General features: G+C 49.8%; 2 protein-coding genes across 9 annotated transcripts; both read right to left on the bottom strand.

Moving 5' to 3' along the window:
- Window positions 1-287: 287 nt before the first annotated feature.
- On the bottom strand, window positions 288-13,173 carry LOC111752838 (uncharacterized). The gene is made up of 8 exons (XM_023558182.2): window positions 11,243-13,173; window positions 8,238-8,447; window positions 7,712-7,902; window positions 2,851-2,889; window positions 2,586-2,660; window positions 775-811; window positions 621-650; window positions 288-494 (listed from the first exon to the last, which is right to left on the bottom strand). The coding sequence occupies exons 1-7, from the start codon at window positions 11,521-11,523 to the stop codon at window positions 626-628; spliced, it is 858 nt and encodes a 285-aa protein (XP_023413950.2). The 5' UTR covers window positions 11,524-13,173; the 3' UTR covers window positions 288-494; window positions 621-625.
- Window positions 13,174-19,519: 6,346 nt separating this feature from the next.
- On the bottom strand, window positions 19,520-55,938 carry LOC100666393 (FXYD domain-containing ion transport regulator 6). 8 transcript variants are annotated; one of them, XR_010318023.1, is made up of 9 exons: window positions 54,952-55,041; window positions 39,072-39,187; window positions 36,990-37,115; window positions 25,244-25,306; window positions 24,701-24,739; window positions 24,485-24,559; window positions 23,873-23,909; window positions 23,274-23,462; window positions 23,141-23,190 (listed from the first exon to the last, which is right to left on the bottom strand). XR_010318023.1 is itself a non-coding variant. In XM_023558179.2 (7 exons), the coding sequence occupies exons 1-6, from the start codon at window positions 25,299-25,301 to the stop codon at window positions 22,515-22,517; spliced, it is 288 nt and encodes a 95-aa protein (XP_023413947.1). In that variant the 5' UTR covers window positions 25,302-25,306; the 3' UTR covers window positions 19,520-19,636; window positions 22,493-22,514. The 8 variants fall into 8 exon arrangements, 1 of the variants encoding a protein (XP_023413947.1); XR_010318022.1 differs by lacking the exon at window positions 36,990-37,115 and having other exon boundaries at window positions 54,952-55,035; XR_010318019.1 differs by lacking the exons at window positions 36,990-37,115; window positions 39,072-39,187 and adding an exon at window positions 53,144-53,280 and having other exon boundaries at window positions 54,952-55,022.
- Window positions 55,939-60,948: the final 5,010 nt, after the last annotated feature.

The raw sequence follows: 60,948 nt of genomic DNA, 5'->3' as shown, positions 1-60,948 counted from the left end.
GGCCACAGCAGCACCAACAGCTTGGAACCTGTGGACCCTTCAGACTCTCCAGCTTTCTCTCTGCCTGTCATTTGGAAGCCAGACCAAGTCCTCTGTCCCCAGGGCTCTTGTCAATTCGGGGGGGTGAGGAGAGGCCCACAGGTGTCAATACTGGACTTCTTGCTTTAACAGGAAAATGGGTGCCCGAGCAATTCATTGAAAAACAAGAGTGACAGGCTGTATTTGTACACCAACATGGAGAAGTGGGCCGTGGCAATTCTAGAAGGAAGAGAGGGAGGAGGCAGGCAGCAAGAGAAGGTGCCCTCTCTGAGGCCGCTTTATTATTAGCATGAGGGTGGCTGGGCAGGAGGAGGCGGTGCCCACCCAGAGGTCACATGGAGCATGGTACCTCCGTCAGTCCCAGGGCCTGGCTCTGGCGGGGTCAAGAGGGACTTCCTCCAGACCAGGAATGTCCTTGGCTTCCCGGCCTGCCGTCGTGCCAGGGGTGGGCACAGCTGAAACACATAATGGCAACAGATGGCCTCGCTGGTGGATGGGTGACCCTGAAATCCTTCAAGGGCCCGTCCCAACCAAGCCCCTTCGTTCCTCCACAGCCCCCTTCTCCACACTCCCAGATTTACCTGGGTTACAGCTCGTCTTCATTGACTTGCCTGGGGGCGGGGGAAGGAAAAAGACAGGTTAGAGGTTAGCGGGGGAGACGGTAAGTCTAGGGGTCCCTGATGAAACTCCTGGCCCTGCCCCCGCCCACCTCAGGCTCTCTAGGCAGGCACTCACCGATGCTTCTTTTGGCCCCCACAGCGGAGCCTTTTGCCTTGAGGAGAAAAAAGGGGGTTGGTGAGTTTTCATCCAGCCTTGCTTCCTAGGAGGCCCTCTCTGCCCGGGAGGACTCAGGTCGTCTCATCCTGCCTCCCTCCCTCCCTTCTGACAGCACTGCCACAGTGTCTGGCTTGGAGGCCAAGTTTAACTGTGTCTCTCTTCACATAAGCATTTAAGAGCCTAAGTCAGTTAGCTGGTCAACAAACATTTCCTGAGTTCCTCTTTCTCGTGGGTGTTGAGCACGCTGAGAGCAGCGGCCGAGCCTGGGCCACCGTGAGGCCCCAGCACAGTGCCTGGAGCGTAGCAGTTGCTCGGTGAGCACTTGGAGAGGATCTTGGGAAGGGTGGCAGTAGGTACAGAGCTGCGATCTCTGCTCAGCCCATCTACTCCCACACTGATGTGCTCAGCCACAACACAGCACTGCCTGCAAGGAGCTTGTGGCCCAACCAGGGAGACCAGCCGGATACACAGACCGAAGCATTTAGATAACAACGTTGATGTGTTAGAATTTCAGGACAAAGCAGTGGGTCGTAGTCAAGTTGATTCCGACTCATGGCGACCCCACGTGTGTCCGAATGGAAATGTGCCCCACAGGGCTTTCAGTGGCTGATTTTTCAGAAGTAGATCACCAGGCCTTTCTTCTGAGGGGCCTCTGGGTGGACTCGAACCTCCAACCTGTCAGTTAGCAGCCAAGAACATAAACCATTTGCACCAGCCAGGGGCTCCATGTTTGCTACATAACGTGTTTTCTTTTCACTGGCTTGTGTTGCTGTGTATTTTTTTTCTGGATGTACCCAAAACACGTCAACACGCAATATTAAGCACCTGTTGTGTGTCTGCTGGGGTTGGGGGATATATATAAGGACACTTCTCTCCTCCAGAACACTCCATGTCTACACCAATCCTTCTAAAAATACATCCTTGGCTACCACAACTTTAGATGCTAGTCCTAATCCTATTCAACAGATGTGTAAGTTGAGGCCCAGGGAGTCCAGGATCCACAGTAAATTAGCAGCAGGGCCCAAGGCCTCTGACTCGCAGCCGCACTTGCTTTCCATCAGTCAGGGTTCAGACAGACCTGGGTTCGGGTGAAGCCAGCTCCACTTCTTATTGGCTATAGAGCAATTACTGGCAAGTCGCTGCACCTCTCGTCCCTGGGAGGTGGAAGCAGTTAATGCACTCGGCTGCTAATCAAAAGATTGAAGGTTCAAATCCATCCAGAGGCACCTCAGAAGAAAGGCCTGGCAATCTACTTCTAAAAATCAGCCATTGAAAACCCTGTGAAGTGCAGTTCTACTCTGACACACTTTGGGTCATTATGAGTCAGAGCTGGCTTGAGGGCAACCAGTTTGGTTTTTCTTTTGGCTGCAGTCTCAGGGTGGGCCTCAGTTTTTCCATCTGTAAAATGGTCAAAATAGTAGCCATCTCTCACTGAAGCTGAGAGGATCAAATGGGCGAAGATGTAGCTAAAGTCTAAGACAACCCCTGGATCGGATGGCCCTCCCCCTTGCCTGCTCTCTGTTTACACTGGAGCTTCCCATCTCGGCAGCTCCTCTCTGGTCCCCTAGGGCAAGAGGGACCCTCACTCTGTGTGGCCCAAGAACTCAGTGGGGGTGTCCCAAGAAGCCTCTCTCCTTTCCCACATTCTGGAGGGAGGTCTGGGGGGACACTCCTCTCCCGGGGTCTGGAAAGCCAGTGTGTTCAGTGGCTTTGAGAAGATATGTGTCCCTTGTCCAGCACCCCCCTCGCCATCGGGGCTGCCCACTTACTGAGGAGGATGATGAGCCCCACGATGAAGGCTAGGGCAGCGAAGATCAGGCCACCGTTGCGGACAGACTCATAGTCTCGGGAAGGACAGGGCAAGAGAGGTGGATGGGTCATCTCCCTGGACCCTCCTGCAGCCCCCTCCCTCAGCCCACCCGGTAACTGAGAGATACATATGGGAGATGTAATAGGGACCCAGAACTGGGCAAGGCTGGGAGTGGGGCGTGCAGGGCTCAGGAACGGTGGGGAGCAGGGGGTCCCCAGGCTTACCGTAATAGAATGGGTCCGCATCCCCCTTGGAGCCGCCACCTGAGGAGGGAGCCAGAGAGGGGTGAGGGGGAAGCAAACGGCCAGAATTCCCGTACTTCCCTTCCCAGCGGACCCTGAAGCTCCAAGTGGGCGAGGGGAGGCTTGGGGTCTGCTAACACCACGGCTGTTGTGGCGTCTGCCCAGGCTGCTTCAGACACAGCCAACTTTTCCAAGAGGAGATCTATGCTGTCTGCGGGGGCCTGGAGCAACTCTGAAAGAGGACTGCTTCTTTCGAGCTCCTTGCTTCATGCAAAAGTAAGACAGGACCACGAAAGGCGCCTCCCATTAGACTTACTAGCAGCCTCTCCGCATAACTAATCAACTGGAAGGTGCTTAGCAAATATTTGTGAAATGAATGAATGAATAAAATAGAATCTTAAAGTCAGATTGAACAGAAGGAGGAAACTGAGGGCCAGTTTGGAGACTTGTCCAAAGTGCCAGAGGAAATTGGAAGCAGAACTTGAACCCACATCTCTAGGTACTTTCCATGTTCCTTTGTTGCCATCCTCAAAAAAAAAAAAAAAAAAAAAACCTACTGCTGTTGAGTTGATTCTGACTCATAACAACCCTGTAGGAAACCCATAGGGTTTCCAAGGAGCGGCTGATGGATTCGAACTGCTGACCTTTTGGTTAACAGCTGAACGCTTAACCACTGTGCCACCAGAGCTCCATTACCATCCTCAGGAGGAAGCAAATTTATTTAACAAGCGTTAATATAATGTTGACTATGTGCCACGTTAAGGGTTTTACAAAATAGTAGCTCATCAAAACAACCCTGTGAGGCATTATTATTATTCGAATATAACCCATGAGAAAACAAGGGCACAGAGAGGTTAAGTAACGCACCCACAGTTACACAGCTAGTAAGGGGTAGAGCTGGGATTTGAACTCAGGCAATGGGTGGCTAAGAACCTAAGTGCTTACCCCCTTTGATATGCTGCCTCTCAGATGACAGGAAGGAAGGAAGGGGACCTTTCAAGGCAAAGTCATCTGGCCCTGCCCGCTGCCTCCTGTGGTTTTTCCCATCCTGCCCAGGAGCCGCTCAGCAGCCAGCAAATGTCACAGTTCTGCCCTCCAGCCCTGTCAGCTGAGTACCCTTGTCCTTCGGCAGCTGGAGGGCAGCCTGGCCAGAGCTTTTCTCCCATGGCAGAGGGTTGTCCCTCTTTCCCGCCCTATTCAAGCCCCTTCTCCACACCAGGGCAGGAGTCCCTGAGGCCCAAGTAATGTGCAAGCTGGCACCTCCCAGGCTGTGCTGAACTATGCCCCCTGCCTCCACCCCTGCCCTACAGTGGGAGGTCTTGGGGCCTGGTGAACCCGGCTGTCCCCTGCTGCCGGATCCCTAGGCCAGGAAAGGACAGATGAGGAGGGGTCAGTGCTGGTCTTGGGGGCCTGAGGCAGTGGTTACTCAGAAAGGCCAGGGGCCAAGGGGTGGCCGGGGGGGCTCAGGGCCCTCCTTCCATGCAAAGCACTTCAGGGCTGCCTCCCTGGATTTGGTTCGGATCTTGTCCAAGGTCACAGAGGAAGTTATAACAGAGTCGTGGCTAGGCCCAAGCTAGGGGTCCCCTGACCATACCAGGAAACTGCCCCCTCCCTGACTTCCTCATTTTGAATCATTTGATGAGCCTCCCCTCCCCCTAAGACCCTCAGCTTTTCTAGATCTGACTCAAAACTCAGTCAACAGATGCCTTTGTTGGCCTCCAGGCCTCAGTCACACCCTTCATGGGGTGCCTTCTGGAAGTGTGTCCTGAACTGGGGGGATCTTTCCCCAAAGCCAGTCAGGAAGGCTGCCCAGAGGGGCCAGCTCTTCCCCTGCCTAGCCCCCATCCACTTCCTACTCTGAGCTCAGACTTAGACTCAGCAGAGTCACCGTCCATGGAGCCAGAGCTGGAACCTGCCACGAAGTCAAGGATGGACGTTGACCCCCCACCCCCCTCCAGCTTCTGCCTAGTGACTAAAGCTCTACCATTCAAGCAACATTTCTTTGGGTTTAAGGCAAAGTCCTCTTTAAAACGCACATTTTCTAGAGAGGAGGCTGGCACCGGGGAGCTGGGTTGTCTAGAAGGCAGGATGCCATGAGAGGGAAGAGAACCTGGGAACAGTAGGGTCCAGCAGAAGTAACCCGTTGCTTCACACACACGTGCACACACACATGCACTCAAGCACACATGCACACGCGCATGTAGACTCGCGCTCACCATTGTCCGTTGACAACCCTGCCATCTCCCCAGCTGCCTCGTCTCTCCTAAACCTCCTCCTGCTGCCTCTGCTTCGGGGACAGTGTCTGGCAGGGGGGTGGCTGGGTACAAGGTGGGGGCATTAAACATTAACAGTGCCAGGTAATATTTACCCTGGTCACAAAAAAAAGCCCTGATGTGGACAGAGGGCTCCTGCTGTGGCGTGAGGAGGGTCAGGAAGGCGCTGGCTGAGTTTCCAAACCCTCCCAAAGGAAATTTCCAAAGAGAATGGCAAGGGACAGTCCAGCAGTAGGATTCTCCCATCAGCCGGAGGAGCCATGTTGTGGCGGTGGGAATAGGAAAGTGGAAGTTTCAAAAATATTTTCAAAACATATACTCCATCTGGGAGCTTTTAGGGACAATGTCTGGCACCCCCAGTCCCAACAGCTGCCCACCACACCATCCACTGTGGATGCTGCTTTGCAACTGATGTTCCTTGGCTGAAGATGACTCAAGGCTTCCTTGATGTAGCCCCAAGTCGCCTTGCCCCCTACCCCCAAGACATCGCTCATGGGCTACCCTGGCATACCACACACGTTCACACCTCCGTCCTTTGCTCACTGTGGAACACCCTTTTTTATCTTATCTTATTTACCCATCAAGGCTGGGTCTTGAAGCTCATACCTCAGTCAGAAAGGCTTCAATCACCCCTAATGAATCACTCCTTCCCTGCCGCCCCCAGCACTTTACTTCTACAGCCATTAAGCACTTGCTCCATCCATGCCAGGTTCCCAGTGGGCATTGTAAGCTCCTGAAGGAAGGGACCAATATCATTGGAAGAATACCTTGCTGTTATGGTTTACAAAGCACTTTCATAACTGTTTCCTAAACATTGAGCTTTGTGTGATTCCCCCATTTTACAGATGAGGTGTCTGAGGCACAGAGAGGTTGAGGGCTTTGCCCAAGGTCACACAGTGAAGGGTGAGTCAGGTGCTCTCCCATGTCTCCTTAGCAGCTTCCCCACTCCACTGTGGCCTCCTTCACCCAGGGACTCTGGTATCTGACACTCTGTGGGTGCTGCATAGCTGTCAATAAGCCCTAATCAATTGAATTGGCTCTCAGAAAAGGCTAATGCCCAACATTAGCCAAAAAGGCCAAGGTCAGTGATCAGTGTCCACCAAGGGCAGTTTGGTCCTTCCAAAGAGAAGTCCTCCTCCAGCAGTGACAGGGGATTGGCTCTCGAATTCACATCCTGGCTCTTCCACTTGCTAATCATATGGCCTCAGTCAAGTTACTTAAGCTCTCTGTGCCTCAGTTTCCTCTTCTGTAAAATGGGAATCAAACCTATTTTGATTGTTATGAAGAGTAAATAGGATAACGCATGTTGTTATGAGGAGTAAATAGGATAACACATGTAAAGAGCATGACACAGACCTGGTTCATAGAAAGCACTTGAGAAATACTAAAGTCATTATGGTTATTGTTACGTGTGTGTCGACTGGAGAAAAAACAGGCATTAGCCTTTTGTTGAGCATAGCTGTTGGGGCCAAGAAAGCCAACGGCATGGGAGTGAGATGAAAGAGAAAATGTCATGGCCCTACAGACCAGGAGCCGTGACACCCGTTCAGCTTTCTTCTGTTTTCAGAGCCAAGCGATATAGACTCAGAAAGGTATTACAGGCGCTAAGCGTAGGAAGGGCTCATCACGTGCCAGCCTCTTTGCTGAGTCTTTGCGTGCACCGTTTCACTCAATCCCTTTTAGCTTCATTTTATAGGCAAATAAAGAAACAGCTGATCATTTGCTTCTTGCAACAACTCCTGGAGGTAAGCAGGACATTGTTGTGGTCCTTGCTGGGAAGACCAGAAAAATTTAGGTCAGGGGGGGAAGGGCACTTGCCTGAAACACACAGTTAGAGGCAAAGCCAGGACTAGAAAGCCCAGGTTCTCAAGACTCTTCTAAAGCTCCTGTCATTCTCCTCACAAGACAGAACTCCTCCCCACCCCACCTCCGCTTGTGTTTTACACCATCGTGTTATCTTAGTGTGTATTGGCTATCTTTGTAAGCCACTGTGGATCCCTTCTGGAATAATGATGGGTACAACAATAGGTGGAAAGCTGGAAGATAGCTAGCTAGCTCAATAGATGAGAAAAAAAGAACTAGGAAAAGCACATTGACAGTTAATTTTTGAACTCTTTGTGCAAGGCACTACTTTAAGCACTTTATAAAAATGAATTCGTTTAACCCCACAATAACTCTATGAGGTAAAGAGCTATTATCATCCCCATTTTATAGATAAAGAAACTGAGGCACAGGGAACTTAAGTAGCTTGTCTGAGGTCAGGCAAATAGGAAGTGGGGGAGCCAAGATTTGAATCCAGCAGTCTGCCTTCAGAGTTCATGCAGACGGATAGAGGGACAGACACACAGATAGAAGAGGAGGCTGTGGGCTAGTTGTATTTCCAGCTCTTCAGGCTCAGAGACACCAAGCGCCCGCATCACAGCCTGCCCAGGACTCCTCTGCGATGTCCTTGTTTGGAAACCCTGCCTCTCCCCATTCCTGGGGGCCTGGTGGGTGCATTGGAAACTGATGGAATGGAGACCATCTCAGAGCCTGAGAAGGTTAGGAGGGGCAGGGTCCAGGGGGCTCACCTGAGTACCACCTGTCCATGGTAGAGCTGCTGGCTGTGTCCACGGGTGGAAGAGAGTCGTGAAGTGCTTGGTGCCGGGGCCTGGATGGTATGAGTAGCACCCCTTCCCTCGACACCTCAGTGAGCGCGCAGACAGGAAGACACAAAGGCAGGGAGGAGGGGCTGGCAAGGGCACCCTCACCTCCTGCCCACCTGCAGGGCAAGTTGGGGCAAGGGATCCACGTGAGAGTGAGAACCAGGGGGAGATTCTCTGACCTCCACCTGGCTCCTGAGGAAGAAGGAAGCGGTAAGCCACAGAAAAGCAAACCTTGCCCCCCACCCCCCAGCCCAGCGGCTGTATGCCACAGCCAAAACCCTCCAGGCAGCCTAGGGTGCCTGCAAAGCTTGCCAGGAGCCAGGAGGGCACTGGATAGGGCCAGAGCCAGCAGGATCAGGGCACTCACTGTCCACCCAGCCCCCGGGGTGGCAGTGGCTGAGGGAGACGCTCAGGGCATTGGTGGGTCACCTGAGCCTTTACTCAGCTGTACCTTCGTCCTCCAGCCCCTGATGAGCAGGATGGTTTTTGGTGGATCCCAGTCGGGCCTCTGTCCTGAGATATCCTGCCCCAAGGCTCCAGTTCTGTAGTTAGATGCCTCTGAGACCGGACAGAAGAGCAGCAGGTCCTCGGAAGTTGCCCCCAGTGGGGTGTGATGCTTTCAATGGCACCCTCCTGGGCCTGAGGGGCCAGCTGCAGCCTCCTGGGTCATTCAGGTAACCGGGCAGAGAACGGGGGCAGGCGGGGAGCAAGAAAGGGAGCTAGTGTGGGGGCCACTCCAGTGATAGCCTGTCTTTCCTCTTGGCCCCTCGATCAGCCCCCAGGGACTTATCACAGACTATGATGTCAGATCCGCCCCCCTGGCACACCTCAGCAGCCCAGCTGGAGACACCAGAAGCCTAATGAGGCCTCAGTGGGCTGCTCTCTGGTGCCAGAGGGGAATAGCTGGAAGGTAGCACTTCTCTGGGCCCAGGGCAGGGGTGGAAAGGCTGTCCCCAGCAGGAGCCAGGAGCCCACCACACTGGCCCTGCCCTCCCTGGCTCAGTAGGGTCTCTGCCCCTAAGGCCTCTGACATGGCCAGGAGCAAGCCCTGGCTATTGAGCGTCTCTGGGGCTTACTGTGACACAGGGTTTCCCTCGGGTTCGTTGTGTGTTGTCCAGCATGGCCACCCCGAACACAGACACTGACAATGAGGGGCCAGTTCTGGCCCAGCCTCTGACCCTTGCTCGGGGCCACCCTGACAACTTACCTCTCTGTCCCTCCTCAGCGACACCTCCTGCCCAGAAGGAAGGACTAATGACGCCATGGGGAGGTTCCTGGGAGCAGGAAAATGTTCTGAAAATAGGCAGAAAGCCTACAGGGACATTGCCTGTGATGTGGGAGGTCAGCGGTGGTGGAGGACTGGGCAGGCAGCTCTGACCCCAGGCTTCTTGCTCCTGCCCGGGGTCAGGCCTGTCACAGTGTTTCCAGGTGGAGACCTGCACATGTGGCTGGCCCAGTGCTGCTGAGTGGAAAATTCCCCCAGAGGCATGTAAGTCTCAGGGCTGGACGGGACTTTAAAGGTTACCTGGTCCAAATATGTCATCAGTGGTCCAGAAAAGTGGAAATCTCAGCCGGAATAGACATACATATACACAAACTCTGCTCCCCACATTGGGGCCTAACTCTGGGAAAGAAGGCAGCTCCATCCCAAACAGAGACACTGAGTCCCAGACTGACTAACCAGAAAGGGCCTCCAAGGTCATCCCTCCCAACCCCTTCACCTTACAAACAATTCCCCCCTCCCCCCGTAAAAACCCTTCAAGGGCTCAGAACATAAACCAAGATTCTTTCTATATTCTCTAAGGACCTTCTTAATCTGGCTCCCGTGACCTCTCTGACCACATCTCCTGCTTCCCTGTCCCTTCTCCAGCCGCACTAGTCTCCTTGCTGGTTCTCTAACCTTCTAGGTTTGCTCCTGCCTCAGGACCTTTGCATTGGCTGCTCCCTCTTCCTGGACACACTTTCCCCAGACAGCTTCCCGGCTAAATTCACACTGCCCTCAAGTATTTCCTCATGTACCTACTCAGAAGACCCCATCTTGACCTCCTTGTCTAAAATTTTCATACCACCCCCTGCAACATTTCAAACCTTCAGCTTTATTTTTTCTCCTTAGCACTTGCTATTATCTAATAAGTTGTGTTTTACTTATCTTGTTTCTTGTCTCTCTCCCAACTAGAATTTAAGCTCCAGGAGGGCAAGGATTTTTGTCCGCTTTGTTCACTCCTAGATCCCAAAGCCTAGAACCAGGGTTGGCATGTAGTGGACCCTCAGTTTTGTTAAGTGAGTGAATGAGTTCCCGAGAGGTAGGATAATTTCATCAATGACCGAGGCAGACCCAGATGTGCCTAACTTAGTCCTCTTTCCATGATATCACCCGCCCTACAATAGGGTAACAAGACTGAGTTTGCCCCCAACAGAGAGACAGTGGGTGATCAGCACCCTCCCCCCTACCCAACACACACAAACACATATACATCCTGCCAACAGCTTGCCCAGAGTCCTTCTTGGGCATTTTCCTGTTGCCCCTCATTCCAGTTCCTCTCCTCCCCGAGCCCTGGGGCAATTTCCAGAGAAACTTTCCTTTACCTCTTTCAGAAGAGGCCCAGGAGCTGATGGTAGAGGTCCCAACCCTCTCACCTCACTCACACCCAAGTCCTTCCTCAGACTTCTTCCTCGACCTCCCCAGGCTGACTAAAAGTAATAGGTCCTGGCCAACACTGGGAAAGGGGGCCCTTCTCTCAGAGACGCCTGTCTCTCCTCCAGAAGGGCCCTGGCCCCTACGACACTCCAGTCCAGCTTCCCAGGAAGTAGCCAGGCGAGCCTCTCCGCCCACATGCCTTTGCAGGCAAGACACAGCAGGGCAAAGTCCCTTTGGGTTCTGACTCTGTACAAATGGACTGTGTGGCCCTTGGGAAGATAACCCTCTGGGCCTCCTCCCATCTATAAAATGAGATGCTAGCATCTACCTTACAGAGCTGTTGCAGAAATAGAGATTCTGTAGGTAAAGCACTTGGCAAAAGAACTAGTTGCTGTTGAGTAGATTCCAACTCATGGCAACCCCATGTGTGTCAGAGTAGAACTGTGCTCCCTAGAGTTTTCAACGACTGATTTTTTGGAAGTAGATCGCCAGGCCTTTCTTCCAAGGCACCTCTGGGTGGACTTGAACCTCCAGCCTTTTGGTTAGCAGTGAGCGCTTTAGCCATTTGCACCACCCAGGGACTCCCTTGGCAAATGAGGTCCTAATAAATGCCAGTGGCTTCAGGGTCACTCACTCTGAGCTGGCCTCACGGGATCAAGGACACTCAGTGAAACCCTTTCTGCTTGGCTCAGTCCCCAACCAAGGTGATCTCTAAAGCAGGCTCCCCTGAGAGCACCCCCCCTCCCTGGTCCCCAGGTGATCTCTCTGGCCTGCCACCCACCTGCATCCCCAACCTTCCTTTCCTTCCCAGTACAAACCCAAGCTGAACGGCTTTTCCCTGATGGCATCTTGTCCCAATTCTTGTTCTTCTGGTCTTTCCGGGGATTGTGGTGTCCACAGTGAGGTACCAGGAAAGGCGACAGGGCAGGTGAAGATCCCAGCCCGTAGCCCTTTGCCTGAATGTTCCAGATTTGAGGGCAGAGACAGACACCCAGCCATGGTCTTCATTCCCCCAAGATCCAGAGATGAAGGAAGTCTTTGGGAGGTGTGAAGAGGTAACCCAAGCAGGGCCAGCAACTGCTGGTCCCTCGGTCACCATGCCTCAGTCTCCCCCTCTCCCAAGCATGCCTCCACTTGTCCCCTGACTCTTAAGTCTCAGGGCAGCAGTCTAGGGTGGTCATTGTTGGTTGGCAGGGTTGGGGGGCAGAGGGTGAGGAATCCAGCTGAGATTTGCCTCCCTGGTGCTCCAAGGCAGACCTTCACCACCAGGCTCCCCAACACCGGACTCTCCGGCTCCACCAGCTGGTGCTTTGAGAGGGCCGCCTGTCAGAGCCCACGGCCTTTAACTCCAGGCCTCCAAATCAGTTCTTCCCGGTGTTGAATCGCAGTTGGAAATGGGCTGCTATGAGCAAAGGCCAGAAGCCCCTAGAAGGCCCTGATTCTCTGCTGAAGTTGGTCCTCAGCTGCGTGGTGCGTAGGGCCGCTTGGCAGGAAAAGCACTGGCTTATAGGCCTAATCTGTGCTGCCCGGAGGACCTGAACCCCTAGGAGCGCTATGGTTGCAGATGCCAGGGTCACTGGGGTCTTATAAAGCAGGGTTGGGAGGAGGTGGCCCTGGAGAGTCCATTCCTTAAGTGTTAGTTTCAAGATGGCCTGAGCAGTGGGGCACGCAGGTCCTGGGAGCTGCCAAAGGGCAATGTACTCCAAGCTGCAAGGTCACCGGCTCCTTTCTGTTCCCTGAGCAGGCAGGGGATGGGGACGTCCTGTCCTCTTTCTATGGTTGGTGAAGAGGGCAAACCCATTTGACCCTCACCCCCCTAAGCGAATTCCCCAGAGAGGAATGCATTCTTGACTTCTCTCAGAACTTACGTCTGTGCTTGAGCTAGAACAGAGGTGGTTTCTCTCCAGCTGCAACCCTTTCCTTCTGGTAACCACATTCCTCCTTATGTGAAAAGTAACTTGAAGCTCACCACCTCCAGGAAGACCTCCCAGGGCAAGCCCACCCCACACTGCTTGTTCCTTTCCTCCACAGCCTTCTGGATTCCACTGCCATGACTTATAGCTCAGGTGTGGCTTTGAAATCATTCTGTTTATTTATTTCACAGATTGTCAGATCTACCCCGGTCTCCACGAGGATTCCGATCATGACTTGGTTTCTGTCTTCACTGAGTCTGGTGAACAGCTGTCTCACTCGCTAACAATTCCGTCCATTTCATGGCCCCCAAGAGTTTCAAAAAGCCCTTGCCTCCTTGACCAGCCTCGCTCCTCCCAAAAACGCAGTGAGGCAGGTTCTGTGATATCCATTTTACAGAGGAGGAACATGCAGGTGGCTGGCTCCACCAAGGTCGCACAGGTGGTATGTGGACAAGTCAGGAATTGAACCCAGATCTAACAGACAAAAGGGGAACCCTGCAGTCAAAGAAAGAGGAGATGGGGAAATGGATGATAATAAAAATAATAGATAATAATTACATAATGCATTTGTGAGGAATTTTCAAAGTGTTTTTATATCCGTTGTACCTGTCCGTCTTCACTTTCACCCTATGAAGTAACAGTATAGATAGTGATGAACCCATTTGACAATTGAGGGAGCTGAGGCATAAGTAGCTTTCCCAGGGCTACACAGCTAGCAAGAGACCCAGCTTACCATAGGACTCAGAACATCACAGCCGTGGTTCTTTCTGCGTAAGAGCTCGTAAGCTAGAAATCAACAGCTAGGAAGGACTTTGTTTTACTGAGAAGAGAGCTGATGAGGATGGCGTGTCTGCCTCAGTTCACACAGCTAAATAGAAGAGAATGTCCTGGACCCCCTTCTGCTCCACCAGACTGCCTCCGTGCCTGACTCTGAGGCAGGAACCCACTCTCTGGACAGTGCAGGGGTGCACCCCGCCAGTCCCTAGCACCCAAGCCCTTCAGGACACCTGTTGTCAGTGTCACCTGCTCAGCCATCACAGCCTTGGCAGGTGCCCCGCTGTCATGCAACCAGGTACGGGACTGGGCTGGCTCCACAAAATCAACAGCCGGCTGGATCTGGCTGACTCTGCCCCCTGGAGCTCTCCTGGGACAGCAATGAATCACACTGATGGTCACTCCTCCTCTTATGGCCTGGAGACAGGTATTTCCATAGCCTCTCCCCGGCTCAGGCAAGCACCTGATCTCTCTCTCCCTCACTGGGCCCAGGGGGAGGCAGAGTGGCCTGGGACATCGTGGCGTGAACCAGATGGAGCTGGAGTGCTCTCCCACCCGGCTCTATCCAGCTGCCCCTCCAGCCCGGGAAGGGGGGAGGCGCCTGGTGACCTTGGTTTGTGCTTCAGCCTGATGTCCCCTCACTGCCAGCCCTCCCTCCCCGCTGCTTGCGCTCTGCCTCTAACTCTCTTCCAACAACCATCTGGCAAGTTCCAATCCACAGCCTGCAAAAAAAACCGGAGACATAGGGAGGGCCCCCACTCAGGGGCCCAGAGGCCAGCTTGGCCTATTTTACAGTGGTGTTAAGTAACGCAAACACCTCCATGCAAACAGACTTGAAAACCTTTGGAGTGGAACTCATGGGGGAGGGAGGGAGTTGGGAGGTGAAATGTGCAGGGCACTTGAGGGTCACTGTCGGCGACCTGGGGACTTAGCATCAGCTTCAGGGAAATGGCCCTGCAGCTTCCCTCTTCAGTCAGGCTTCATTTGCTATGTTAAACCTAACAACAAATAGCAAATGGAAATGGGTGTCACACGGCTGGAGGCTGAGTGACCAGACATACATGGTCCTGCCATCATGGTGTGTTGGTCCAGAAGGAAGACACAGTAAGCAGCAATCCATGCCTGGATGCTGGATTCTTCTTCCTTGGCCCAGCAGGGCTAAGCCAGAGAGGGAGGTCTCTCCTAGCAAGCAGGAGGGTTTTTGCAACTGGAGCCTAAACGATCCTGGTTCTCAGAGTCCATCTTGCCTAGAGGATCCCATCAGGTGATGCTTTTCCCTCAGCTCGACCACTTGCCATGATGGGGAGCTCACTGGATTCTTACATCATCATGGCTGTGGAAACTAAGGACTCCTTTGCATGGAGCCAAGCTCTGCCTTCCTCTTATGTCCACTTGATGGGCCTAGCCCTTTCCTCTGGACTCACAGAGTGAAACTGGCCTGGAGCTGGGCAGGCCTGGACTGGACCCTGGCTTTGCCACCAGCAGGGCAAACTCAGGCAAGTCCCATCCAGCCCCAATTTCCTCGTCTATAATACAGGGATGCATCACGTAGGGCTGTTGTGAGTTCTAAAGGAGTTGTCCAGTGTCTGGCACACAGTAAGTGTTGAATAAATGTGGGCTGCTTTGATTATTTATTATTATTATTACTGTTTTCATGGTCAGTGTCCTTGACTGTTCTGTGTCCTGTTTCCAGACCATTCCCCAGAGCACATGCTGGGGAGTGTAAGCGTGGCAGGGACAGCCATGCCCCAGATGTGGCCTCACCAGCCCAGATCATACCCCACCCTTCATACAAACATCAGCCTTCTCCTGAAGAAAGAAACGAGGCTGTGTGGTATGCTATAAAGAGCTCTGGACAGACACCACAACCAGCTGCTATCGAGTTGACTTCAACTCGTGGAGACCCCATATGTATCACAGTAGAACTGTACTCCATATGGTTTTCAGTGGCTGATTTTTCAGAGGCAGATCACCAGGGCTTTCTTCCAAGGTAGCTCTGGGTGGACTCGAACCTTCAGCTTTTTGTTTAGCAGCCGAGTGCGTTAACCATGTGCCCCACCCAGGGATAGGCAGCCTGGGTTAAATTCTTGGTGCCTCCACCTCCTGCCTGTGTGGTCTTAGACCAGTTACAAATTTATCAGAGAGAATCTGTGAAATGTGAATATCCTACCTATCTCAGACATAACTCGGGGCTATTAGGAGGAAAACTGAGGGAGAGCTTAGAGTCTAGCAAATTAGGGGCAATTCTTTTATATATATGTTGGACCTGATGACTAATATTCTCTATTATTAACATAATTATTGAGAAAACCCAGACCCTCCTCCATTGGACTTTCTTACACTTACTTTTATAGTTTAATGTTTTGTTTTTAATAACATATGGAGGAGGTATCCGCAATCATTTGTGTGTGTAGGACCTCTAAGGGTCTAATCTGAGTGTCTGTCACAAGGGCTATGAATTACCTGATGCATAATAAACATTCCATGAATGGTAGCCATTAGTTTATTTACTAAGTGTGACCAGCCCTGACGGTACAATGGCTAATGTACTCGGCTGCTCACCAAAAGACTGGAGGTTTGAGTCCACCCAGAGGTGCCTCGAAAGAAAAGCCTGGCAATCTACTTCCAAAAAATCAGCCACTGAAAATCCTACGGAGCACACCTCTACTCTGACACACACGGGGTCGCCATGAATTGGAATCAACTTGATGGCAACTGTTAAGTGTGACCAGAGATTTTGTTTTTAACCATTGTGTTCACTGGGTTAATAGTGTTGAGCTTGATCTCAACTAAAAAGCTGAGTCTTTTCAAAGTCCTGCATATGTGGACTGGGTGTAGAAGCAAGAGCAGAAGCAGGAGAGACACCAAGCATCCCAGGGTGGCCAGGGAGTGGCTGGACTAGCCCGGGCCTCCAGGACCCGTGCCTTGCTATGTAAGGATTCATCGAGACCCTAATATGTTCCAGGTGTTCTTACGCTAGACAGAACAAAACATAGTCCTTGCCCTTTAAGAGTCCAGCCTCATGATAAAGACACACAGAGCATACAGCGGGCAGGGGCCGCATGCTGGTGCCAACAAGCCCAGTCTGCCCATAGCTGTGTTTGTTTGGCCAACAGCATTTAAAAAAAAAAAAAAAAGCATTTTATTGTAGTTTAGGTGAAAGTTTACAGAGCAAATTAGTCTCCCATTCAACAATTTGTACACAGATTTCTTCTGTAACATTGGTCGCAATTCCCCCAATGTGTCAGTGCTCTCCCCACTTCCACCCTGGGTTCCCCTTTTCCATTTGCCTAGTTTTTCTGCCCCTTCCTGCCCTCTGAACTTTGTTTCTGAGAAAATGCTACCCTTTTAGTCTCATGTATTTGAATGTTGTGAGGAGCTCACTCCTCACAGGTGCTATCGTTTGCTCTACAGGCCTGCCCACTGTTCAGCTGAAAGGTGTTCCCCTGGAGTGGGCTCAGTTCCAAGTTCACAGGGTGTCTAAGGGCCATAGTTTCAGGGGGTTCTACCAGTCTCTATCAGACTAGTAAGTCTGGTCTTTTTTTTTAATCAATTTGAATTTTGTTCTACACTTTTCTCCCACTTTGTCTGTCCAGGACCCTCTATTGTGATCCCAGTCAAAGCGGTCGGTAGTGGTAGCTGGGCACCATCTAGTTCTTCTAGTCTCAGGCTGGAGAAAGCTGTGGTTCGTGTGGTCCATTAGGCCTTTGGACTAATTGTTTCCTTGAGTCTTTGGTTTCCCTCACTTCTTATTGCCCCAGAAGGGGAGAGACTAATAGTTGTATCTCAGATGGCCGCTCGCAAGCTTTTAAGACCCCAGTCACTACTCACCAAAGTAGGATGTACCAAGAGTACCTTTTAAAAAATGGAACTGGAATGTCTTTGGGAGGACATTCTAGGTGATCCCAGAACCCTCTGCCCTATTTATTCACGAATTAGCTCACCTGCCTGGCTGCTACGGTTTGGATTCCAGGTACAGGTTATTACGTGTGACAGTACAGGCAAGAACAAGGGTGCCAGGAGCAAGCACACAAAAAGGACTCATTTGCCTAAAGTTCAGGAAGGCTTCGCAGAGGGGGGAGTATTTGAGTTGGGAGAAAGATAAGTGGGTAAGGGCTTTGGTCATAACCTGAGACCCACCCATGCCCCTCTTTTTCAAGTGTTTGGTTGGTGGAGAATTGACCAAAGAGAAACATTAGACTCTTTTATTCCAGTCCAGCGTGCGGTTTTCACAAGATCAAGCCATTGTGACCCCCTTTCCCTCTCTAAAACCAAAAAACCTATCCCCAAGTCAATTCTGACTCGTAGCAACCCTATAGAACAGAATAGAACTGCCCCATAGGGTTTCCAAGGAGCGCCTCATAGATTTGAACTGCTGACCTTTTGGTTAGCAGCCGTAGCTCTTGACCACATCACCAGGGTTTCCTTCCCTCTCCAAGATGATGCAAAATGTATAGTTTCTGGTATAGGATGAAGCCTGGGCCCAGAGAACAGGGGAGGAGAAGGAGATGAGGGAAGCAGGTAAACAGGGAGAGAAAGGGAGGGGGAGGAGGAGGAAGGGAAAAGGGTGGGAGCAAGTGGAGGGAGAAGTGAAGAAAAGGGAGGGGGAGGGGGAGGGGGCGTGGGGATAAGGGGGAAGGGAAGAGGGCACAGGGTAGAGGAGGTGAGAGAAGAAGCGGGAGGGCGGGGAGTGAACTGCAAAACTGTGGAAATATACACTCAAACCTACCAACCTACCCAGCACAGCTGGCTCTGCAGTCTTCACATGGCCCCTCCGACTAAGGACGGAGTTGCTTGGGGCCTTTAAGGGCCATAAATCCTGTTGCCATAGAGCTGATATCAGCTTATAGCCACCCTATGGGATGGAGTAGAGTTGCCCCATAGGGCTTCCCAAGGAGTGGCTGGTGGATGAGAACTGCCGACCTTTCGATTAGCAGCCTGAGCTCTTAACCACTGCGCCACCAGGGCTCCTTAAGTGCCATAAGCCCAACAAATACCCAAGTCCTTTTACAGCGCAGAGAACACCTCAGAGCCAGTAGGAAACAAGTGACGCTTTATTCCTTTTTTGAGAGGATAGATCACAATACAGAGGACAGCAGTCCTGGTCACAGCGGCACAGTTTGGTTAGTTTCCACGAGAATATGATGGACACTAGGGGTGGGAATTGATTCAACTTTTCACTCCCTTCACTTCATAACCTTCAGCCTCTTGTTGTTCCCTCTGCAGCGGGGCTGTGCGGAGCCCTGCACAGCCTCTGACCACTGTCGGCCCCACACTGTGCTGCCCACTGATGGACCAGGCAGTGGACGCAGGAGCTGTGGCAGCTGCTGGACCCATGGGGCATGGACGGAGAACAAAGGACCCCATTGCTCTTGCTGCTGCCCATCCCGATTGCTGACCACATAGAGAATGGGGCCCCTTCACCATCACCTGCCAAATGACTCAGCTTCAGGGACTGGAGTCTGAGTCTAGAGGGGCTGGGCTATAGACCGGGGTCTCGGAAGCAGGGAAGGTTGGAGAGTGGGGCCGAGTTCCAGGGCCCATGAGGTTATTGCTGAGAAGACAAGCCAGGGGCACATTCCCCAGGGCAGAGTGGAGGCTCTGGGCCTGGAATCCCTGGCCACTCTACAATGGGGCCTGGGAGGTGGAGACTCCTCGATGGAAGATGAGCACAGAAGGGGCAGTCTGCCGGAGGGCAAAGCCGGGGATCACAGCTCCTTGCTTTGAACCTCCAATTGCTTCAAGGCCCTCAGAACAGACTTGGTCAGGTGTGGAATATGGAAGTAGGTTCTTGTAAGAGGAGTGAAGAGAGGCCACGAAGAGCGATGACAAAAGGGATGTAATGTAAACCTTCCCAAGTTCCAAGACATGAGAGACTCCCTGCCCCATGCTCCTACCCCTACCCAAATGCCCCAAACCCATCGCTGTCATGTTGGTTCCGATGCATAGCGACCCTACAGGACAGGGTAGGACTGCCCCGTAGGGTTTCCAAGGCTGTAATCTTTCCAGAAGCAGACAGGCACATCTTTCTCCCACAGAGCACCTGGTGGGTTCAAACTGCCAACCTTTTAGTTAGCAGTCGAGTGCTTTAACCACTGAGCCACCAGAGCTCCTTCCTATCCCTACGCCCACCCCTAAATCAAGAGAAGGGACTGGTGTCTCAGGGAAAAAGCAGGCTTCTTGGAGCGGGAGGTGATGGCGGGCCACAGGGGAACAGCGGGGAGCTGATGGTGGCTCAGCGTCTGCCCAGGAATGTGAGTCCAGGGTTCACTAATATGACATCACCCACGAACAAGTAGCCACGAAGACCACAGTCATCAAACACACACACACAGAGACACATCACAGGAGTGGACGAGACCGCAGGCTGGGGACAGGGAGGCAAGTGGTGGGTGCATCGTTACATTGAGGACTGGTGTTAGAAAGGATTGGGGGCACAGGGGACACACGAGTTCTTGGCTTCTCCTGGGGAAAGATCTGTTGCTGAAGTGGCTGGTTCTCTGAAGCATCAACAGGTACTGGAGGCTGAGGAGGAAGTTGATTTAAATTAAAAAATAAAACTTTGGCTCATCTCAGGAATCCTCACTTACTTCCCTCCCTACCTTTAGCACAGCCCCTTTTCCCACTGAAACTCTGTTCTAAGCCCCCTGCGCCTAGTGAAGCCAAGGAACAGGGATGGCCCACAAGTCTGCGGGGAGAGGAGATGAAGGCGTAGGAGCATGGTGGGCCTCAGGGGAGGGGCTCTTCCAGGGCTGGAACCTGGTAGACATTAAACTTGGGCTTTCTATTTGAGGTCATCTCAGTATTTGCTCACAGTCCTGAGACCTAGGAAAAAGGGGTTTCTGAAGAAGCCCTGTTGTTCACACACCCACACATTAAGTGCTATGGCTGCTAACCAAATGGTCAGCAGTTCAAGTCCGCCAGGCGCTCCTCGGAAACCCTGTGGAAGCCCTGTTGTTAGCTGCTGTTAAGTCAGCTGTTAACTCATGGAGGCCCCATGCACAATGGGATTGGATCATTGTGACCCAGAGGGTTTCCACTGGCTGATTTTTGGAAGTATATTGCCAGGCCTTTCTTCCTAGTCTGTCTTGGTCTGGAAGCTTTGCTGAAACCTGTTCAGCATCATGGCAGCACGCAGCCTTCACGGGCAGACAAGTGGCGGCTGTGTATGGGGCGCATTGGCCAAGAATATAAGCCAGCTTTCCTGCGTGAAAGGCAAGAATTCTACCACTGAACAACCACTGTCCCCCAGGAAGCCCTAGTTTAAAAAAAAAAATGAAAAAGCAATGCCTAGCTCAAGGCTACCTTCCTTGAGAAAACTTCCCACTCCAGTTCCACAGGGTCTCAGTCTAATCTGCCAGCTTTGATGAGTAGACATGAAGCTATCAGATGTAGGTACCTGCATCCTAGGCTGGGTTCTACTATCATCACAACTTAGGCAAGGCACTCACCTTCCTGAGCTCCATCCCAGAAGAGGGATATAATGAGCCCTGCTCTGCCCACCCCCAGCTGTTACGAGGATATAAGAGCCCTTGGAAAACAATGAATGTGCTACGAAAGCACATGAGATTATTACAATCACAGTAAAAGCTGGTCAAACAAAGATCAGATATTTTATCATCCAGGAATCTCTTAATTCACAATTTAGAATAAAGTTTTATATCTGTATAACCCAAAACCCACTGCCATCGAGTTGATGGCGACTCATAGTGATCCCACAGGGTTTCCAAGGCTGTCAATCTCTACAGAAGCAGACTGCCACGTCTTTCTCCTGTAGAGAAGCTGGCGATTTCGAACCAACAACACTTCAGTTAGCAGTTGATTGCTTTAACCACTGTGCCACCAGAGCTCCTTATATACTTGTATATTACACCTTATTTTATGCAAAAAAGAAAAAAAAAAGGCAGAAATAAGTTGATAGAAGACTGATCCCCTGCCCCTGCATATTCCAGGGTGGTACAAACAGCTAAGGTGCTTGGCTGTTAACCAAAAGGTTGAGGGTTCAGCTTCACCCAGAGGCACCGGGAAAAAGGCCTGGGGATCTACTCTTGAAAAATCAGCCACTGAAGTCCCTGTGGAGCACAGTTCTGCTCTGACACACGTGGGGTCACCAGGAGTCAGAATCAACGTGACAGCAACCAGCGGTCATATTCCAGAACATGTCAGAAAGTCAGACAAGAGAAGGGAGATGAATTGAAAAGGGCACTAAAGCGTGGCCAGAATGCCTGAGCTCAAGTTCCAGTCTGTCTATGTGGCTAAACATCATCTGAACTCCGTTTCTTCATCTATAAAATGGGGGATAAACCCCACCTGTCCTACTTCTTTAAGTTCCTGCCAGGCTTAAATGTACATCACAAAGATTAAGTGGCTCTGGGAGAAAACACCTGGCGAACTGCTTCCGTAAAGATTACAGCCTAGGAAACCCGATGGGGCAGTTCTATTCTATCACAATGAATCACTCTGAGTCAAAAATCGACTGGACAGCACCTCACAACAAGGCATTCAACCGTTATTACACTCCCGTGCCCATGGCAATGAACAATGGAAACAGACGCTAAATCAGGGAACCTAAATGCTGATAACTAATAACACTGGTATGGGGCGGGGGGGGCGGGGGGTGAGTCATTATATCATTCTCCCAGCTTTTGTTTAGGTTTAAAGTTTCATAATAAAACGTTCAAAAAAAAAAAAGTGGTCCTAAAGTACTTCCTGAATCATGACTGAAAGCCATCACCTGAAGGGTAGTTCACTAATTCTAATGCTCTCCCAAGTCAGGCCCCTGTGGCACCTAGGATGACACCCTACCACCGTGTCCACTGCTTTGTGTGGAGGACCAACTCCTCGGCTGTTTGCTGGGCGCATATACAGGACGCCTGGGGCTTGTCTGGTCCTGAGCTGTATCATTGCCCCTTTCAGACATGAAAACAAAAAAAAAAAAACTAAACCCATTGCTGTTGAGTCGATTCTGACTCATAGCGACCCTACAGGACAAAGCAGAACTGCCCCACAGGGTTTCCAAGGAGTGCCTGGTGGATTCGAACCGCTGACCTTTTGGTTAGCAGCCACTATACCACCAGGGTTTCCTTTCAGACATATCAAACCAAAAAAACCAAACCCACTGCCGTCGAGTCGATTCCAACTTATAGCTCATTTCTGCTTTCTTTTTTCCCATAAAATAAAGTATAATATACAGATATATACCTTTATCTGAAATTGTAAATTAAGAGATTCCTGGATGAATCCCAGTAAGAGCTGTGCTTGCTGCAAAAGCCAGCCCAAAACTTCCCACACCTGGCTGATAGGGCCTCCTCTAGCAATGGCCCAGACCTTGTCGAGGATAGTGATGGTGACAGGGAAAGATCCAGGAAGAAAGCATCTCACCTCCCCATCCGAGGGCCACACTTCAGTTCTCCGCTTTCTGGGGCTCTGTTGCTAGAAAGAAAATCAGGACAGATTGTAGAAAACAGATCCCTTACTGCAGAGGGCCACCCCATGGCAGCTGTGCCAACGCCAGACTCTGGGGGAGCTTAACCACAGTGGGCCGCCCCACGGCAGCTGTGCCAGTGCCTGACTCCGGGGGAGCTTGACCACGGTGGGCCACCCCCACAGCAGCCATGCCAATACCTGACCCTGGGGGAGCCAAGGGATTCAGAGTCAGACAGGCCTGGGGGCTGGACCTTACCCTACTGCTCGTGGGTGACAGGAACTGAGCTCCTCAGCTGTAAACTGTGGAGAGTGATGGCTACCTTATGAGGCCATGCGCAGGTTAAACATGATGTGGCCTGTCACACACTGCACGGTGCCTGACTCAAAGCAGGTGCGCAATCAACAGTGGCTGTCACTGGGAGTTTGGGGGTGTGAGGATGGTAATGCACTGAGGTCCTGGGGACCTCTCTCCTGGCACTGTGGGAACATGTCTGGCTGGCTCTAGGAAGGGTAAGGTACCTTGGTGACAGTCCCGTCCCCAGCCATACAAGTACCCTCTCCTACTCCCTCAGTCCCTCTGGGCAGGTGGCCATGGGGAGTTACCATTTGCAGTGATGAGGTTCTCCACCTGGGCCTCCTCATCCCCTGGAGCCCTGTGAGAAGAGACACAGCCTCGTCAGAGATGCCCAGGGAAGACCATGGCTGGGACAGGGCCACGTGATCAGTCTCAAGTCACCTGAGGGGCTGGAGCACGCTCTACCATGGGCACAGGAGCAGAGGGAGGAGCGGGGCTGAAGGGGCCCGTCAGCAGGAACTCACAGCATCCTTCAATGTCAGCCCCCGAGAGAACCGAGTACTGGGAAGGGGTGGCCTACGGCCACACGGGGGCTCAGGTCGTGTGGGTGTGACCTTTATGGGGTGTGACCTTTATGCAAGGGAGAGGGAGAAATGAAAGGGGGTCCAAGTTTCTACTCAGCCCCAAAAGCAAAATGAACAAGTGACGAGCAGGGACCGTGCCCCAGTCCTACAGAGAGGGGATGAACATCAAGGGAGGCCACACAGCCCTCTGCTGCTCTGCAGACAAGGTTCCAGGACCTTCTTACCCACCCGTTTCCATCAGGAGAGTCAGAGATGGGCTAACTCTCCATGTTTTGACCTTTCCTTTGCCCCAAAGTCTGCCTGACAGTCCTCAAACTTCTACCCCTACCATCTACAACACACACCCTCTTTCTGAGACAAAAATCCAAGAGGACGCCCACTGGGAGCCACACAACACGGGCCCGTCCATGTCCCCTCCTAGTGTCACCCCAGATGTCCACAGCCACGGCGCCTTACCGGGGCTTCTGACTGAAACTGCACTTGCACCTCCGACCTGAAAGGCAAAGAAACCACGCAAGGTCAGGCTGCTGGTTGCCCCGCGTCTGTGTAGTCCTGTGACTGTGGAAACGGCACCCCTGGAGCTGCACAGGTTTATGCGGCAACCCTGTGTGGAAGTAGAGGCCTCGGGAGGACAAGGTGGTACACTGGACAGCTCTGGGGGTTACACCGCCACAGGCTGCGTGATTGTGAAGGTGCCGAGGGCTCTGTGCAGACCAGGGTCACGTGGAGAAACCAACTCAAGACTTATCCTGCAGGGCACCCCAAGGACAGTACCTCCCACCCATCTCCTGTGGCTCCCCACTCATGCCCTGCTGGATACGGCACCCAGAGGGCTCACCCTGCCCATCTTATCTGGGCTTCCCTTCACCCAGCATGTGTTCTGTTCCTGTTCCACTGTTTTACTGAGCACTCAGTATGTGCCCAGCACTGTGTCAGGACCTAGAGATACCACGGAGGACAGATAGGCTCATTCCCTCTCCAGAAGAGATTATAGCCAAGCTCTTACACTGTTCACCCACTTAGCAGCCTCAGTCATTACAGAGCGAGCAAAAGAACAATCACACTTACTCAGGATAAGGAGGACCCCCACCGAGAAGAGGACCACGGCGAACACCAGGCCCCCGATCCTCAGGGTCTGATAGTCTGCCAAAGGAACCAAGGATGAGAGATGGAAGAAGGGCGGAGCCAGAGAGAGCCTGTCTGTCCCTCCCTTGGACAAATGTACCTCCCTGCATGCACCCTCACCCTCACGTCTCTCCACCCAGGGGTGCCTCCACCACTCACCATAATGAAAAGGGTCCGTTTCTTTCTCCTGCTCAGTTGCTGCAAACAATAAACAGACACGGTCAGGAGGAAGACAGCCACTTCTACGCCTACATCCTGGTTCCCAACTCCCTTCCCTTGCCTCACAGATCCACCCCCCATAAAGGGATTCCTGGGAAGTGGGCCCAATAAGCACAGTCACCTAGAAAAGCACCGGAGGGTGGGCCTGCTGTCAGGCCCCACCTGCGAGCCGAGGACAGGCACGGCTCAGAGCCCCAGCAGAGACCCTGCTTGCACAGCACATCAGAGCACATGTCGTCCCCAAAGGCAGGGGTGGTTATCCTCTTGTTACAGACAAGGAAACACGAGCTAAGGAAAGACAAGCAGCTTGCATCGGGCGAAAGTTGCTTTATTACGATTCTGAGCCTGATGTGCAGGTCTGACGCCCAAGGGTCAGGTCAAAAGTAGGACCCCCAACCCTAAATGTCTCAAAGGGCCAGCAGCTTCGACCAGAAAGGGCTGTGACCAGATCTTGCCCTAGCCAGCTCGTAGAGGGGCACTTACCACTGGCCAGGACCGCAGAGGCCAGAAGGCTGCATAGAAAGACCAGCACCACCTCCATGGCGTCTGGGGACAGAGGGAGGAAAAAGAGTCTCTGGATAGGAGACCCCCCACCCAACCACCAGCCTAACCAGGGTGGAGTGGGATTCCCCAGCTCTGCTGTCTATGTGAGAGTTCGAACCACCACCAAAGCAGAGGCAGCTGACATGTATCAAACTTTCACAATGTTTTGCATGCATTAATTCAATTCATACACTTGAGTTAATACTACGAGCAGGCACTGTTACTAACTTCACTTTGCAGGTAGAGAACTTAAAGCTTAGAGGTTAAATAACACCCAGGATAGTGAGTGGCAGAGCTTAGATCCCAAGCCAGCTCTGTAACCCCTCCGCCACACTGCCTGTCTGGTGCCAAAGCCGTAAGGACCTTGGGGATGATCTCATCTGGGCCCTTCTCTCCAGGCCACCCTCTGTGGCCAACCCTTATTCATTAAGATGTCTAGGACTTTCTGGCCTGGCTCCCCACAGCCAGCATGTACCGTCAGAAACTCTTGTTCATGTCCAGATTAAATGGGGGGCCGGTAAACCCACAACCTGCTAATCTAGTCAGCCAGATGGAGGGAAGCTTACTGTTTACTGTACTCTGTGTGGTAAGCCCTGTTCTCCCTGAAGGTCCCCTCACACCCTCATGGCTACGGCACCCAAGTCAACTCTTCCACAATCCTCCAAGAGCCTCCAGCAGAAGAGGCGGTTAAACAAAGGGAGCTCAGAGATAGGGTTCTCTGAGCTTCAACACCTGGCCGCACCTTCCCCAGAAGATACCCAAGCTCTGTTCATGAGTTCAAGTCCCTGGTCTCGGGTGGGGGCCCCAGGTGGGCCATCTGGGTGGAGGCAGAGGTAGGACCAGTTGGTCCCTCTGAGAGACAAATTTTGGGGGAGTTACACACACCTCATGGCTGGAATTAGATATGTAAAGAGCCAGAGAGGAAAAGGCGGAAGGAACCCAAACCAGGAAAGCCCCAAACCCTTTGTTCTTTTCCAAGTGGGGTGGGTCTGGCAGTGGCCTGAACCCCTGAATACAGGTCTAGTGGTCAGGACCACGCAGGGCTTGCTCTGAGGGGTCACCCACATTGTTTTCACCAGGGCTTCAAACAGGGCTATTCCAGTTTGTACCCTTGCTGAGAATTTGCATGTGTAATAAGTTCCCAGGAAGTTATGCCTAAGAATCACCCAGGGATCTTGTTAAAATGTAGATTCTGATTCAGTATATCTGGGGTGGAAATAAAAATTCTCAGCAGGGAACTTGTTAGGGATGCAAACTCTCAGCAGGGGTTCGAAGTGGGTTTTCCCAGGCCCCAGAGGTGTCTGGATTAAGTAGCAACTGTTGCTCTTCACCCTTCAGCCACCAGAGGTCAGAACAACCACGTCCAGAGCCAGGCCCAAGGCACAAACCTTGGGCTCAGAGGAGCAATGCAAAACGCGTTTTTCGAAAAGCCTAAAAAGTAAGTTGCTTTTAAGGCTATTCAATATTTTTATTTCTTTTAATTTTTGCATTACATTTTATACGTATACAAATATGTAATACACACGTATCTTTCATTATATGTTACGTATATTTGTATATGTATAAAATATAACGCAAAACACACACACAATGAAAGACATGCTACATATCTGTATCCATGCAGAATATAATGCCAATGAGATAAACACCCATAAGCATCTACTTTAAGAACTAAAACTTCACAAGTAATGCTGTACTTGCCGATATTTTCCTCCAGTCCCTCCCCCTCCTTCCCTCCTAGAGGTAGCCAGTATTATAAAAATATATATTTTTAAGTATTCCCTCATATTTATTTTAAAGAAATTTTTTTACTAAGACATATTTCACATGCCACGAAATTCACCATTTTAAGTGGATTTTAGTATATTCACAAAGTTTTGCTCTCATCCAAAACCAAAAACCAAACCTGTTGCTGTAAAGTTGGTTCTCATGACAAAGTAGAACTGCTCCATAAGGTTTTCTTGGCTGTAATTTGTACAGGAGATTGCCAGGCCTTTCTTCTGTGGCACCCCTGGGTGGGTCCAAACCACCAACCTCTAGGCTAGTGGTCAAGCGCAAACCATCTGCACCATCCAGGGACCTGAGCTTCCCATCAGCAGTTTACAGGACACTTTCATCACCTCAGAAAGAAGCCCCATACTCATTAGCAGACACTGCCCATCTCCCCCTCCCTCCAGCCCCTGGCACCCAGTAGTCTACTTTCTGTCTCTGTGGATTCGCCTCGTCTGGACTTTTCATATAAATGGGATCACAAAATATACAGCCTTTTGCATCTGGCTTTCACTTAGCATTCTTTTCAAACTTCATCCACTTTGTAGTCTGTATCAAAACTTCATTCCTTTTTTATAGCAGAGCAATATTCTCTTTTCAAAAACACATTTACCACATGGATATGAAAATATAAATAATATATTATTCAGTGTAGCTGTTTTGATTTGTACATGGGGTTGCCATGAGTCAGGGCTGACTTGATGGTAACAACAACAAATAGTAATCTTGCCATGTGGCAGCAGAAGCGTCTCCCTTCTTTTTCTGTTCTTCCTCCTCCTCCTTCAGGAATGTCTTCATATATAACACACACGCATATATAGGATTTTCATGGGCATTGCAAAGGATCTAGTTATAGAAAAATAACTTCGGGAGAACTGACATTTTCTGATTTTGAGTCTCTTGTGTACAAATAAAGCCAAATCCTAACCCTAATACAATCACACACATCTTCTGTTAGATTTATTCCTGTTGTTGTTGTTGGGTGCTGTCAAGTCAGTCCTGACTCACAGCGACCCTCTGTACAACAGAACGAAACACTGCCCAGTCCTGTGCCATCCCCACAATTGCCGCTACGCTTGAGCTCACTGTTGCAGCCACCTTGTCAATCCATTTCGTTGAGGGTCATTCTCTTTCTCACTGACCCTCTATACCAAGCAAGATGTCCTTCTCCAGGGACTGATCCCACCTGATAACATGCCCAAAGTATGAGAGACGCAGTCTCGCCACCCTTGCTTCGAAGGAGCATTCTTGCTGTGCTTCCAAGGCAGATCTGTTCGTTCTTCTCATAGTCCATGGTACATTCAGCACTCCTCTCCAATACCTGAGTCGGAATCGACTCGACAGCAACGGGTTTGGTTTGGTTTTTCGTTCTTCAACACCACAATTCAAAGGCATCAATCCTTCTTCAGTCTTCTTTATTCATCGTCCAGCTTTCGCATGCCTATGAGGCAACTGAAAATACCATGGCTTGCGTCAGGCGCACCTTGGTCTTCAAGGTGACATCTTTGCTTTTCAACACTTTAAAGAGGTTTTTTTTTTTGTAGCAGATTTGCCCAATGCAAGGCATCTTTTGTTTTGACTGTGGATGCAAGTAAAATGAAATCCTTGACAACTTCAATCTTTTCTCCATTTATCATGATGCTTTTATGGTCCAGTTGTGAGGATTTCTGTTTTATGTTGAGGTGTAGTCCATACTGAAGGCTGTGGTCTTTGATCTTCATTAGTAAGTGCTTCAAGTCTTCTTCACTTTCACCAAGCAAGGTTGTGTCATCTGCATAATGCAGGTTGTTAATGAGTCCTCCTCCAATCCTGATGCCCCGTTCTTCTTCGTACAGTGCAGCTTCTCGTATTATTTGCTCAGCATACAGACTGAATAGGTATGGTGAAAGAATACAACCCTGGCGCACACCTTTCCTGACTTTAAACCACTCAGTATCCCCTTACTCCGTCCGAACAACTACCTCTTGATCTATGTAAAGGTTCCCCATGAGCACAATTAAGTGTTCTGGAATTCCCATCCTTCCCAATGTTAACCATAATTCGCTATGATCCACATAGTCGAATGCCTTTGCATAGTCAATAAAACACAGGTAAACATCCTTCTTGTATTCTCTGCTTTCAGCCAGGATCCATGTGACATCAGCTATGATATCCCATTATTACCTTATTCCTAGGTATCTTATAATTTTTATTACTACTTAAGTGCTAACTTATGTGTGTGTGTTCCAATTTTTGCCGGTATAGAAAAAAGCAACTGATTTTTATATACTGATCTTAAATCCAGTAATCTTGCTAAACTCTCATTATTTCCAATAATTTACCTGTAGATTTCTTTGGGTTTTCTTTGTAGACATGTCCTCTGTAAATGATGCAGGATTGTTTCTTTCCAATTCTTATACTGCTTAATTCTAGTTCTTGTCTTAACTCCCCTTGATAGGACCTCCAGTAAAATAAGGGGTAACAGTGGTAAGGGACACACATATCCCCCTTGGTTTTATTCCTGATTTTAAATGGAGTGCTTCTAGTAATTTAGAAGTTCTCCTCTAATCCTAGCTTTCTGAGAGGCTTCTGTTTTCATTAATTATGAATGAGTGTTCTGTATCTACTGAGATCTTACGCTTTTTCTCCTTTAGTCTATCAATGAGGTAAACTATACATATGGATTTTCTAATTCTAAACCATCCTTGCATTTCTGGGGCAAACAATTAACACTCTCAGCTGTGAACTGAAAGCTTAGATGTTTGCATCCACCCCAAGGTGCCTAGGAAAAAAAGGCCTGGTGATCTACTTCTGAAAATATCAGTCGTTGAAAACCCCATGAAGCACATTTCTACTTTGACACATATGGGGTCACCATGAGTCTATGGCAACTTTTTTTTTTTTAATAAACTCCTGGGTTTGGTTTGCTGATATTTAGGATTTTTGCCTCAGTGTGCATGAGTGAGACTGGGCTATAAGCGTGATTTTACTGTGTTGGCCTTGCCTGGTTTGGGTATCATGACAGTACTAGCCTCACAGAACAAGTATGCCCTCTCTGGCTATTCCCTGGAAGAGTTTGCAGAAGATTGAAATAATCTGTTCTTTGAAAATTTGGTAAAAGTAACCTGTGAAACCATCTGGACTTGGTGTTTTCTTTATGGGAAGACTTTTAAATTGCCTGTTTAATTGATGAACGGTCATGGCACTCTTCAGATTTCTATTTCTTCCTCAGTACATTAAGGAAGTCATGATTTTATACAAAATATAATTTCCTGCTTTCAAATTTATTACCATAGTTGGGTTTTTTTTTTTTTTAACATCTTCATGTATTACTATTTTAATTTCTGCCGGATCTGTAGGTATGTCCATTTTTCATTCCTAATATTGCTTGCGACAACTGCTTCTATTCTCCATCAGTATCACCAGAGGTTTATCAATCTTTTCAAAGAGCCAATTATTGCCTCTATTGATCTTCTTTATTGTATGTTTCAAGTTTTCATCTTGCCCTTGTACATTCTTTGGGCTTATTATATTGTTCTTTCTTTATGTGTATCTTATGTTGGATACCTAATTCATTAATTTCTTGTTTTCTAATATAAGCATTTAAGACTATAAATTTCTAAGTGCCACTTTTGCTCCATCATATAGGTTTTCCCATTATGACTTTTTAAAATTTCTGTTCTTAGTAATTTTAACTTCCACTATAATTTCTTATTTGACTCATGCTTTATTAAGAGTTATGTTTTTAAAATTTTCCAAATCTATAGGGTTGCTATGAGTCAGAAGTGACTCGACTGCACTGGGTTTTTTTTTTTTTATGGTGATTTTTAATTTACTTTTGTTATTGATTTCTAACTTAAGTGCACTGTGATCAGAGAATGTGCTCCATATTATACAGATGCCCTGATATGTACTGAGACTCTTTTATGGCCTATTTATTTAAGCACTTATGTTCCATGTATGCTTAGAAGATTGTGAATTCCTGAATTGTTGGGAAGGAAGTTCTATGTAAGTCCCAAATATTTTAAATTATTGTGTTGTTTACATTTTTATGTCCTTTCTATTTTTTTTTTTTTTTTTTTTTGAGATAGGTGCTTTGAAATTTACTACTACGAGGGAACATTTATAAATTTATCCCTGTGTTTTTTTATAATATTCTAACAAAGTTTAAAATTGTTATATTTTAGGAGTTGGATCTTCGAGGACTATGTAGTGATTTCTCTGTCTTAAATTCTATTTCACTTTCTACCTCTTTCTGTCCTTATGTGCTGCGTGTGTCCATTATAAACAGCAAAGAGCTGGAAATATTTTTTTAAAAAATCAACCTGATAGTCTCTATTATCTGCCAAGGTGATTATTGATGTATTTGGTCCTGTTTCTGCCATTCTCCCTCCTCCCCTCCCACTTTCCTTGTGCTTCTTTATTTTGACTTTATTTTTGGACTTTTTTTTTTTTTCTTATTCATTTCCCTTTCTACTGGTTTAAAAATTATACAAGCGATTTCTAGCCTTCTAGTGGTTACCTTTGGAATTTTACGATGTGTATTAAATTTTTATTCAATTTAACAAAGACCAAAATGTCTAGTTAATAAGTATAATAGACAACAACAAAAAACCACTGCCATCGAGTCAATTCTGACTCACAGCAACCCTACAGGACAGGCTAGAACTGCCCCACAGGGTTTCCAAGGAGCGGCTCGTGGATTCAAACTGCTGACCTTCTGGTTAGCAGCCAACCTCTTAATCACTGCGCCACCAGGGCTCCAATAAGTATAATAGTTAGTAGATAATACCCTCCTTGAAAAATAGAATAGCAGAACTTTTTAATTCAAATCACCCCCCTCCTGATATATATGCTATTACTGTACAATAAAATTTCAGCCCTGTCTTTTATTTAATCCTACGATGTAGCTATTAGTATTTGTATTTCATGAAAACAATGTTTGTTTAGATTTATCCATGTGTGTAGAAGCCAGCCTAGAAGGTGGCATCCAATACCTCTCAGTGTTCACATCCTTGTATGGGCCCCTCCAACAATGTGCCAGGCTTGATCTGTGTGACCATGGAAGTGACAGAAGTGATGGTATGTCATAAAAGGCTTCTTTCTCTCTCAGATTGCTCTGGGGGGAGCTAGCTGTCATGTCTTGAGGATACGTAGGCACCCCTGTAGAGAAGTCCATGTGGCAAAGAACTGAGGGCCTCAGTTCAAAAGCCCGTGAGGTTTTAAGACCTGCCATGAACCACATGAGTGAATTTGGACGTAGAAGCCTGGAGCCTTCAGATGACTACCACCCTGCCTGACAGCTTGATGGCAACCTCATTGAAGATCCTGAGCAAGAACCACCCAGCTATGTTGTACCCAGATTCGTGACCCTCAGAAACTGGTGTGATAATAAATGTTTGTTGTTTTAAGCGGCTGAATTTGGGGGTAATTTGTTAAGCAGTAATAGATAACTAAAACAACATATTTACTAATTGATTTACTCCCCATTCTTTTTGAATTCTAGCCATCCTTCAAACCATTTCTTTATTCCTGAAGAACAGTTTAGAATTTTCTTTAATGAAAATCTATTTGCTTAACTGACAAATGTTTTCATTTCACCCTTGTGAAATGACAAACCTGAGGTGATCCCCAGTAATTCCCACCTTCCAGTGTTCAAGCCTTTGTATAATCCCCTCCCCTCAAATGTGAGAGGGCATAATGCCTCCTCATTATGTGATCCCACTCGATTTCTTCCAACAGGTCCTACATAGTTATTTTATAACTTGTATCCGATATCCGATAATTCCAAAATCTTAAATCTTGGGGTCTGAATTTATTTGTTGTTTCTGTAGCTCCCAATCATAGTGGTTTTTATTTATTTATTTTTCTGTGTTTGGTAATCTTTGATCATGAGCTTCTATTTGCTCGATTTTAATATATGGAAAATCGGCAGTTCTAAAATGGAATGCTTTTCTCCAGAGAGGATTCATGTTTGCTTTATCTTGGAGCCTGAGGGGGTGCAGATACCAACTAAGATCACTTGAGCCCATTTTAAGGGTCCTGGACTGGAGCCCTGGTGGTCCGGTGGTTAAGAACTACGGCTGCTAACCAAAAAGTCAGCAGTTTGAATCCACCCGCCACTCCCTAGAAGCCCTATGGGGCAGTGCTACTCTGTCCTATAGGATCACTATGAGTCGGAATCAACTGGACAGCAATGGGTTTGGTTTTTGGTTTGGGCTTAATGTGAGTCTCAGAGTTGGCTTCCCAGTTTTGCTGAGTCTCCGGAAGGCAGTGACGTCAACGAGCGTCTGTCTTGGGTGGCGATCTGGCCTCACCCTGGTCACGCTTCACGGAGGCGGTGCTAGTTTTATCTGATGGCTTTTGGCATTTTCAGTTCTGGGTAGTTTTTGGTGTGAGGGAGGTCATGGTAACAGGTGACTGGAAATTTCCCTTACTTCTTCTGAGTTAAACCCTGTAATAACAAACCTGGTTTACACAGGATCGAGTCTTTTGTAGTGGAAATTTCCTTCAACGTATCAGCCAACCATACTGCCTTAACTACATTTCTGTCAAACTATGTAATAAAATTAGTTCTGAGCACTTGCTATTTGCAAAGCCTTTATGTTTCCTTGTTTGGGAGAGAAGGGGGCAGGTTTCCCGCTACTTCCCAGACTAAGTCCCATCTCCAAATTACATCTTCAAGTTCATTCTGCAGCTTGCTCAGTCAGTGGGCAGACTGGACTCAGGACCTGGAAAGAGTATGAAACTGGACAGTAAAATCTTCAAATCCTAAATTAGGTCATGAGGTGAATACTGGATCGGAGGTGACAGAGGAAGGACAAATGGGTCAGGCTTCTCAGAGTGGCCCCTTGACCAGCTCTAGCCAGGAGAGGGTTAGGCAAGTAGGGGCCCTCCTAAGAGTACGAAAGACACATGCCAAGGGTCTCAGGCTGCTGGGCACAATGGTCAGCAGCTCAGGTCACTGCTGCTCCTTCCCCTCATCTCCCCACAATCACCTCCATAGATGCTCAAGTTCAAAACAATTCCACAAACACTGCATTCCTAGAAAGAGCCATACTACTCTGGGTTGTGCAAGGTATAAACAGGTGAACAAGATACAGCCTTGGCTTCCAAGCTGATACAGGGTTTGAAAGCAAAGGGCTGATACGTTGGCAAATTTGAACAGAGCTTCGCAAGAGGTAGAGACTCAATGCAGGAGAGTCCAGCAGGGCAAAAAGTGGCTTATTAGGGGAACCTGGGAAGTTTTCATGGAGGAGAAGACATTTCAATGGAACCTTGAAAACAGGACAGAATTTTGATAGTCAGGGATAGAGAGACAGAAAAGGAAGGCCACTCTGGCAGAGGAAACAGCATAAGCAAAGGCAATGAAGAGTGGAAAATGGAAAGCAGGAATGACAAACAGGATTCAGTTCAGGTTCAACTTCAGTTCAAGTTGAGTCTCAAGGCATTCCAATCCATTGGCAGTAGCAGCCTGAAGTGGCTTCCAAGAAGGATTCTGAATAAAGTTCAGCAGGAGGGAGTGTTTTCATCCACATTAGTAATGTTTGCCTAGCCCTGGAGGGGGTGTGGCACCAGTTTGAGTAAAGTGGGAGTCAGGGGTGAAAATTCCAGTAAGACAGCAGGAGTCAGATTGCAATGGGCTTTGAATGTCAAGTTAAGGAGTTAAGACCTGTCTTTGTATTCTAAAAATAACATTTCTGATCAAGTTACAGTGTGCTGAAGGAAACACTGTTATAGGTTTGAAAAGCCACCAATTCCCTACTCTTCAAGCTGCTGCCCTGGGCCTGGGCTACACCAGCCACACCTCAGCACAGGTCTCCTCAAGGGGCCTCAGTCTCTTGACCCCTCAATCCATTTTAAAACATGTTTTATTAGTGGTGGTGCTGGCATGACCCTGAGCCCAGTGGCCAAGTAGACACACATACCCTCTGAGGGGACACAAAATGTCTTTGTCTCACTAGTGCATCCAGAAACTGTATCTCAGCTCCCCTTCCTCCTTCTGGCACAGCTTCCCCTCTACACATTCCCTTCTCTCGGGGAGGGAGGAGGCTGGGCTGCATGGGGCTGGCTTGCTGGCAGAGACAGGGCAGTGATACAGCTCATTTCCAGGCCACAAAATAGGTGGAAGAGCAGAGGAGGGGATCTTTAGGAGAGAGTGAAAAGCAAGGCAGAGCTGGGTAGACCTGGGAGCGAGGGGATCAGGAACGCTGCATTATCCTCAATGTGCACGTGTAGGGGGCCTCACTGTGAGGCCCACACCCCCTGCCTGGGGGTCTGAGGGCCTCAGGGCCTGAGGGCCTGGCTCCCTGGGATAGGGCACTTGAGAAATCATCAGGTGCTAGAGTGGGAGACTCTGGAGCCTCCTCACCCTCTTGCTCCCCAACTCTGTAACTCAGATCATTCTCCTCATGTGGAAAACAGGATCAATTCTGTTACTGCTTTCTCTTTAGTATATTATGGGTCTTTGGGTAGCGGAAAATGGTTCAGAGCTTGGCTACTAACTGAAAGGTTGGCAGTTCAAATCCACCCAGAGGCACCTTGGAAGAAAGGTCTGCACTGCCACCGAAAGCCCTCCAGAGCACAGTTCTGCTCTGACACACATGGGGTTGCCCTGAGTTGGAATCGACTTGATAGCAGCTGATTCGTTTTGGGTATATCATGAGAAATCATTAATAAGGTTTCCGCTCAGTTCTCTTCTCCCTTCCTGTTCTCATTCATCTCTGTATTGGTAAATAGCGGACGTTTTGGTTGGCAGCAGCATTTCCATGTTAATTTTTCTCTCTGATCTCCCTGCCGTTGGAGCAGTTGCTCTCAGCATGTACAAGAAAAAGCAATCAGAAGAGTTTCGGTGGCTATTCTTTCCATACTGAGTCACATAATTTCACGTTAATTGCTGGGTAAAAGCCGGTCGGAAAAAGAAGCCACTAGCTGATGATATAGCAACACGCTACATTATTTTCGATTCCACACAGCAGTGAGGTAGATCAGAATGCCCAGTTTTTGTTGTTAAAAAACTCAGAAACAACCTCCCTTTAAAAGGCATAGGCTACAAATTACAGTGAACCTTCATCACCTCCCCCTTTTGCCTCTCTCCCTCCTCTCTCAAAACCTTGCTGTCCTTCCCTCCTAACCCACCTGTTTGCCTCCTTCAGACTCGGTCTGCTGAAAACAGGCCAGAGTGCTCACCAAGGCCTGAGTACTTGAGAAAGAAGAGATGTGGCCTCCACTCCAGGCAGGGCATACCGGAAGGGACCCTTCCTGGGGCCACAGAGCGCCTTGGCCCCGTTGTTGAGGCTACCTGGTTGCCCTGGATTATTACTGTATGCCTGGGGACACAATTTAGCCTGTGACATATTCAAATCTTCGCACTAAAGAACGCTGTTAAAATAAGTGTCAACTGTGTATAAATGAGGTATTAGCAGTATGTACAGTGGACCAGATGGAGTTAGAATCACAGAATGCCAGAGTGGATTAGAACGGCTGAGATCAAAGACTGAGGCTCAAGAGAAGTGATGTACCTGCTTCACCTAGCTAGTCAGGTGCAGAGTTTGGCTCAGAACCCACGTTTCAGCTCCTTCCTGCTGCTCTGGAGTGCTGGGATTGGGAGGTGGGCAGGCAGGGCTGGTGGAGAGCAGTGGCCACACAGGATAAGCAAGGAAGGCTGGAGGTAATTGGAGCCAAGGCAGAGGACAAGGGGGGCCGGGACAATGAGAGGAGGTGGGGAGGGAGCAACTGACAGAGGCTCCTCGGTTCACCACGAGAAGACAGTCTCTGATTGGGGGCCGGTGCTGACTCCTGGGAAGGCGAGTGGTGGGATCATGTATTCTGATCTACCTCACTGCTGCACAGAATCAAAAATAATGTAGCATGTTGCTATATCATCAACTAGTGGCTTCTTTTTCCCTTTTACTTGAAGGCATCAAACCCAACTCACTTTTGCAGGAGCAGACAGATGATCAGAGGAGCCCTTTCCGGTTCTGCTGGCTGTGCTGTGGGTGAGCTTGGCACAGGTGCCTGTTACCGCAGCACAGACCTGAGCAGTCTGAGGTTGGCCTAAGGGCTGAAAATTATCACGGACAAACTGGTCAGGTGTAGTGGCAGAGAGGCGAGTACTTCATATTTCTAAGCCATTAGTAAGTCTTACTGTTTGGGAAGAGAATAAAGGAGGGTGGTCTGAGGGACTTATGTTAGCAAGACCTTTTTGGAGACAGTGGACTGGCCCTGAAGGCCTTGTTAGCCTTCAGATTCTATGTAAGGGCTGTGTGTGCACATTATAGGCGGTACCATCCATTCTCTACTACACACGCTAATGAGTGGGGTTTGGTGGTCAGTACAAAGTGGCAGACAAGGCCCAAACCCTGGGCTTGCTGTTGGGGTGCAGTTTTACTTTTACGGGAGTTTAGGCATCGTGATGGTTTCAGTGAGGCCTCAGTGCACCCCTACTCATCCACCCCTCACCTCACCACCACCTGTGTCTCCCTGCTTCCCCGCTGGGGCGAGCAGATGACCTTGGCGCCAAAACAAGCCACCTCTGTGCACACACAGCCACCCTTTTCCTCTGCAAACTGCTCGTTATCTTTCTGCTTCACATCTAAGATGTCTTGGCTTAAAGTCCTCTTGGGGTTTATGTGCAGGAGTGAAAAAGTAAGCAGGTTGTTCCTGGGTGGCACAAATGGCTATGTGTTCAGCTACTAACCAAAAGGTGGGAGGTTCGAATCCACCAGAGGCAACTCAGAAGAGAGACCTGGCAATCTGTTCCCGAAAGGTCACAGCCATTGAAAATCCTGTGGAGCACAGTTCTACTCTGACATACATGGGGTTGCCATGAGTTGAAATCTACTTGCTGACAATTTTTTCTTTTTTTTTTTTTTTTAAGAAAGCAAAGAACAAAGGGACTGTTATCTGCTTGACTGATCCATTTCTAGAAGAGCTCCAGAGGGGGCTCTTCTGGGGTCCTTCCCAGCTGACCCCAGCCTCCAGCTCCCCCTCAGTATCAGATCTGCTTTCAGGGATCGCTGCGTGCTGCCCCCACCTCGTGTCCTATGTGACATGCTTGTCAGGGACTGTATATGCGACATACACACAGTTGTAAGGACCACACTGTGGCCTCAAACGCACAACTTTGTGCCCTAAACTCTCTAACCGCTAAGGTCCTGGCCACAGTGACCCAGAGTTTCATCATCTGTTTTATGAAAACAGAGGATTAGTTCTTCTTCATCTCTGGCGTCTTTTGAGAAGCTTTTCGAAGCTCCCTTTCCTGGTGTAGCTACAAGATACAGCTCCATCCTCCCTGGATGGCAGAGCCTCTGTGCAATGCTGCCAGCCTAGGACAGTGGGCCCTGATTCCCAGGTCCTCCCACACACAGTGAAGAGGGCACCCTGGACCTCCAGGGCCAGAGAGCAAGGACCTCCTGAAGAGGGATGCTCAGGGTTGAAGCTCCTTGCAGGTTGACGGAGCCCACCCCGACCTACACTGCACACTTCCGGGGCCAGAAGCCCTGGACAAAATGTGAAAGGGAAGGTGGAGAGAAGACAAGTTAGTTTTCTAGGTGGAGAGAGTGGTGAGCTTGCTGGTAGGAAGTTGCTAGTGGTTGGGTGTTTGGGGGTGAGGGACAAAAGTCTGGCTGGAGCATAGACTCCAAAGAAGGACATGAGAAGAACTGAACATTCGAGGTAGAAAGCCCATATTTGAGGCCCAGACTAGCAGTCTAGATGGGGTACAAGAGGTGACAATAATAATCATGACAGACAACACAGGTCAGACACTATTCTTAGCGTTTTAAATACTTATTCTCATTTAACCCTTAGAAATAGCTTATCAAGTATGTGTTACCATCAAACTCATTTTATGGGTAAAGAAACTAAGGCAGAGAGAGAGGTCCTCTGGCAAGTGAGTGCTGGATTCCAGACGTCAACCCTGCTGTCTGTCCCTTTGTTGGAGGAAGAGTGGTCTTCCTGCCCGACACCCCAGAGGACAGCCCTCATCCACTCAGCAGTGAAGGGCATGATGACCCACCTGCACTGTGGCTCTCCAGAGGCTCCCCGTCTCCCCCAGGCACTGCTATCCTGTTTCTTTCTCCTACCCTAGCCCGGCAGGTAGGGCTGCAAGACTCAGCTGGCTCAGGGCAAGCTCTGAAAAGGGCCACAAGGAAGGGGTTAGGCTCTAGGTAAACATTTACCAACCAGGCTCCCCAACATCTCCAGCTTCATAAATACCAGAGAAAGAGAGACAGCAGGATGCACAGTCCCTGCCAGCTCACTCCTGAGAGAGAATTTATATTCCCTTGCTGCTTACCCTAGATGGTAATTTTTTAAAAAAAACAGATTATAGAATTGTGTACCTGATTAGGTCTGGGACGAGAGTATGGGGTGGGGCAGTGGGCAATCAACCAGTCCAGTCCCCTGCCCACTTTCCAAAGCTACTATAAGGGTCAAGGGAGATACTGCACTTGAAGGTTCTTTGTAAACTATAAAGCAGTGTGAAAACAATACCTAACATTTATTAGGCACTCATGCTAAGCCAAGTGCTGTTCCAAGTGGTTTACACATATGAACTCATTCAATCCTCACAGCAATCCTAGGAAGTGGCAATTATGATCATTCCCATTATACAGATGGGGAAATTGAAGCCAGGAAGGTTAAGTAACTTGCCCAAGGTCCTGGAGCTAGAAAGCAGCACAGTCAAGATTCAGATCCAAGCAGCCTGGCTCTGGAGTTCTTGCTCTGAACCACTCTGCTATCCTGCCTCTCTGCTACTTAGTGGCTTTGTGGCCTTGAGCAAGTCACTCAACCTCTCTGAGTCTTTGCTTCTGCAACAGCAAGATGAAGATACTAATATGCATCTCAGGAGTTGGGAAGATTAGATGAGGTAGCCCTTGTGTTGCGGCAATTATTGTCTCATTTGTCTGCACCCCTGGCTTCTGTGAGCTCTACTTCCTTTTGGAGACTTATTTTCCCAGACTCCAACCATGGTGGCCTCCTGGAGGCAGCCAATCACAGCCCCTCCCTTGTAGCTAAAAGGAATGAGTATGAGATGTCAGCCTTCCAGTAGGTGTTGTCACAGAAGAACCAGGGGAGGGAGGGCACATGCCAGCAGAAAAGCTTTGAAAAGAATGTGTGGGGGGAGTGGTGGGGGGACTGAGCTGCCAACAGCAGGCAGGTAAAGAGCCCAGCAGCAGGCAGAGAGAAGGAGGGAGAACAGAAGGGAGAGGGTCCTGGCTGGGTTCTCAAACTACAATTTGACTCTGTGAACCGGTAACTCCTGCCTTGCTAGACAACTGAGTTCCATCCCTGTCATTTGCAATGAAGAGAGGTACCATGTGGAAAGAGCTGAGCGCAATGCTCGCAAGTAGTAACTGCTTGTTAGGCATCAGCTGTTAGTAGTATTGATACTATTATCATTCCCCAACTCTTTCCTCAACCTCCTCCTCCATTTTCTACCTTCTCCTGGAAGATAGGAAAGAGAGAGAGACAAGGACCAAGGAATGGGGTCCCAGTCACCTCCTCTCACTTCCCTTGCTTCCTGCTTTCATTGCTCTCTAGCCTGTGGAAGGCTCCAGCATACTTCCTGCGCTGACACAGGGCGGGAGGGGCCTCAGTCCACAGCTGACAGGGCAGAGCAGGGCTTGACAGTTGAAAAAGGCTCCCCTGAGCCACTGCCTTCTGCGGCCTCAAGAAAAACAGTCTGCGTCATCCAGGGCTGCAGGCAGGTGGCATAGGGAGAGCACATCGGACGGGGCAGCTGGAGACCGGTGATATCCTTCCATGCCCCCACTATGAGACACAGAAGCAAGAAAAAGAGAACAGAGAAGATGACGCAGCAGAAGAGGAGAGAAACCCCAGAGGAAGAGAAACTGAAACAGGGAGGTGCCCAGAGAAGTGGGGAGAGGAGGGCAAAGCAAAAGAAAGAGGCTGCAAGACCAAATGGAGGCTGGCAGAGGGGCAGGGGTCACGGCAGAACTGGGTGTGAGGGGCAGGGAGGGACGTAGGTGGCAGAGTAAGGACAGGTGGAGATGGCCCAGAGAAAAGAAAATCTGCTCTGGGGGAAACATTGGCAAGTCCCCACGCTGTTCCCCTCCCTCATAGTTCTAGCTGGGCCCTTGCCCCTCGGCTGCCCCATTGCCTCAACCTTGCCCCTGGGTGACCTAGCCACACACTGATGCTCTCAAGAGCAGAGAAAGGACAACGTGCCAGGGCTGAGCATGGTGTGGGGGGGGGAGCGGGGGAGTCAACAGACAGCTGCTCTTCCTGGGAGAAAACATCTCACCCCCTCCCCCTTGCTGCACGGGGCTGCCAATGGAAGACCGTGTCTCTGCTGTCCAGGCAGCCGCTTCCCAAGGGCCAGGAACCGTGCTGCCCCAGCCTGAGGTCCAGCCTTTGAGGTCTTTACCTCCCCGCTGCCCCCACACCTCTGGACAGCAGGCCCAATCTTCTTCCTTCCCCAGGGGCCCCTGCAGTGTGCCTCTCTAGGCAGGCTGGGCCCTGGAACACAGGCAGAGCTAAGTGGACTTCTGTGATGCTGGTCCTCTTGCTTCTTCAGGTTCAGAAGTCAGGGCCAGATGCAGCAGGACAGGGATTCTCAGCCCTCAGTCCTAGACCCTCCAGCGTGCCTGTGGCTATCAGATGAGAGAGGGGAACCACTGTGTTTTGTATGTTCCACACCCCACTGTTCCTGTTCCCTGCCCATGTGTCTGAAGGACACGATGACTGTGACGATGTTAACACAAGCATTTTTAACACGAAGCATTTCTAAGATAACTTATTGAACAGGCAACTCCACAAGTATTAGCTCAAAGGATCTCACAACTACCTGTGATGTTGGTTACTACTGCCATTTTACAGATTAGAAAACGTGAGGCTCACAGTTAAGTTACTTGCCTAAGGTCCCACAGCTAACAATGGCATAGCTCCTGATTCCGTTATTCCAAATGCTATGCTCTTTCCACCCTTTGGTGTCGCCTTCCTGACAAGTGTGGTAATACACAGACTAAGAGAAATGACGGGTCCCTGGGTGGTGCAGAGAGCACTCATTGCTAACGGAAAGGTTGGAGGTTCGAGTCCACCCAGAGATGCCTTGGAACAAAGGCCTAGCAATCCGCTTCCAAAAAATCAGCCCTTGAAAACCCTATGGAGCACAGCTCTACTCTGACACACATGCGGTTGCCATGAATCAAAATAACTTGATGGCAACTGGCTTAAGGGAAATGAAAATGTTGACCCTGTTTCACAACCAAGTTGGGCTCATTTGATGGGGGTGTTCTTTGGCCCTGGTAGCATAGTGGTTAAGAGCTCGGCTGCTACCAAAAGGTTGGCAGTTCAGATCCACCAGCTGGTCCTTGGAAACCCTATGGGCATCTCTATTCTGTCCTATAGGGTGGCTGTGAGTTGAAATCAACTCAACAGCAACAGGTTTGGTTTGGTTTTGATTCTTTATCCAGGCTGGAGGAGAATAGCTATGGTGAGAATAACCAAAGCCACAGATAATCCAAAATCTAGCTTTATTTAATTTCGACATACATGTGTGATTTTCTTCCCTTCACAGTTATCCTTGCTCAACTCTGCTTCGCCCGCTGTGACTGAGGTTGGGGTGAGGCGGCGACCCTGGAGCCTCTTAGGAGGAGAAAAGAGGGCTAGCATTATCTGTCAGCTGTTGTTGGACCCTGGCTGTCAGTTATGGCCCACGGCTCCCGGCTGAGCTTCAGCATGACGAAGGTCTTCTCATCTCCCTCCTCAGCCTCCACTTACCTCCTAGCAGCTATGGTGCCTGCTGCTCTCTGCCCAGCAGAACCATCTATGCTGGGAGCTGGACCACCTCCCAGGACCAGTTGTAGGGGATCCTGCCCATCGGAGCCCAGGTCACAGGGGATGCCAATACAGCTGCTAGCCCAGGGAATGGCAGCCTTTCGTGAGTGGGCTGCCAAGCTGAAGATCCCCTTTTTTCTGGTCTGGCTCAGGATTAGATTACAGTATAGAATTGAAATAAAGACCACCCCTACTCAAAAATACCTCCCCACCCCAACACTCTCTCAAGGACAGATTTTTAAAATTTCAAAAAAGGTTTCTTTTAAAAGGTAAATACTCCCAATCCTAACAGTCATTTATATCTTGACGTGAGTTTTGGAGCCCTGGTGCTGCAGTGGTTAGAAGCTCAGCGGCTAACCAAAAGGTCGGCAGTTTGAATCCACCAGCCACTCCTTGGAAACCCTATAGGGCAGTTCTACTCTGTCCTGTCGGGTCACTATGAGTCAGAACGAACTTGATGGAAAAGGGTTTGCGTTTTTCTTTTGGTGAGTTATTTAATCAGATTGCTTTCCCTATGGCTGAGATCTGTGTGCATTAAGGTGGAGAAACTGGGAGAGAAAGAGACGGGTATTTTGGAACAGGGTATCATTTTGGAAAGAAAGGCACCATTGTCTTTCGGTAATCAAACCAACAAAACATTTGTGGATTGCCTGCTGTTTTCCAGGCACTTTGCTCATGCCTGAGGGTACTGCAATGAACAAGACAGACGCAGTCTCTGCCTCACAGAGCTTAGAATATAGTGGAGTTAAGTGCTTCCTTCTCTCCCAGCCTCCACACTGTGTCTGTGGCAAAGTCCTAGCCACACTTCTACGACAGAGTAGAACTGTCCCATGGGATTTTCTAGGCTGTAATCTTTCCGGGAGCAGATAACCAGATTTTTTTCTCCTAGGGGGCCACTGGGTGGGTTCAAACAGCCAGCCTTTTGGATAGCAGCCAAGCGCTTAACCGTTGCACTACTGGGGTTCCTAGCCATGCTTACTCCTGTAATAATCTAAAATCTGGCCCTTCTCTTCCATTGCTGGCTCCAGTTCAGATCCTAATTGTTGCTCTCCTGAATTGTTGTAGTAGCTACGTAAAGGTCACCCCTCTTTAACCTCTTCCCTCAAATCGGTCCTGGACATTGACTGACAACCGCATGACTAATCTCCCTAAAGTGTATACTGATCACTTCTCTCCCAAACTCAACATATTCAGTGGTGCTTCAGTGTCTTATATAGTTTAAAAAAAAAAAAAAAAAATCCACACTTTTCATTATGGCATGTAAGTACTTCCACAAAAAACAAACCTGTTGCCATCAAGTTGATCCCGACTCATAGCAACCCTATAGGACAGAGTAGAACTGCCCTGTAGAGTTTCCAAGGTTTCCACTGGTGGATTTGAACTGCCAACCTTTTGGTTAGCAGGTGCAGCTCTTAACCACTACCTCACCGGGGTTTCTGTAAGTACTTTTAGGTCTAGCCTTTTCCTACCCTTCCAGTATTTCCTGGCATTACTTTCAGCTAAGATAGCCTAGTCTCCTGCCTTGTGCATATCTATCTCCATGCTTTGTATTTTCTAGTCCCTTTACTTTTTTTTTTTTTTTTTACTTAGAATGCCCTCTCAGTCTCCGTTATTTCACTTTTGAACCCTGGCTGTACCTTCAGATCACATGGACAGGCTTGTGTGCATGTGTGTGTGTGTCTGTGTCTGTGTGTGTGTGTCTGCTTTAGGTGAAAGTTTACAGTACAAGTTAATCTCTCATTCAAAAATTTATATACATATTGCTTTGCGACATTGGTTGCAATCCCCACAATGTGAAAGCATGCTTCCCCTTTCTACCCCAGGTCCCCTGTGTCCATTGTCTAGCTCCTGTCCCTTCCTGCCTTTTCATCTTGCTTTTGGAAAGGAGTTGCCCATTTGGTCTCATTTATTTGATTGAACTAAGAAGCATGTTCCTCACGTGTGTTATTTTTTGTTTTATAGGCCTGTCTAATCTTTGTCTGAAGAGTGGGCTTTGGGAACGGTTTCGGTTCTGGGTTAGCAGTGTCCCAGGGCCATAGTTTTGGGGGTTCCTCCAGTCTCTGTCAGACCAGTAAGTATGGTCTTTTTTCATGAATTTGAATTCTGTTTCCTCCTGCTCTGTCCAAGGCTGTCCGTTGTGATCCCTGTCAGAGTGGCTGTTGGTGGTAGCTGGGCACCATCTAGTTCTTCTGGTCTCAGGCTGAGAGAGTCTCCGGTTCAAGCACTCCTTTAGTCCTCTGGGCTAGTATTTTCCTTGTCTTTGCTTTTCTTCATTCTCCTTTGCTCCAGATGGAATGGGACCAATAGATGTATCTTAGATGTCTACTCACAAGCTTTTAAGACCCCAGACGCTACTCACCAAAGTGGAATGTAGAACATTTTCTTTATGAACTATGTTATGCCAATTGACCTAGATATCCTCCAAGACTATGGTCCCCAGGCCCCAGCCCCAACTACTCAGGGTTTTTTTTTTTTTTTTAATGATAGTCATGCCCCACTCAATTCTAAACTCTGGGGAGGTGGCCAAGACATCAGTAATTATGAGAAGCTCCCCACTGACTAAGGTACAGCCAAGGTTGAGAACTGTTGCCTTTGTCCAACCACCACTCCAGCCTGTAGACTCATTGCTTCTTTCTCCAGACTCAACAAGCGTCTGTTGTCTGCTGTTAGCACAAACTGATTTGGCACATAGCAATTCTGTCTTATGCCCTTTTTGATAAAGTTCTATCTGAAAAGTCTCCGTGTTACCCTATGACTTGCAAGACCTGAGAATGGTGCAGACACCCAGTAAGTGCTGGCTGACAAGCTGATACATTTGTCTGGAGGAGTAGAAAGAACACAGCACCAATCCCCTGGTGCTGGCATCGTGCTGGATGGGGACACTAAAAAGGAGTTAAAAACCCAATCTTGTCAACATCAACAGTGATAAATCATGTTGACAGTATGTACCTTTGATATGATATGATGACAATGGGACTTTACATCTGTAATCTTCCTTCCAAAAACCCCAAATCCCCGTTTCATCATGAGAAAGCAGTCCCTGGGTGGGGTAAATGATTAACGTGCTTGGCTACTAACTGAAAGGTTGGAGGTTTGAATCCATCCAGAGCCAACTCAGAAGGAAGGCCTAGAGATCCACTTCTATGAAAACCCTACGGAGCACAGTTCTCCGCTGACACACATGGAGTCGCCATGAGTTGGAATCAAGTAGATGGCAACTGGTAGTGGTTATCACGAGAAAAACATCAGACAAATCCCACCTGAGGGATAGCCTGGGATATAGCTGACCAGTGCTTTGCAAAACTGTCAAGGTCATCAGAAATAAGAAAAGTCTGAGAAACTGCCACAGCCAAAGGGGGCTAAGAAGAAATGACAACTAAATGTGGTATCCCAGATGGGATTCTGGAACAGAAAAACTAAGGAAATCTGAATAAAGTATTGGCTTTAGTGAATGACAATGTATCAGTATTGCTTCATTAATTGCAACAAACGTAAAAATCTTAATAATAAGGAAACTGGGTGCAAGGGGTATACGAGAACTCTGTCCTATCTGCTCAATTTTTTCCATAAATCTAAAACTGTTCTAAAAAAAATAGTCTATTAATAATTTTTTTTTAACTTTTTAATTCAGCTTAAAAAACCAGTCCCACAACCCACTGCAGCATTCCCACATCTGCTCACCCTGCCTGACTGGCGGCATGAACTATTTGCCCTGTTTACCGCATTCGGTGCTCCTGTAATGGGGACTGTGCTTCAGAACCACACAGTCAAAAGCCAACAAAGGCTTTTAAAGCTTTTAAAACAAGTGCTTTGGGTCCAAAGGAGGCCAGTGATGGATCTGTGGCCTCTGGGGGAAATGTAACTTGTTTCTTCAATTTGCATTTTAAATGCCCATCAAATAAACAAATACCAATTATTCTGTTTAATAGCCTAACTTGAAATGATTGGCCTCCTTACAAAGTTCCAGAGAAGGAGTGATGAGGAGAGAGGACTCAAAAGGCTAGGGATGAGGAGAGAGCACATGCCAGGAGACCAGGAGTCTCAGGGGCTGGGGACACCCTTACCGAATTCCCCACATTGCCCTGAAGGTCCCTGGACAGCTTATGAGTGGGGGAGGGGCACCTCTGGCCCAGATCATTGCTGCTGACCCCTCCCTGGGCTGGACCCTTCCCACTGGGTTCCTCTCTATTACCAGACCCTCGAGCTTGGCAGGGCCTCCTTGAGTGGCCCAGTGGCTGGGATTCTGCCCCACCATTACTCACCGCCCCACAGGTGGGAGGCTGGAGGCTGGACTCTTGAAGGCAGTCAGTTCAGGAGGCAACTCAGATCCCCATCAATCAAACCTGTCTCCCTAGAGCCCAGCCCTGGATCCAGCCTTAACCCGGCTGGATGCACAGGTGGGGCAGGTGAGGCCGGTCTCTTTATTACATTGCAACAGACTTGTTGTCTTATCCTGGGGCACCCCTTAATCTTCTGGGGAAGAGAAACATGGTCAAAGGAAGAAAAAAAAAAAAGATAGGAGAGAAAGAGCTGGCCATGAAGAGAGAAAGGCAAGCAGGCCTGGTTTTTAGGAGTCTCCCTGGAAAGACCCCATGCTGGCCCACCACTGGACCAGTGCCCGGCTGCTATCCTGACTGTCACTGCCAACTAAGATCTAATGCACCATTATTCCAGGGCTTCTCATAACAGCCCCTAGAGGCACACAGAGCAGTACTGTTTGGCCAGCTCTGCAGAAAAAGAAACGTGAGCACAGACCAACGACATGAGTTGTACAAAGTGAGTCAGGGGTTGGGACTCAGGCTCCTGCCTGCCAGCACAGTGACCTGAGGCCCCCAGCCCTGAGAGGGTTTCAGCCAGGTTCCAAAGAGTTCATGTCGAGGCACTGCCCAGAAGTCACAGGCCAGTCCCCACAGGCTGGGCAGGGGAGAGTATGTCAGGGCAGTGTGGCTTGCCTCCTTCACATGCCTGCTAACAAAGGTCCATTCAAGAGAGGCCAGACAAGCAGTCCCAGCACAGAAGTATACACCCAGGGCAGTGGCCAGGGCCAGGCTGCCCACAGCCAGGCCACAGTGCCAGGTGGCTGGGCTGGCCCCCTCCGCTGTCTGCGCAATAGTCCACCTCCTTTAAAGCACAGCCCAGACAGCCCACAGAGCTCTGCGTACATTCCCCGCCATTTCCTTGGGGGTGGGGGCAGCATGGGGATGTGCCCTGACCATGGGCGGGATACTGGATATGTGCCCTACCAATGGAAGGCAGGGGCTATTCAACCCTGTCTGTCTCTGTTTCAGGAAACATATGGTCCCCTCCCTTCCTGTCACCTTCCCTGATTCCCAGGGCTAGCCATCACTAGTGCGTGTGCCTCCCCCATCACACTATAAATTCTTTGGGGACAGAGGCACACTCTGGGCATCTCTGTGTCCCCAGCACTTAGCACAGTAGCTGCTCAGTAAGTGCCAATGAATGAATAAACGGACGCTACAGTGGCATCATCCCATTTAGTTGTAATGCCATCTGACCTCAGAACAACCCCACGATCTGTACGGAACTTTAAAGGAATTTAAATTCTTTCTCTGTGCCCCCTTTCCTCATTCCTGCTGGCTGGGTCTGTCAAATCCCAACCACCAAAACGCCATGGAGAACCAGCCTCCCTCCATTGACGTCAGCCCTTGAGCATCTCCCAGACCTCAGAGGAGTCAGAGTCCTTGCTTTTAGACCCTAACAAAGGAACGGGGCGGATGAGGGGATGACAGGGGATGAAGAAATACACACGTGGGCAGGGATGTGTTGTATGCATGTGGGCGCGAATGATAGGAAGGGACACAGCTTTGAGGGGCAAGTGGGCTTTTAACACCCGCTGGTGGGTAGGGCTTTCCCCATACATGTCCATCCGTACATGTTGACTGGGTTTTGTCCATGTGTCCAACACCACGCCAGCCACTGTGGGGGATACGGTGTATAAGGCAGACCTTGCCTTTGGAGAGATAAGTGGGGTAGAGGGGAGAAGGTGAATATAAACGCAGGCCCAGTGGGATGTGTACAGGGGAGGGGGAAAGTGGGTGTTTCCCAGGGATTAGGAAAAGCTACTTGAAAAAATGAATACTTGGGAGCAGCTTTGAAGGATGTGATGAAGGTCCTCACCCACCAGCAGTCCACTTGCCCCTCAAAGCTGAGTCCCTTCCTGTCACTCACGCCCATGTGATGATTACGACGATGATGAGAATCTGCTGTTACTATCGTTATTATAGCAGATAATATTTGCTGCTGCTGTATGCTGTCAAGTCGATTCGGACTCAGCGACCCTACAGGACAGACTAGAACTGCCCCATAAGGTTCCCAAGGAGCAGCTGGTAGATTCAAGCTGCTGATCTTTTGGTTAACAGCCTGAGCTCTTAACCACTTTGCTATCAGGGCTCCAGAAAATATTCACTAAGTGTTTACTATGAGTTAGGTACCATGCTAAGCACTTCACATAGCTTATACTACTCAATCCTCCTGTTCATATCACAAGTAAGGAAATGGAGGTTTAGAAAAGTTAAGGTGAGTAGACAGTAGCAGAGCCCAGATTAGAACCCATGCGTGTCTGTCTCCGAACTCTGTCACTCTCTACTTAGCCTGGGAGAGTGCCTGGAAAGACAGGTCCCTGCAGCCAGATTACAGAGAGCTTTGAATGTCAGTGGCAGGCATCAGTACTGATTCATAGGCAATGGAGAACCAAAAAAAACATAAACCCATTGCCATCAAGTTGATTCCAACTCACAGCGACCTTATACGACAGAGTAGAACTGCTACATAGGGTTTCTAAGGCTGTACCCTTTATGGAAGCAGACTGCCATATCTTTCTCCCGCAGAGCACCCGGTGGGTTCAAACCTTTCCATTCGCAATGGAGTGCTTAACCACTGCACCACCAGGGCTCCTTAGTGGAGAATGAGGGGAGGATTTTGAGTAGAGGAGTGGTATAACTGGATCTGCGGGTATGGTGGGGTGGGGCTCTGAGAATGGAAGTTGGAGGACCACTGGGTGAGAGGTAGGAGGGTGAGAGACTGCTGCTGGGCTGGGTGAGGCAAGGAGGTGTATGGGAACCTGGCAGCTCAGGCCTATGTGTCAGGTTACCTGTGCGTGAGAAAGGGAGTGTGTGCGCAAGGGTGAGTGCATGGGGAGGGGTTTCCTGATGAAGAAGAAGGCTGAAGAGCCTTCCTCGTGGGAGTGGAGCTTCCAACCCTAATCCCAAAGCAGGAGTGGATGTGAGGGTGGCAGGGGGAGAGAGGAAGAGTCAGGACAAATTAATTGGTCCCCCCCGCATCCCCCCAGCAGGAGGGCTTCGGCAAGAAGCCCGCAGGGCCTGGCATAAAGGAGGGACTCAGTGAATATTTATTAAAAGGATTTGAGAGCTCTGGTCTCACAACCAATGCCTGGCATTGCCCTTCTGCTGGGTAGAGTGGAAGAGTGGTTGTGAAGCCAGTCACTGTCACCCCAAAGTGATTGCCCCCTCATTCCTGGCCCTTTCTGTCACAACTTGGATACTCTGAGCTGGGGCAGCGCATTCCCCTGTCCCAGCCTTGCCCACGTGGCCCAGCCCCTTCCTGGGCCCTGTGCTCCCCCGCATATCTTTATAACAAGCTTGTGCCTGTATAGCCTCCAAGCTGAATCCACAGCTTCCCAGATCAGGGCCTCCCACCCATTCCAGAGCAGAAATGTGCTGCCAAATTGGTTCCAAGCCTTTGTCCTGCTTCTCGGATGCCAAGGACAGACAGCCAGTGTGGTCTGCCCATAACCAGCGCCTCCTGTCTTAGGCTGCCCAAAGGCTCTCCCTCCAAAGGATTTCATGTTGTTGGCTGCAGTGGAGTCGGCCCCGACACGTGGAGGCCACATGCGCAACAGATCGAAACGCTGCCTGGTCCTGTACCATCCTCATGATCGGTTGAGGCTCAGATCACTGTGATCCATAGGGTTTTCACTGGCTAATTTTAAAAAATAGACCACCAGGTCCTTCTCTCTAGTCTTTCTCAGTCTGGAAGCTCCGCTGAAACCTGTTTGGTCAGCACCATAGCAACACGCAGGCCTCCACTGACAGATGGGCATGGCTGTGCAGGAAGTACCCTGGCTGGAGACTGAACCTGGGTCTCCCACATGGAAGGCGAGAATTCTACCACCGGACCACCACTGCCCTTCACCAAAGAATTTCATAGACCCACAAAACAGTGGGCCTGGATCTCATGCTCTCTAGAGGACATCTCTTTAAAGGCTCCACCCAGCTCCAGTTCACAGCCTAGCAGAACAGACCAGGCAGACCACAGCGTTCAGGAGGGGGCGGCCCCCTCAGCCAGAGAGGAAAAACCCTGCTCTCAACTTCCTGAGCACCTCTGTCCCACTGGGAGAAAGGAGAGACTTCTCTGGAGTAACCAGAGACCAGCCCATTTCCGGCTCAGCTCAGCTGCAGCCCTGATTGCAGAACAGTATGTACAATTTGGGACCCGGAGAGAAAACAGCTTATCTTTCAAGGCGTTATAATCCATAAAAATTCAGAACACGAAGAATCTTAGAAATCATGAAATCTAAACCGCCTTCTTGCCAGATGCAGAAACAGAGGTCTAAAATCGTGGAGGCTCAGTTACTGAGCACAAACTTAATCCATTTCTGGGCTCCACCAGGAACCCAATGTGCGTCTGAAAAGATCTCTGTGGAATGAATGCATCTGCCTTTGGGATGCACAGCTAAGACTAGAACCCACGTCTGAGCCTCCAGGCTCTCTGCCTCCTTCAGGCTGTGCCTTTCATGAGGGTTTGTTTCCTCCAGGGCACTGGGGCAGAAGCTAGTGTGGGTGATTCGTTAGATGATGAGTCCTGGGGGCTACCTGGCAGTCTGCCATTCAGATGGCAGCAGACTAAATCCCACGGGGCTGAGGGTGGGGAGAATACATGTTCTGGTTTATGGGAGGGCAGATCTAGGGTGAGGTTGACTCACCCGTGGCTTGTGGGGAGTTCCCAGGGTCTAGGGAGCTGCTCCTCTCCACAGCCTTGCTGTACCCTCCAGCCTCACCTTCCAAGTAAACATAAAAGAGCAGGTGCTCTGATGGTCCCTGCCCACTAGAGGAGCCACACTTTATAAGGAACATCCCAATCTCCAGAGGGCTGATGGTCATAAAGGAAGGATGGCAAGGAATACAGTACAGGCAGTGTAGGGTCAAAACTCCTGGCTGAGGAGTCAGAAGGCCCCAGCCCCTATTGTCATGTGACCTGAGCCTCAGTTTCCCCATCTACAATGTCCAGACTGCATGTTCCCTCAAAGCTCCTTCCAGCTCTGAGAAATCTAGGCTTTTGAGCTTAGGGACCGTGTCTCCCTCTTCACCATCTATCCCCAGCAATTAATATGTCACCTAGCACATAAACCAGCTGTCATTGAGTTGATTCCGACTCATGGCAACCCCGTGTATCAGAGCAGAACCGTGATCCACAGGATTTTCAATGGCTAATTTTTCAGAAGTAGATCACCAGGCCTTCTTCCAAGGTGCCTCTGAGTGGACTTGAACTGCCAACCTTTCAGTTAGCAGCTGAGTGCATTACTTAAGAGAATCTGTCGAAAGATTTCAAGATCATATGGAGGCGAGGAAGGAAATTCTTCCTTTCTTTAGGAATCTACCACCAGAGAAGTCTTAGAAAAGCCCTGGCAATCCCAGAGCCCTTGGCAGACCTGCTTCCTCTCCTAGATGTACAGATCTGGGTGGAGGAGCCAAGCAGGAAAGTGTGCCTGGGGTAGAGAGGATGGCCTAAACCCCAGACACAGCAGATCACCCTACTGCCACTTTCTTAACTCACTTGGCTCCCCCCGTTTCTGACTTCTTCCCCCTCCTCCTTGACCTTCTTCCTCCCTTTGTTTCCTCTCTCTGCCCTCCCCTACCACAGTGTCAGCCTTTGCTTCCCTTCTCTGTGGAGGCTCAGAGCCTCCTGACCATCCCCAGAGTCTGCCTGGCCCTTGATTAGTCAGGGAGTCTCAGGGGCTGAGTCTAGACTCCCAGACAGGGCCAGGAGCCACAGGCTTTCTTGAGATCAGAAAGGGAGGAAGCAGCAGTGTTGCTGTTGTTGTTAGGGGGCATCAAGTCAGTTCTGACACATAGCGACCTTATGTGCGATGGAATGAAACGTTGTCCAGCCATGAGCCAGCCTCAAGATCATTGCTATGTTTGGGCCCACTGCATACAGAAGCAATTTTGGTCCATGTCTAGGCTCGAGTCAGGCACCTAGGAGAGGGTTTCTGATTTTGAGGGAATCTAGAAGCAACTTTTCCTCCACCTTCTTCAGGGCACCCAGGGAGATGCTGAGGTTTTTCTTCTAGGCTCCTGAGCCTCCACATCTTCACCCCCCAGAGCATAGAGGTAGATGAGGCAGGAAACTCCCTCTGTCTTCCTTCCCTCATCCCAGCCTGAGACCTGTTTAGAGGGAAGAAGGGGTGTGTGCTGAGGAAGGTGATGGTACATGTTATTATTGGCAGCATGTAAGAGCACACACAGCATGAGGTAGGGTGTATGTGTAGCATTGTGGGTGGTGTGTGTGCAGGATACAAGTGTGATATGTGTGTCTGGTGTGTGAGGTTGTGTTTATGGAGTACTGGTTTTTTTTTACGTGGCAAGTAGGATGTGGGGGGTGTGTGTGTGTGGAGTATGTGTGAGGGTGTAGTTACAGAGCGTATGTAGTATGGTATGTGTGTAGTATATATGTGGGGTGTGTGTTTAAGAGTATGTTTATAGGGTGTGTGTGAAGTGGTGTGTGCATGTGCGTGTTGTGGTAAGGGGCCGAGTCAGGTTAGGGCGGGAGCTTGAGATCCAGGGTCTCCAATCCAGAGAAGCCAGGGTAACCAGTATCCAGGCAACCATATTGGGGGGAGGGGAAGAGAAATGGAGGTGAGGAATGGGCAGAAAAAGGAGGAGGGAGACTGAGAATTAGAGAGGAGTTTCCATGGCAACCACCAGGCAGGTCACATGCAAAAGGCTAAGTTGCGGAAACAGATATACACATCCACACATATACAATGTGAGGGCGGCTGAGCTCCAGAGTGCAGGTTCTGTCATAGAGAGAGTGGGCTGCCCACTGATCCATCTCCAAGCCTGGAAATTCTGGCCCGGCCATAGAGCACAACGCCAAGAGACAAAGGAAGTGAAGACAGAGGCCACGTTTGTGGGAGAAGCCCCTGGCTGCCACAGCCCCTGCACTTGGAGGCTTGCAGCAGGGGATGGGGAGATCCATTTCTCCTGGGTGGCTGCTCTCTGCTCCCACCCTTGGGCACTTTCTCTACCAGCCACCACTTGTAACAGCTGGAAGCAAGCACCAGGAGACCCAGGCTGCTCAGCCAACTCTCCACCGAAGCCCAAGGAAACAGTGGGGGAAACAGGGTTCCTGGCTCCATTGAGGTCAGCCCTGTTAGGAAAGAGGGGCTGGACATGAGGGAGAGGAGGGAATAGGACTGGGTCCCCCCACCCTCCACCCTGGGAAGAAAACAGATTGGAAAGAAGAACCGGGGAAAAAATTGATGCAGACCTTCTCCTCAATCCCCACACCCTGGAACTCCAGCCCCTTCTTTACCTGCCCCCACCCCCTTGCCTGCTGCCCAGCTCCAATCCCTGGCCATGACCCCCACGCACCAAACAAGCAAGTTCCATTTTGTATGGCTCGTGTGCTCACACTCCCTCGTCCTCACATCCACACGCCCCACGCCAAGTCTCCACAGCCTCCAAGTAACAAAGGAAAAACACCCTCCGGATAAGACATGGTGGGAGCCGCCCTGCCATTCTCCCAAAACCATAGCCCCAAGCTCAAGGCAGCATCCTGAGCATTTGCCAGTCACCAGCCTCACCCGCACCGCGCTACCTGGCTCCCCTCGGCGGCTCCTAGGCCCTTCCGACGCCCACCTCCTTGTTTACATCCCCAGACCCGCTTCCAGCTGTTCAGGCGGGGACGAGGACGGCCGCTGGCCACGAAGGACCGCACACATCCACGGTCACAGACAAAGCCCGCCGCTCCCGGGGGTCGGTCCCACCCGAGCCTCCTGCCCTCCTTCGAAGAAGAACCTAACCCGGCCTCCCCGCCCCACCCCAGCGCCTTACCTGCTCAGCCCGGACCCCTGGGAGCCGATCCTGGAGGACGTGCCGAGCCCCGAGGCGCCGGGGAGTGGCTGGGCTGGGGGCGGGCGCTGGGCGCGGCTTCCGCGCTTTCCCGCCTCCCCGCTCGGCGGCGCCGGGGCCCGAGGGGCGCGGCCTGCCGGGCGGGGGCTGCTGGGGGCCGGGCCCTGGCCCGGTGCCTCGGCGTCGGCTGGCTGCTGGCCGCGGGCCGCGTCCCCTGCCTCCGGCCGGCTCCGGCTCGCGCGCAGCCCTCCGTCTGGGCGGTTTTTCCCGAGGCCAGCGGCGCTCGGAGAAGCAACAGGAGCCTGCCCGTGGGGGCGTGCGGCGCGGGAGCGATTTGCGCCCGGCTGTTGCTTTTTGGTTTTCCTCTGGCGCGGGTGGGAAGGGAGCGAGACAAACACAGTGCCAGAGCCAGTGACTCTGTGAAATAGTAAACTGAGGGGAACGGAAAAATCAGAGAAAAGAACGCAGCACCAGACACAGCAACCCACGTTAATTGGGAGCCTTGGCAATTAAGGGGAAGTGAACTAAAAGCATGAATGGCAGTGTCGTAGGCGCAGGAGCCAGCTCTGGTTGTAGCTGTCATTTTCAGTGAGAGCCAGGTGGGGTGCTGGCGGCGGGGCTCTCATCCCTACCACAGATGTACCCAGGCCCGCTTTTCAAGACCCCCACCCCACTCTCAGGCCACAGCTCGGTCCCCTCACTGCTCCCTGTTCAAGCCCCGCCCCACTCCAGTCCTCACGCGTCAAAGTTCCAGATGACAACTGCGAATTTTTAGATTTGGCCTCCGTGATCTTGGGCAAATCACAGAAGGACCCTCTTGAGCCTCAGTTTCCTCATGTGAAAATGGCGAAGATTAACACTGACCTCTTGGAAGGCTTAGCGCAGTGCTCACGGTGAGCGCTTGAAAAACTGGCTGTGACTACGGGGAGGAGAGCCTGTAGGAAGACAGGAAGGCCAGGCACAGGCAGAAACCACAGGAACACAGCGAGGGGCAGCCATGCTGGTAGTACCCAGAAAGTGGGTGGAGGCTGCTCAGCCTGAGCCAAGATGTGAGAGGGAAGGGGTGAAAAGGGGGCAGTCCTGAAAGACACTGTGACAGTCCAAGTCTGGGTAGGGCCACAGGGTCTTCCTTACAAACCCCAAACCCTATGGTGATAGATGCTTCTAGGAAGAGTTGGGTAATGGATCAGGAGACCCAGCCCTGCCTCCACATCCCCAGCCCTGGGCCTCAGTTTTCTCATTTGTGAAATAAGGGTGAGGATTAAATATTCCCCACAGTCCGTTTCAGCTCTAACCCTAGATGATTTACTTATTTATTTATTTATTAAAACAACACATAGTTATTATATTTCCAAAGTCAAAATCAGTCTCACTGGGATAAAACCAAGGTGTCAGCAGGGCTGGTTCCTTCTGGAGGCTCTAGGGGAGAAAGTTTCCTTGCCTTTGCCAACATCTGGAGGCCAGCATCCTTCCTTGGCTTGTGGCTGCATTGCCATCTTTCCCCTGTGCCTGTCATCTCATAGCCACCTTCTTCTTGTATAGTCAAATCTCCCTCTGCCTCCTTCTGATAAGGACAAAAAAGGACAGTTGTGATTAATTTAGGGCCCGCTCAGATGATCCAGCGTAATCTCCACAGCTCAAGATCCTTAACTTAATCACACATGCACCATCTCTTACACCATACAGGGTAACGTTCACGGGTCCCAGAGATTAGGTCTGGATATCTTCGGGGGCCATTACTCATCCTGCTGTAGCACTCTGTTCATTTATTCAACAAAGATTTACTGAACACCAGGAATTGTGCTATCACTGAAGGAGCAGCAGTGAACAAGTATTTAGTTCCGTATTTCCCCAAAAAGTACTTTTTCTAATAGACTCTACTTAAGTTCTTTTTTTTGTTGGTGTTGTGCTTTAGATGAAAATTTATAGAACAAACTCATTTCTCATTAAACAGTTAGTACACGTATTGTTTTATGACCTTGGTTAACAACCCCATGACATGTCAACACTCTCCCTTCTCTACCTTGGGATTCCCTATGACCAGGTTTCCTGTCTCCTCCTGCCTTCTGGAAACCCTGCCGTCTAGTCCTTGCCCCTGGACTGGCGTGACCCGTTAGTCTTGCTTTATGTCTTGTTTCATGGGCCTGTCTAATCTTTGGCTGAAGGGTGAACCTCAGGAATGACTTCATTACTGAGCTAAAAGGGTGTCCTGGGGGCCGTATTCTTGAGGTTTCTCCAGTCTCTATCAGGCCAGTAAGTCTCCTCTTTTTTTTTTTTTTTTTTTGGTGAGCTAGGGTTTTGTTCTACATTTTTCTCCGGCTTTGTCCGGGAACCTTTATTGTGATCCCTGTCAGAGCAGCCAGCAGTGGTAGCCAGGCACCATCTTGTTGTACTGGACTCCGTCTGGTGGATGCCATTCTAACCCTAGATGATTTAATTATTTTAATAAATGGTTGAGTCTCAATACCCCAAGGCATAAGAGAGAAATTAATTTAAGAAGGATTTGAGTATGTTTGGAGCTAGTAGAGAGAGGAACCATAAATGACTACTGAGAAAGAGAGGGGAAGAGAGCCCCACCAGGGCAACCCTTGGGAAGACAAGTCTGGCCCCTTTAGCACAAGCCCTTGAGGAGAATGGACCCCGCTGTGGCCCAGTTGCAAACTCTGGGTTCTGGCAAAAGGTAAAGCTCTTCTACCTCAAATCTTGCCCAGCTCTGTGACGTTAAGCAGACCAAATAATCGTTCTGTTCCTCTGTTTTTTCCTTTTTTAACTGAGCACTTTGTTACAACTGTCTTTTCCCCTTTGCATTTCCTCTGGGTGGGAGAGGCAAAGCTGCACCACTTGCTAGGCGCATGTCCTTGGGCAAGTAGATGAATCCCTTCCAGGCACCCTTGACATCTGCCTTTTGGCCACCTCTCTGTGTTCCTTTCAGGGATCCTATTGGTGAGGACATGTAAAAAACCTAGGCTTTGCAGACCTGTTTGAGAAAGGAAGGGCCAATGGGTCAGGACTCCAAAGCTGGGCCACCTGTTGGTGCCAGCCCCTTTTCTGCCAGGGAATTCTAAAGTGTTTGGCCACTTTACCCCCAGGTCACCTTGCCTGTCGCTGCAGACCAGTGACAGGATAGTAGCAGCCACATTCACATGAGGAACAGTCGTGGCTTGACCTCAGATAGTGCTTCTTCACATTCCATCCCAGGGCACTGCTGAAGGAATTTGGGATGTTACAGTCACAAACCAGCTTGTTCTGGGGGGGGGTCACGTCTCCCTTCTAGCGGAAAAAGAAATACATCTACCCTATGAAAAATGCAGGTCTGGATAAAAAGAGGTCACCAGTTGCTACCATTCTTTCAACACATTTAACTGATTTGAGGAGCCACTCTGCTGAGCCCTGGACCAAGCTCTGGGGAGACAGTGGTGACAGTAAAGTCACGGTCCCTGCCTTTGTGAAGTATACCTAATGGGAAAGATAGATATTCATCAAATAGTCCCGCAATAAGTGTGTCATCAAAACACTGGTCAGGGCCCTGAGGATGTAGCATGTGAGAAGCAAGCTGAAGGGTCAGGAGGATGAAATGAAGGGGCCAGGAGTTCGTGTGCCAGGCAGGGCTGAGAAACGATTCTGCCACAGGAACAGAAGAAGCATGGGCAAAGGCCCTGAGGCAGGAGGAAGCCAGTGTGGCCATAGAGCAGAGTGGGAACGCTGGAGAAGGAAGCAGAGGTCAGGCTAGGGCAGGCCTGGTAGTCCCTGGATGATTCCAGCTTTTATCCTCAGGGCAGTGGGAAGCCACTGAAAGACATTAAGAAAACTGTTACAAGCAAGAATGACGGACCCCACAGTCAGGGCTCAGGGCACTGTGAGGAAAACAGTGGTAACTTGCTGAGCAGTAGGCCTGGTCGTTCTCTAGGGCTAGAGGGTCCTTCTAGAAGGCTCTTCTAGAGGTCCAAGATACAAAGAGGTTCACAGCAGTGGTGGAAGGAGATCAAGAAAGAACAAGAACCATTCCTACCCACCCCCAAATTGGAGCCATGGGAAGACCTAGGACTAAGAGGATAGCATCATCCTTGGGCATGGAAGCGACTGCTCCACACTTCAAGCTTGTGCTGAGCTAAGTACCCTACAACTGTGTAGTTAAAACCCCATCTGGATAGCACTCGTGCCACTTGTACTGTGGCAAAAATAGCCCTTCGACAAGTTAGTGCCTGGGTTACCCAGCCACTGACAAGAAGGGAGACCAGAAGTATCAGGGAACACCCCCTGCCACTCCTAGCAGGTAACTGTCCAAGGCGGCCACGGGAAGCTATGAGATGTCATTTCATACCGGGGCGTAGACTGTAGAACCTGAGCAGACCCTGCCAGGCAGCACCTGGCCCGGACCATTTGCAGCTCACAAACTGCTGCTTTGTGCCATTCACATTCACTTTGCTTCATACAGTCCCTGGGTGGTGCAAATGGCTAACATGATCAGCTACTAACCGAAAAGTTGGGGGTTCGAGTCCACCCAGAGGTACCTCAGAAGAAAGATCTGGTGATCTATTTCCAAAAAACCAGCTTGGGAAAACCCCACAGGCCACAGCTCTATCCTGACACACACCTTGTCGTCCTGAGGCAGAACCAACTCAACAGCAACTGGTTTTGCTCTGTCCAAGTTTGAGTGTGTGTCTTCGCCCCTCAGCCAAATGATGAGCCCCAGTGTCTAGGACAGAACAGTGCTTTCCTAACTCCTTGGCTGAATAGAGCTCTTATCACTTCCAAGCCACTCCTGATCCTGGACCCCTCCTACCCTGACCTTTCTTTCTCGAACTCCTCCACTTCTCCCTGCATAGCTTTGTTGGGCTATTTGTCATTTACATATTTCCTGGACAATGTAATCCACGACCGTGGTTTTACCATCCCACTTAGGGCTGATGGCCCCACAGTCTCCAGCCTGGTCCTCTCCCCAGAGACCCAGACAAGTAAACCCCAGGGCCTTCCTCCTAATCAATCCATCACCAAACTCCTCACAGCCGCTTCCGCCCTCCCCATGTCCCCCTTAGATTATAAAGGGCACTGTCCCAAACTGGTTCCTCACCAGGAAAGAATGTGCTATCCTCACTCCTCTCTCCATGCTGCTTCTCATCACTGTAGCTCCCTCCAGCCCCACTGTTTCTGCTCAAGGCCAGACCTCCGTGTGTCAGCCTCCCACTAGTGACTCTGCCTCCTCTCCCCACCCCTAGTCTATCAACTTTTGCTTGGTAGAGTTGTCTTCCACAACTCAAATGTGATGAAAACCTTCAACATCTCCCTATCTTCTACAAGGTAAAGTCCAACTTCTCAACATGACATTCACTCTTGACAACCTGGCCCCTACCTGCCTTTCCTGCTTTATCTCCTGACCCACTCTCTGCCCTTCCTTACCCAACCCTATCGCCCTCAATACCCCAATCCTTACAAACGCTGTGCCCCAGCCAGACAGGGCCCCTCACAATTATCTAAGCACTCTGCCTTCTTTATTGCCCCAAACCTTTGCTCATACAGGTTTCTCTGCTTGAAACATCCTCTCCCTTCCCTTCTCTACTTGTAAAAATCCTACCTACTGTACAAAGTTAAATTCAAATAGTACCTTATCAAAATTAGTGCCATCTTGTCATTAACAGCGTTGCGTCTCTCCATCTCTAACTGTATAAATCATATTCTGAGTTTCACTCATGCATGTATCAGCTTCCCCAATAGAATGGGAGCTCCTTGTGGTCAGGCCTGGCATCTTACTCCATTTATCGGTCCTAATGCCTTGCACAGTGCCCCACCTATAACTTGTTGAATTTAAGTGAACAGTAGCTATTGACTATGAGACACTGTATGATCTTGCCCCAATCAACCTGGTCAGACTTATTTTGAACACCTCCTTCCTTGCTCTCTCTCCAGCCAGCAACCTCCCAGCTTAACCAAAAGGGGGCTTTAGAACTGATTCCCTGGGCCTAGACTACATCTGTGAATGCA

This window comes from Loxodonta africana, chromosome 15 (assembly GCF_030014295.1).
Source record: "Loxodonta africana isolate mLoxAfr1 chromosome 15, mLoxAfr1.hap2, whole genome shotgun sequence".
NCBI classification, from domain to species: domain Eukaryota; kingdom Metazoa; phylum Chordata; class Mammalia; order Proboscidea; family Elephantidae; genus Loxodonta; species Loxodonta africana.
Note: the sequence above shows the minus strand (reverse complement) of the source record. Positions and strands in the feature narration are given on the sequence as shown.

Coding starts and splice junctions, on each gene's coding strand:
- LOC111752838 (XM_023558182.2), bottom strand. CDS start 11,523: ATGGTGACCGAGGGACCAGCAGTTGCTGGCCCTGCTTGGGTTACCTCT. Junction 8,448..11,242: donor GGAAAAGCCGTTCAGCTTGG/GTTTGTACTGGG, acceptor TGAATGACCCAG/GAGGCTGCAGCTGGCCCCTC. Junction 651..774: donor GGGGGCCAAAAGAAGCATCG/GTGAGTGCCTGC, acceptor CCCCGCCCCCAG/GCAAGTCAATGAAGACGAGC.
- LOC100666393 (XM_023558179.2), bottom strand. CDS start 25,301: ATGGAGGTGGTGCTGGTCTTTCTATGCAGCCTTCTGGCCTCTGCGGTC. Junction 24,740..25,243: donor CTCTGCGGTCCTGGCCAGTG/GTAAGTGCCCCT, acceptor TATTGTTTGCAG/CAACTGAGCAGGAGAAAGAA. Junction 23,910..24,484: donor GGGGGTCCTCCTTATCCTGA/GTAAGTGTGATT, acceptor TTTGCCTTTCAG/GTCGGAGGTGCAAGTGCAGT.